This window comes from Corylus avellana, chromosome 7 (genome assembly GCF_965113065.1).
Source record: "Corylus avellana chromosome 7, dhCorAvel1.hap1.2, whole genome shotgun sequence".
NCBI lineage: Eukaryota > Viridiplantae > Streptophyta > Magnoliopsida > Fagales > Betulaceae > Corylus > Corylus avellana.
The window spans coordinates 20086884-20158972 of record NC_142496.1 but is presented as its reverse complement, the minus strand read 5'-3'; the positions used below and the strand labels follow the sequence as shown (position 1 = coordinate 20158972).

Below are 72089 nucleotides of genomic sequence, written 5' to 3'. Positions count from 1 at the left end.
AAAAACTCCCAAAACCGCTTCTTGTGAAAATCTTAAAATGAGGGTTTTTTTTTCTGTATTTCTTAATACAATCTCAAACAGGCTTGTGAACTTATTCATATCTGCATCTTGAAGTTAAGTCAAGCATATAAAATTCAAATATTGGTTTTTGTTGTGTAGAATCCAGCCTTTGGAGTTAATATTAATTGAGAACGTCAATCTGAGTGGTGGCACCAATGGGTGGGTTTCCCCTTGGTAATTGTCCTTTGAGTGTTGCTATTGGTTCACCACATGTACTTCCACCAATGCCAAGAGATACCCTGGGACCTTGTGAACCTGTGAGTGGTCGCTATATCCTTGTGACCAACGTGCACAGAATTGGATGGGTCCCTCTCAGATGATCACAGATAAATTGAAGCTTTTCTTGACATACCAAGTTTTTGCTTGGGTTCGGATTGGTTCTGGAGCTACTGATCTGCAAAATGTGAATGTTGCACTAAGTGTAGACAACCAGTGGGTTAATGGGGGACAAGTTGAGGTTAATGGTGATAGATGGCATGAAATTGGTGGATTCTGCAGAATTGAGAAGCACCCATCCAAGGTTGTGGTTTTTGTTCAAGGTCCTGCTCTAGGTGTCGACTTAATGATTGATGGACTCCAGATTTTCCCTGTTGTGGGTTTACTTGCAACAAACCCAGATGATGCAGAAATTGGAGTATGAAGGAAGAGGTTTTGGTTTGAATGGTGTAGCTTTTGATGAGATTCATTGATTTATGCAGATTAGTAGAAAAATTATTGAGAAGGTTCTGGATGCTTAGGTCTATTTTGGATTATAATTTGGCCGACTGGTTGCTATGGCTTGTGGGGATATAACTTTGATGATGTGTTTCAATGGTTTCTGCAGCTGTTATTTGATATGTACATATGTTGCTGTATGTTTGTTAGAGTATTCCCAATTGAGGAGTCATATTTTTATGTAAAATGGCTTCTTAAAACTCACTTTTATCTAGTTTAACTAAGCTATTTTTAAATGTCTTTACATTCGATTAGTTATATTTCTATCTATTATATTAAAATATTATTAAAAGTAGTAAAAGTTTTGGGAAAAAAGAGAACATGTAAGAGGCAAAATGAGAAAAGTTTTGGAAAAAGAGAACATGCAGAGAAAAAAAAGGAAAAGATTTGGGAAAAAAAGAAAATAGGTGAGAAACAATTAAAAAAAAATAGCTCCCATAAAAAATGCTGTTATATTTAGCTTTTTTTTTTAGCTCTTCTAATCAAATATCTATTTTACATTTTTTTTTGCTAATCTAATATAGGGGTTTTTTTAAACATTTAAAGAGTTATTTTAGATAAAAGTGGCATTTAACTCTTCTATTGGGAATGCTCTTACCGGTGATTTTTGTACAAGTGAATGGTTGCATGGGGATGGGGGCTTATTGGGATAGAAGTTTAGTTTGCCTTTGCTACCATATGTAGTCTCTTTGTGTAAAACTCTACTTTCCAAATTACTACTCTCCAAATTAGGAAAGGCTTTGCCTAAACCTGAATGTCACCATATCCAACATTCCAAACACCTTTCTGTTCAAGAATTTTTGTGTTTAAACCATGAATGGCCTAATTACAAGGAGAAGTGCAAGAGAGTCAAACGAATGAACCCAAAATTTTTTTCAAAATGATGTGGCGAGGGTTTTTAAATTAAAAAAATACAATTCTCTCTTCCTTGTCTGTTACTCACGGTTTGTCACGTCAGTTTAAAAATTTTTTTGGGTTCATTTGTTTGGTTCCCTAGTACTTTCCATCACAAGTGTTGAAACTTTGTTAGGGCCATTTGTGAAACTGACCAAAATGCCATTGCATGCAAGTTTGTACTATTTTGATATTTTCAACAACCTATTTCGTCAAACGACATACCCAACATTAGGCAAACTTAAAAATTACACATATTTGGTTTTGCACATTATAATCACATTCTTGGTCATTTCCTTATATTAATTATTTTAAGCGTTTGCAAAACTCTTATCCATGATCACGATCTTATTTATTTATTTTATTTGGAAAAATTGCTAATATAGTTGCATTCTCAAAATCATAATCAACAAGTATTTAAAGCACTCAGCTCTGAAGCACAGATCTCACGTAACACGTCAGGGAAATCAGAGCTCCACGTTCTATCCAAAGGTTGAGCCGTTGCCATCTTAGCCACCTTTTGGGTAGCCTGATTTGCTGCTCGTTTCACGTAGGCCATCGTCCAGCTGTTGAAATGTTGGAGAGCAAAACGAACATCTTCCACTAGGTGACCAATGCGGCTCCAGCCTGGATCATCAGCCATTACTGCTTCAAGTACCATCTTCATATCCCCTTCAAGATTGATTCGCAAGAAACCCCTGTCCCTAGCTAATTGAAGAGCCATGCTTGCTGCTAATGCTTCAACTGCTGCTGGGTCAAGTAGACCTATACGCGTAACGCTCATTGCTGCCAACAGCTCACCTTGATGATTCCGGATAACTGCACCCAACCCTGTCCTCCCCATTTCCTTCCTAACCACTGCATTCCAAGTCACTGTATAGTAGCCTGGTTAGGGAGGCTTCCACTTACCCACAACCAGATGATCAGCCTACGCGTTAACCCGTGGCGCTCCCTACTAAGCTTGGTGAAACTCCTGAATAGTCGCCCTTGCTTTCATGAGAATATCGTCTAGAGGAGTGAAAGAGCCCTCATTTATGAAGTCATTACGCCTTAGCCAAAGCCTTCTTACTATAACCACAAAAACTTGGAATTCCTCCTCGTCACATTTTTCCAACATTCCTTCTACAACCCACAAGAAGTCTGGGTCATCATGGGAGCTTTTTTGGAATTTACTACATCCCCCACTCCAAACATCCTGTGCGGAAGGACAGTGCCACTGAATATGGCATATGGTTTCCGCTTCAAGGCCACAAAATGGGCAACTCTGATCTGTAATCACCTTTCAACTATACAGTTTAGCTCTAGTAGGTAATAGGTCTTGACAAGCCCTCTAGAAACAAATCTTCTCCACAAGTGGTAGCTGAAGTTTCCATTGAGTTTTCCAAGACCCTGTGATAAGAGAATTCTAATAAGAGCATTCTGGCCCCTGTGCGAGTTCCCATTCCTTCTGAATATGGTATGCGCTTTTAACTGAAAACACCCCCATAGCAATACCCCTCCATATTAGCCTATCCTCCTAGTCTATGGTGCTGATGGGAATAGCTTGTATCAAAACCCTCTCCTCAGCCGAGAATAGCTGGTCCAATAAACTTTGCTTCCAAGAATATCCCGTTTCATCAAATAAGAGGCTTACCGTTGCTGACGAATCAAGCACTGTGGGGTAGATTGAACCCGATAGGTTGAGGGGTTGGGCGACCATCTATCTTCCCATATTCGGGCCGTCTTTCCATTCCCAATTCTCCATACCGACCCCTCCTTAATGAGTGCACATGAACTATGAATGCTCATCCAAGCGAATGAGGGTTTTTTTTTTGACAAAGACGCCTCTAGGATCGAGCAGTCCGGAAAATATTTAGCTTTCATAATGCGTGCAACTAGGCTATCTGACATAGTCCACATCCTCCAAACTTGTTTGGTGAGGAGGGCTTTGTTAAAACTAGCAAGATCCTAGAGGCCCATCCCTCCACATGCCTTGGGAACCCCCATTTTGCTCCAACTCAACCATGCAATTTTTCTATCTTTCTCCTTATGGCCCCACCAAAACCTTGTCATAAGGGAATTGAGCTCGGAACACAAAGATTTTGGAAGGAGGAATATACTCATACAATACGAAGGGATAGCTTGGATTACTGCTTTCAAGAGAATTTCCTTCCTAGCCTGGGAAAGGAATCGTAACTTCCAATCTTGAAGTCGTTTGCACACCCTTTCTGTTATACTCTTAAAAGCTTTCACTCTAGAACAACCCACCAGAGCTGGCAATCCCAAATACTTTTCATATCTAGAAGTAGCTAGAATCCCTGCAAATTCAAGAATAGTCTCCTTTTCACCCACATGAGTATTTCTGCTGAAAAAAATTGAAGTCTTGTTGTTGTTCATTTTTTGCCCCGATGCCTCCTCATAAATTTGTAGAATGGCCGACAAATTACTTCGTTGGGCAAGAGTAGTCCTGCAAAACAACAAATTGTCATCTGCAAAAAATAGATGGCTAATCTTGGGTCCTTTTTTAGAAGTGGGCATCCTAGATAAGAGCTCATCCCTATTCCCCTTGGTCACCATGGAACTCAATGCCTCAGCACATATGAGAAAAAGATAGGGAGAAATAAGATCTCCTTGCCTAAGACCCCTCGTTGGAGTGATATGTCCACAAGGTTCCCCATTGATCAAAATCGCATAATGGACTAAAGAGACACACATCATCACCAAACAGATCCATCTCTCATCAAACCCCATTTTCCTCATCACTGCCTCCAAAAACCGCCATTCCACTCGGTTATATGCCTTACTCATGTCTAACTTAACCGCCATAAAACCCTTTTTTCCCCACAAGCCAGTATTCATACTATGGAGGGTTTCGTAGGCTGCTAAGATATTATTTGTAATTAATCTCCTCGGAATAAAGGCACTTTGTGTCGGGGAAATGATGTGTGGGAGGACCTTTTTAAGCCTATTAGCAAGAACTTTGGAGACTAATTTATACACTACATTACAGAGGCTTATAGGTCAGAATTCAGTCACGCATTCCGGATTATTGGACTTTGGTATAAGTGCAATAAACGTCGAATTCATATTAGAGGGCATAACTCCAGAATTAAGAATGTCAAGTATACCTCTACATACCTCCTCTCCCAAGATTGTCTAGTTCTGTTGAAAGAAACAAGCATTTAATCCATCCGGTTCGGGGGCTTTTAGCAGTGCCATTTGATGTAAAGCAGTACTAATTTCTTCCACAATAAATTCCGCCATCAGGTCCCCATTCATTCTGTATGATACACGGGTCTCTACATGTTGTAGGCATGGGCCTAAGTCCCCTTCACAATGAAAGCCTTTTGCACATCTTTTGTGGAAGTCCCCAACCATCCATTTACATCCTTTATTTTCTCAATACTGTTTTTTCGTCTTCTGGAATTGACACAAGCATGGAAATAATGTGTATTCCTATCCTCATGCTTGAGCCAGTCCACTTTAGCCCTTTGGCGCCACCATAAATCCTCTTTATTCAATTGGACCTGTATTTTGTGTTTCAGTTTTTGGATTTCAGCTTGGCTCCCGTGTCTTCCTACCCCTGTAGCCTGGCTAATTGCTCACGCATACATGGGATAGGCTCACACGTTGGCCCTTGCAACTGTTTTCGCCATTGGACGAGACTCTGGATGCATGCAGAGAGTTTAGTTTCCAAGTGGGTCCATCCTCTATGTTGTGCTATTTCTTGCTCCTAAACCGTGTTGATGACCTCCGTATATCCCTCGTCCAAAGCCCATCCAGCTTCATACCGTGGACTCTTGCGTATTTTGTTCTGCCAAATGATATTTTTTAGGCTTAATATTAACGGAGCATGGTCCGATGATACAATTGCTTCCACCGACACCATTAGCTGCAGGAAAACAAGATCTCCATTCCAAGTTTGCAACACTTCCGTCAAGCCTCTCCTTTATAATTGCCCTTCCTTCCCTACAATTGCTCCAAGTATATTTAGAGCCTCGGTAACCCATATCTAACAGGTGGCACTCCTCCAATATTTGTTGAAAATTTTACATTTGACCCCTTTGTCTCACACTCCTTCCCCATTTTCTGTCCCATTAACAATTTCGTTGAAATCGCCAATACATAACCATGGGAGAGAAGCAATCCGGGCCAAATACTTGAGGAGATCCCACCCCTCGTGTCTTCTAGGAGTCTCGGGATGACCATAAAACCCCGTAAATTTCTAATACAAATCTGCTTTGGGTTCGTTAATAATAGCATTGATATGCCTCTGGCTAAAATTTTGAACTTCCACCTTAGCCCATTCCCTCCATAGAAGACCCAAGCCTCCACTTCTCTCTACACAATCCACAACAAACATATTGGAGAAGCCCAATTTGATTCGAATTTGTTCCATTTTTTAGCTACGTAGTTTGGTTTCCATTAAGAAAACAAAGTCAAGTTTCTTATCCTTCACCATCCGGCAAATATCTTGAACTGTCTAGAGGCTCCCAAGCCCCCGGCAGTTCCAACTAATGATGATCATTGCGGTCGATGGGGTTGACAAACAGCCTCCGCAAATCCCGATCCATTTGACCCTTCATTCCCTGTAGCTACCTTTCGGCCCTTCTTTGGTTTACCTATGTTTTTCCCATTTCCATCAGCCCCATTATTTTTATTTTCTACTGATTCCTCCAGCCATTCTCTCTCCTTCCGCTTCCATGTCACCATCGCCTTCACTGCTCTTTCAGTACTTTTTTGATCACTGATATTTGCTTGGGCTTCCTTTACATTTTTTTCTATCTCAGCCAAAGTAATCCCGTATACACTCCTCCGGTATAGGTCCATTTGTCCCCACTCCCCTGCTGGCCCATCATGTGCACTGGGCTCCCACGAAAATCTTGTTGTTCCTTAGGCCCCACTCCCCGCTCATATACTTGGCACTTTTCGTGACTTTCATATTACATGCCCATTGAAAGCCCATAGGTTGACTAACTGTTGGAGAATAACTTTCCTTATCTACATGGTTCTCATCATGGAAATTCCCCTATCCATCTACAGGATTCTCGCTAGCATATCTGCTTTCCTCCTGTTTTGATGGTGATTGAAATCTTTCCTAAAATAACTCCTCAACCCCATCGCCGGTAAATGCTCTTCCCTTGCTCCGATCATCTTCCCACCTGCTCCCACCAGCTCCTTGCCTTGATCGTCTGTCTGGGGCTGGAGGTTCAGAATAAGTTCGGCCATGCTTCGAGGTGAATCCTCCCTGATTTCGATCAGCTCTCCTAGTTGTGGACGGCGCTTTTAGCCAAGGGCCATATTGTATTGTATCTTTCTAGTTTTTCATCTCACTTCTCTTCGAGCACCCCTCTAGACCATGACATATAACTCCACATTGAAAACAGAAAATAGGCAGTCTTTCATATTGAAAAGGTATCCAACTAGATTTCCCTTCCAAATTCATCTTTCGACCATGTGCAATGGGTTTGGCCAGATCAAGAGAGATCTTTACCCGTAGGTACTCCCCCCATCCGACACTACTTGCATTTGTATCAATCGCCTCCACAACTCCAACTGTTGCTCCAATCTTGCGTCCTATCTCTTGCCCCATACATCCCAGTGGTAACTGAAACATACGGACCGAGAAAGAGGCCCTATCAAACTTGATTTTTGCCGGTAGCGTGCGATCGTCATAGTCCTCAACAAGAAAGAGGGTGCCCTCAAAGACCCACGGGCAGCCCTCTATACTCGCTTTTTATCCCTGCCATGTTCAAACTCAATAATAAACAAGTTCATGTTTCCTATTGGTCTCCACCATTGTTGCAAAGTATTCTTAATTGTCTCCTTACTCACATGCCGATTTGCCACTAGCTTCCCAACAACACAATCCCGCCCTCAAGTAGTTACCTCTCGAAAGTTTGTCACCTGAACATCAACCTCCACCTCCTCGTCTTCTACCAGGGAAAAGTTTTCCCACATCCTCGCTAGATCCTCCACCATGCGAATCTACGCTAATGAATTCCTCCACAATCTTCACAAGATGTGGATACTATTCCTTCTCCTCTAGGTTGTCGCTAGAGACAAAACGAAACACCGGTCCCGTTTAGTAAAGTTAAAGACGGGCTTTACTCTATGGCCATTTCTGAAAGAGCCAAGGGTTTTATAGGATAGAAGTCTTCATCTCACTCTCTGTTGCTTAATTTGCTTACCTAATTATGGAGATCACGATCTTATTATAACATGCATAATAACTCCAAAATATCGACTCTTTGCAAATTGAAATTTTAAAAGAACAATTAAATGAAAATTGCATATCATTTTGACCATTATAACCTCTTCATGATTTTGAATTTTTCATCGTTTGGCTATTAAAATGTGGATATTATAACATCATTAAAATCATAATTACACATTAACGATGCATGTAAGTCACACAATCATCCGTTCTACAGATAATTTCGTCTTTGTTCACAACATTAATGGTCAAGCATTTTATGATCGTATAAAATATGTACGTTTCATATTAAAAATGGACATGCTTGAAAACATCGATAAATAGTTTCACATGAGTTTACTCACCTTGGTTGTCAATGTCTTCCTCAAACATACTAGCTCATTGGTCTATGAGATATCCTATCATTAATAGGGTTTACTAAGTTGTGGCTTTAACCCTAGTCCTTAAAACATCATTTTTGAGACTCTGTCTAAATCCCAATCAATAGCCACCCTAGGTTCGATCAATTAGTCGGGAAAGATAGATTTGTACCTAAGTATTGACCAATCAGTGAGTACAACCAGCACAACACACCACAAATGTTTGATCAACGACAAACAATGATAAATCAATACATTGTTCCTCATCTCCTACCTCCAAAAAATCTCATTTTTACCATTAGTATGACCTCGAGTGACTCCAGGGGCAGAACTATGATTTGTGGTGTGGAGGGAACGAATTTTTATTTATTTTTGGATGAGAAGATGGACGAACTTATATAAATACAAAAGCACATAGGTACATATAATCTATTTGTATGTGTGATTGTGTGTATTTATATAAAATAAAAGCATTGAAGTCTTACATTTAATCTCATGGCATCATAAACACACAATAGTATAAATAACTAGCAAAATAAACTAAACATGATCTACAGGGTTCAAGAAAAAGGTACATTTGAGCGTGTATTCTTTTTCCTAACAATCTCCTGAAGCCCCAAATAACAACAATACTAAGAGTCGAGCCAAATAATGGTAACTGATTCTTGATTAAAAGCCAATCCAAAAACCCAAACCATTTAACTTTTCATTTTATATATTCAATCAGAGTCCCAAACGAAATTGAGCTTCTGGTTAGAAACGAATTAGAATATGGAGGGAAACTAAATGAATAGGCTATTTTAGGTTTTTTTTTAAAGTTGAAAGAGGGGTAAAAAAAAAAAAAAAAATTCAAAGGGGACACAAATATTATTTTGGGGGCAAAAAAAAAAAAAAAGAATTAAAATGGGCACAAATATTATTTTTACGGGACACATTTATAAAATGGGTATATTTTAAGCAAATTTGTAAACATTTTGGGGGGACGATGTAGGTCCACTCCTGAGTACCTCTAAGACTCAAAAAGACACTCCCCTTTTCACTCATAACACTGCTTAACACCTAAGGTCCGAACCTTTTTATACCTTAAGCATAAAGTTTCCAACTTTACACACTTACTATTATCCTCTCACCAAAAGCTTTGTTTAGCAGTCCATAGTCACAAATTATAAAGACCAAGGCTCGACTTTAGTCTCATTTAGTCCATTTAAAACACTGTTCACCTTATTTAAACAAAGTTTAAACATTTTCTGGATTTTACACCCATAACTACCCATATCAACACATACATACACACCAACACATACAACAACCCCTGCGAACATAGTAGTGACTTCAAGAATGGAAACATAAGATAAAGTTGAAGAGATTTACCTCTCTCTCTCTCTCTCTCCTGGACATCTCTGAAGCCTCTAGTTGACCAAATGGTTGCTCGGGTTCCCTAAATGCATCTTAAATAGCCAACCTTCTGATGTAAGTTTTTGGACTTATTACAATTGCTTAATGTTTGTCGCCAATCAATTAATGGGGTTTCAATTTAATTTGACATGTTCTAGCACCACACCGATCGATAAGTTACTTTGTATCGATTGATCACTAGGTCTTTTGACGTGTCTTTACCACACCGATCGATTAGTTACTTTTGGGTGATCGATCAATTACTTTTCTTTGAACCTTACAGTGTACAATCACTTAACTGATCGATCACTTTGGTCAATGATCAATCACTAGGGTTTGTCGAGTCAGACTCATCAATCAATCATAACTATTAGTGGATTGGTTCGAGCTAAAATTTTCCCTAAATGTTGTTGTCCGAGCGTATTTTCTTCAATTTCCATGTCATTCTTTATTCTTTATTAATCCTTAAGATCTGATTAAGGTTTTCTTAACCTTATTTTAGAACGGGTATTATAGGATATCTATTACGTGTAGTCATTGTTAGGAAGGGGTCTGTTAGTAAGTATTATTTGTAAAGGTTGTTTAGTGTTTTATTGTTTTATTATTGTTGTGTGGGTAAGACACTTGAGTCAACACTGAGTGTTAATAGGAATAGATTTAAGTATGTGAGTCCTTGAGTTATAGTCCACATTGAAGTTTGTTTCTCGTGGGACTCTTTCATTGTTTTTTGTTATTTAAGTACTGCATTGCTATGGAATAAACATAATCAAGTAAATTATTCAAACTCTGTGTTTGTAAAAGTTGAGAGCACCTCTAATTGTTCATAGGAGGTTTATGATTCCTCGAACATCCTACGTTAGGAGGTCTAAGATTCCTCGAAAATCCTACCATATCAATCTTTCTACTTAGTTCTCATTCCGTTACGTAAGCACGTAACAAAGTGTATGAGGTCTAGGATTCCTCAAAAATCCTATCATATCAATATTTCTACTTAGTTCTCATCCCGTTACATAAGCACGTAATAATATCCTTAAAAGCAGTAAACAAACTATAGTTACCATGTCTACCAAGGAGGTAGAATTTATTGCATGTTATAAAGCCACTACACAAGGATTATGGTTCATAGATTTTATTAGTGGTCTCAAGATTGTCGATTCTATAGTGAGATCAATTAAGATCTTTTACGACAAAACTATTACAATTTTATTTTCTAAGAATAATAAGAGTGGAAGTAGAAGTAAAGATATCGAAATCAAATATCTTAGTGTGAGAAAAAACATTAAGAGATATAAAGTATCTATTGAGCATATAAGTACTAAATTAATGATTACAGATCCCATAACTAAAAATTTACCTATATGGCAGTATAAAATTCATGTGGAGCATATAAGACTCATTAATTTATTTTGTACTTAGTTTCTCTCTAATAGTCTATGGACATGAAGTTTTGTGAACATGTATTGATTTTATCTATTGGGATTAAAATAAAGTTGGACACTAATGGCTTATAGGAAGTCAATTCATAAATTTTAGTGTCCCATAAAGTATTCATTTAAGAAGAATTATACATTGTAATGCATAAAAGAGACAACTCATTATATAATAGCTTTCCCCCCCCCCCCCCCCCCCATGATTCACATGTAGTATTCTTAATGCGAGTGGGAACATTTCATAAATTGTTGGAATAAATAAAGTTATTGTCATATTCAAGTTCCAAACACCACAAAGCAATTCTTGTGTGATAATGAACAAGTGGAAAAATGTTAGAAATCTCCTAATAATTAATGTGTGGCCCGCATGTCGAATACAATTTAATTAGACACAAATTAAGGTGTTTGCTAATTTATTTCTAATAAGAAATTATTTGTTCAATTATAAATTGATTTTATTCCTTGATGGGAGGAATAATTAAAGAAAGTTTTATTGAAGGATCCTTGACTTAGCCTTTAAATACAAAGCATGTATATTCCATTTATAAGAGCACTAGTAGCATTCCCTTTTCCTTAAGTTTAGAAAACAAAACTACTTTTTTCTTTCCTATCCAAATATATTTCACAATAGCTTCTCTTACCTTTCTATATACCATTAAAATATTATTTATTTACAAAATACAAGTTCTATACCTACCATTCAATTTTTTACAAAATCCCAACGCAATCTCCAATAAAAGGCAAAAAGATGAAAAAGGAGAGAAAAAAGATAAATATGTATATTAAAAATAATGTATATGGAATCTATTTTGGTTTCCTACACATTGGGTAGCACTGTAGCATTTCCAATATTTAGGGAAGCTTCTGCATGTGACTTTTTGTGGTGTTTTTTTTTTTTTTTGAAATTTTCCTTATATATAGGGAATGAAATGAGTTATAGGGTGTCTGTTGCTAGTGCTCTAAGGCATTTTATTAGATATGGGTGAGAAGGCACCTCTCTATTAAAATATTTCTTCAAGTTTCTGTTGCTGGAATTTTTTGTTTTGTTTGAGCAAATATGTTGGAAGTAATTCTAAAACTTTTTCCACGCGCTGTTATGTACTTACACCTAAATTATGTGAGTTCTTTTTGATGAAGCTCAAAATTGGATTGCCATAGAGTACTAGCAATTGACTCTCTAAATCCCATTCTCTTCCCTAAATATAGGGAATAAAACACCCTTGCAATAGACTCTTTTAATGTTTCCTAAAAATAAGGAAAACTCAAGGAAATCAAGGGTAGCACTTTTGCTTCCCTATCCATTATTTTATTAAAAATAAAAAAGATTTTTGTTTCATTTCTTTCCAATATCATTTATTTGAAAGAAATTTTAAATGGTAAAGAGAAAATATAAGGGAAACTATTGTGGAGTTTATTTGAATAGGGAAGCGAAAATTAGCTTGATTTCCTAAATTTTAAAAAATATATATATATAAGAAAGCTGCTACTAGTGCTTTTAGCGAAAATAATTATTTTATAGCTAACGTTCATTACAAAAAGAGTCAACCCTTGGTTCTCTCTCTCTCTCTCTCTCATGTCTTCCTTCTCTCTTAGAGCATCTCCAGCAGTCCTTGTAAATTAGTTTTTTAGCTAAATTTTGCTACTATGACTTATTTTCTTTCTTTAGCAATCATTGTAAAATAGAACTTTTACTAACAATTGGTACAGTAAACTTTTATATTTGAAAGCTTACTGTAACAACTTGTAAGTAATATTTTATTATATTTTCTCTTTCTTTCTATTATTTTAATATTTTCTCTCTCTCTCTCTCTTTATGGGGAAGACAAGGAAGTGATAAAAAAAAATAATATTTATTTAGAGTAGATAGTTAAAATAGATGTTCTGTTGGAGTGTGTAGTAAAAAATTAGTAGCTAAAATGAAAAATAAATTGTAATTTTAGTAGTTAAAATGAAAATCATTGCTGGAGATGCTCTAAAGAGTAAGGCTTTGCCACCTTCTTGTAAGGCTTTTCCTTCACTGATGTTCCTCCCTTTTTTGTTCTCCTTTCCGTTGCCTTCTTTAGTTTTCTCCTTTGTTTTTATTTTTGTTTCCTCCAAATAACACCGTTGCAGCTCAACCTAAACCTTTAGCCCAACGCCTCTTGCATCCGTGATGCTCTCCGCCATAGGCCCACCTCTCCTTGCTAACTATTTCATGGTTTTGTAGAGGTTCACAAATCTGACTTTTTCAAGGCCAAATTTGAAAACCTCCATCAGCCCCGCCATTAGACACGCCCCACCATTGTGCTCCTAGGCCTCCTTGCTTCCTGTTACCCTCTTCCTCCTCACCATCCGGCCACCGTGTATCTCACTTGCTAGCGAATGTCCTCCACTCATCGGCACGTGGGCTCCCCTCTCTATTCTGTGGCATCTCTGGTTCTTTGCTCCACTGCCTCCTCTGCCTTTGTAGCTATTTGAAGGCGTTTTGTTGTATTTCTGTTGTTAAATTTCTGGTGTATTTTTGTATCTCTTAGTTCTTATTTGGTTTGATCCAATGGTGGATATTTTTACAGTCTGCTTTCGTTCCTCGTCGACGATCTTGTTTAGTTTTCGGCAGTACCTCCTCCTCAGAAACCATTTTAGGGTGGTTGTTGCCATTACCTCTTAGAGCTATTCTCACTAAGCCCATTTGCCATTTGTTATCATCTTGTGTAGCATTTAGAAATGTTCGACTTGTTTATGGTCCTTTTGAGATAATTAATAGATCTATTGCCTACTGTTTGTTTCAATTTTAGTCCTGTCTTCAATGTTTGGATTTTGTTGATGAGGTTCCTATTGTCGAGTAATACTAAGTACCATATTTTTATCCTCCTAAAGCTGATGTGACTTTCAAAATCACCATTGGATTAAAATTCAAGTATGATTCATCTAAAATTTAATGGTAATTTTAAAAGTTACATCAGCTTCAAGAGAATTTTAAGAAGATAAAAAGATGATAACTAGCATTACTCTTCCCATTATGATTCTTTGATTTCTTGTAACCCTTTTTCCATTTTTTATTAAAAAAAAAAAAATTATGATCCTTTGATTTCTTGTAACCCTCCCAAAAAAAAAAAAAAAAAAAAAAAAACCACTTCATCCTCTGGACGGAATACAAAAAGGGTAGTCTAGTAGGGAATAAAAGAGTGGTTTGCCAGCAACCTTTATAAGTACTCTTCACCTAATCTGCACGAATCAGAAAAGACACATCTGTCTTGTAATCAAAGTCAGAGAAAGATATTCAACATAAATAATTAACAATCTACGTTATCAAACCTCAGGCACCACAAATTGGAAAAGCTTCTGCTTAGAGAAGAAAAAAAAAAACAAGAAAAAGAAAAAGCTTCTGTTCCAATTCAAGCATAACAAAACTGCAAGACAAAGCAAGAGTATGAGAAGGCTTAGAGCCTTCACCTGAACCATTTATTCAGTTAGAAAAACAAAGAAATCATGGGATCAGAGGTGTCGTTAATTAGTTATTATAGTTATTTGATCTTGTTCTTTGGATTATATCCCGACAAAGGACAACTGGGGGCGGAGATCCAACGGCTTTTTGGGAACAGGGTTTCTCTGATTTGTTGGTTTAATGGACCCGCGCTTGTCGTAGACTTTACTCGCAAATTTTGAACGCGTATATAATGAGAAGGGCCTCTGCTTGCTGCTTCACAAGCCTATTCTCCGGGATCCGTTGGAAGATAAAGCACAAGCACAAGCACACCCAGGTAGTCTTTCTGTGCTTTGTTCTTCTAATTGCAGTAAAAAGGAAACGGTCATATAATGCTTTTCGTATTTGTCTAATTAATAGCGTCTGGTTTGGTTGATTTTTGTGCTGGGCTAGAGAAGCAGAGAAACTATGGAGAAGCCCAAGTACAATGCCGGCGACAATGTGGAGGTATGCGCTTGTTAGTTTGTCCAGAATTTCTGAAAGTGATAGTTTTGTTGTATTTGGGTTTTCCTCCGTAGGTTATTATTATTATTTTTGTTTAATTTATTTTCTTCTGTATGATTTTTGTTGTTCATGTAATGGGCCATTGTTAAAACTTAACCTAACTTATTAGCTGTGAAATGGCACCGCCTATTTTTATTATTCTGGACAATTGATTGTATTATTTTATCCCGAGGTCTCAAATTCAATGTCTTTGGTAAAAAAAAAAAACTAAAAACGAAGTAGTGGTGAAAATTATAGCAGTTTTAGCAGTGGAATCACATTCCCAGGTCTTAGAAAGCATTTTATGTGACTTGACATTCCTCCCCCTTGTTATAGGATTATTGCAAATGATATTAGATTTGGTCATATCAGATTTTGGTGGGGGGTTTTTCTTGGTAGATTTCAATTGATGATGGCATGTTCTAAGTTTATTTTTTATTTTATTTTTTAAATTCAATGAAGCAGCTTCATGGCTCCAAGAGTTATCCAATTAAGTTCCTGACTTCTGCTTTTCCTGACAGATCGTAGCCCCAAACACAAAGGACTCAAATAGGAGTTGCACTACTAATATCATACTAAATCATGACTTCTCTGAAGGGCTACATTTGTGGCATCCCAACTGCTGTGATGGACATGTAGTTTCAGCTGAGTCAGCTTACCCTGATGGAATATCAGAAAAGTCAGGTGGTAGTTATGCAGTTGTTACGAATCGCAAGGAGTGCTGGCAGGGCTTGGAACAAGATATCACAGCTAGGGTTTGCCAAGGTTCCACTTATACAGTTTCTGCCTGTGTTGGAGTATCAGGGCCTCTTCAGGGATCCACTGAGGTCCTGGCAACTTTGAAACTAGAATACCAAGCTACCGGGACTAGCTATTTACGCATTGGAAGGTAATGGATACTGTATAATTCACAGTATTTCCTTTCCTCGATATGGAAAAAGAAACAAAGTGTTAACCACATTTATGACATACAGGGCTTCCGTGTCTAAGGAGAGGTGGGGAAAGTTGGAAGGCACCTTCTCATTGCCAACTATGCCTGACCGGGTTGTGTTTTATTTGGAAGGGCCTTCTCCTGGAATTGATCTCCTTATCAAATCAGCACTGATCACCTGTTCCAACCCAAGTGAGAGTGAGGTAATTATACTTTTTAACCCTTTTTTGCTCCTTTTGTTACTTTGGTAAAAAGCCGGAACACAGGGAATATTATTGATTGATATATAGAGAGAGAGAGAGAGAGTAGTTATTAAGTTCATTATTTAAAAGAGGTTTGCAAGTTATTCATATTTAGTTTCATTTTGGAAGCAATCTGTCTAAAGCATTTTCCACCCAAAATCCATTTTGGAAGAAGCTATTACTAATTGCTTTTTTCATTGGTCTTCCTCTTTAATTTTCCAAGGGTGTGAGCCATGGATGTTTCCCTGCTGAAGATGAGAATATCATCCTAAACCCCAGATTTGAGGATGGCGTGAATAATTGGTCTGGAAGAGGCTGCAAGATTGTTTTACATGATTCTATAGGAGATGGGAAAATAGTTCCACTGTATGGAAAGTATTTTGTAGCTGCAACAGAGCGCACACAGAACTGGAATGGAGTTCAACAGGAGATCAGCGGAAGGGTGCAGCGAAAACTTGCTTATGATGTTACTGCTGTTGTTCGGATATTTGGTAACAATGTCACTAGTTCTGATGTGCGAGTGACTTTGTGGGTCCAAACACCAAATCTTCGTGAGCAGTATATAGGCGTTGCCAAGTTAGTTACTTTTTCTCCAATGTTCATTTCCATTCTTTGAAAATTACCATGATCTGCACGTAATCTTTGAAAACAGCATTTTTCCCTGAAGTTTCACCTTTGTGTGTGGATATCAGTGTACATATATTCTTGGGGTATTCCATATGGACACATCTGTTGTTTCCTTTGCCTCAGTTCTTGCCTTTTAACTTTTTCTTAATTTTTTTTTTTTTAAAAAAAAAAAACATTTTTTTACCTGGAATTTGCATCATACATAGCATGGGAGATTCTTTCACTTTTGAAAAATTTCTCAATGGAAGCTGCTTTTTTGGTAGTGCCCAGGCAACAGACAAGGATTGGGTACAGTTGCAGGGGAAGTTCCTTCTAAATGGTTCCCCATCTAAAGTTGTCATATATATTGAAGGTCCACCTTCGGGTACTGATATCCTTCTCAACAGTTTAATTGTAAAGCACGCGGAGAAAACCCCTCCTTCACCTCCACCAGTTATTGAGGTTGGTTGACTAAGGATTTAGACTTTGAAGTTATTTATATCTGCATCTTGAAGTTAAGTCGAGCGTATCATTCAAATATTGGTTTTTGTTTTGTAGAATCCAGCCTTTGGAGTTAATATAATTGAGAACAGCAATTTAAATGGTGGCACGAATGGGTGGTTTCCCCTTGGTAATTGCACTTTGAGCGTTGGTACTGGCTCACCACATGTACTTCCACCAATGGCAAGAGATACCCTGGGACCTCATGAACCTTTAAGTGGTCGATATATCCTTGTGACGAATCGTACACAGAATTGGATGGGTCCTGCTCAGATGATCACTGATAAACTGAAGCTTTTCTTGACATACCAAGTGTCTGCTTGGGTACGGGTTGGTCCTGGAGCTACTGGTCTACAAAATGTGAATGTCGCACTAGGTGTAGACAATCAGTGGGTAAATGGGGGACAAGCTGAGGTTAATGGTGAGAGATGGCATGAAATTGGTGGATCCTTCAGAATTGAGAAGCAACCATCCAAGGTTATGGTTTATGTTCAAGGTCCTGCTCCAGGTGTTGACTTAATGATTGCTGGACTCCAGATTTTCCCTGTTGACCGACAGGCAAGGTTTAGATATCTACGGTTGCAGACTGATAAGGTAATTTCTAGCTTTGATTTATATAATATTTGGTTAATTACGGCTTAGAAGAACTTTAAATTGAAAATCATAGGAAGCATTTTTATTGGGGTTGTTACCATATGTAAAAACTTCTGCCTCCATTTTCTTAGGCTGCATTTTCTACTAGAACGTAGACTTATATTTTGTTTTTGTTTTCTGGTCATTAATGTAGATTTGATTTCTACACACACATATATATACACACACACATGCATAAATATATATAAAGTATTCATTACTCTTGTGTTTGGACTATTGGTAATATGATAAGTTCCTTTTACCAATCTGATACTTCTCTCACATTTCATTTTTTTTTTTTTTTTTTTTTTTCGCTTGAATAATTTATTATCTGATTTGTTTTTGTAAGCATTGTCTACTTTCCTCAATTAATGATAATTATCAATATACAAGTGCTCATGTATTTTTAGTTTGAATCACCTAGCCCCCAAAATGATTTCATTCCCCCCCACCATGATGTAATTAAATGGTGAACTGATTGCTTCCCAACATCGAGGGATCTCTTAATCACAATTTTGATCTGGAACTCTTTTCATATGCTGGGATACAGATTCGTAAGCAAGATGTCACCCTGAAATTCTCAGGAGCGGATTCAGGCAGTCCTTTTGGCACCTTGGTGAAAGTCAGACAAACAAACAACGCTTTTCCTTTTGGGTCATGTGTAAATAGAACCAACATTGATAATGAAGATTTTGTTGATTTCTTTTCTAAAAATTTCAACTGGGCTGTGTTTGGCAATGAATTGAAGTGGTACTGGACAGAAGCGCAACAAGGAAAATTCAACTACCAGGATGCTGATGAAATCTTGGACTTGTGTAAGAGCCACAACATAGAGACTCGAGGTCATTGTATCTTCTGGGAAGTCGAAGGCACGGTCCAGTCGTGGATCCGTAATCTGAACAAAACTGACTTGTCGACAGCTGTTCAAAATCGCCTATCAGGTCTTCTCACACGTTACAAGGGGAAGTTCAGGCACTATGACGTTAACAACGAGATGCTGCATGGTTCATTCTATCAAGATAGGCTGGGTAAGGATATCCGAGCAAACATGTTCAAGACTGCACACCAACTAGATCCATCTCCCATCCTATTTGTGAACGACTATCACATTGAGGATGGATGCGACACCAGATCATCTCCTGAAAAGTACATTGAACATGTTCTTGATTTGCAAGAGCAAGGTGCACCCGTTGGAGGTATTGGAATACAAGGACATATAGACAGTCCAGTGGGGTCAGTTGTTTGTTCAGCTCTGGATAAATTGGGTATTCTTGGTCTTCCAATCTGGTTTACAGAGCTTGATGTGTCTTCCATTAATGAACATGTTAGAGCAGATGATTTGGAAGTGATGCTTCGGGAATGTTTTGCTCATCCTGCAGTAGATGGTATAATGCTATGGGGATTCTGGGAATTGTTTATGAGCCGGGACAACTCGCATCTGGTCAATGCAGAAGGCGACATTAACGAAGCTGGTGCAAGATACCTTGCTCTTAAAAAGGAGTGGCTGTCTCATGCCAATGGAGATATTAATGACCAAGGAGAGTTCCAGTTTAGAGGTTTCCCTGGAACATACAATGTGCAAATTTTTACTGCCTCCAAGAAAGTTTCAAAGACATTTGTTGTTGAAAAGGGTGACTTGCCACTGGTGGTATCCATAGATTTATAAGTTTGCTGCTTCAATCAATCACAAGGTACATAATTCATCATCAGAACTCATGTGAAAAGAGAAAAAAAGGTAAATATGTTGGTGACTTTGTGGAGCTGCATTCGTTTGTGTTTGTGTTTTTTCTTTTTTCTTTTTTCTTTAATCAAGAATTGGTTTAATAAATAAGAAAAGGGTGCTTTGTCGCTCAAGCTGTATAAGTCAGTGTGTAAAGAAATAAGATATCAATTCTTGTGGGTTGTGATATTGTACCAATGGCTCTTTTTGTCGCATAGGTACGCCACTTTAGCTTCCTACGTTTTATCTTCTGGGTTGTGATATTGTACCAAAAAATAAAAGTATTATATTTCACTGTATATTATTTGTCTAACGCACAAAGTGTTCTTTCCTCCTGACATTAAAATAATAATTATAATAATAATAATAATAAATGGAAATTGGAGTGCACCAAGTTCAGGGAAAGCACCGAATTGCAGTGCAACTAATCTTTTTATTTATATACAGTTTGCACATATAGTGCTGGGCTTCGAGCCCAGATTGCATAAATGGGCCTTAACCATTAGGGTGCTGTAAGTCAGCCCAATTCATTCATACATAGCATGGGCCTTATTATTCTAAAAGAGTAATATTATATACCAAACACCTCTGCTTCACTATGTAATCCACCAGAAAAAAAAAATCAATAATAAATTAGCAATGTCATCTTAATATAATAAAATAAAATAGTGTTAAGGTGGGCGAAGCCCTCGTAACTCTTTATATATATATATATATATATATATATATATATATATATAAACAGAAGTGCAAATCAGTGATGAGCTTGGGGATGTTGTTTATGGCACATGCAAGTGCTTATTACGGGGTGGGAATGTGGGATTTAGCCAGGTCGACCAGGCCAGGCCTGAAGAAAGTTTTGGGCCCAAAGAAGATTTGTCAAATGGCTAAGCTCAACTGAAATGGTCCTTGGGCTGCCACCAAAATTTGCCTGCTTGTTAAATGATAAATGTCAAATTAGTAACACAAAATAGTGTTTGTATAAAACGAAATAGAATTGAAAAAGGGTTGGGGTGGGGGGTGGTTTGGGAAAGGAGAAAGCAAATTCTAAACTAGAGTTAAGAAATACCTTAAAAAGAATTAAGAAATAATAAAAGACAACGGTGAAAGTGGAGATTATGAATAGTATTTATTTGACCATTAGAAAGACTATATTAAATGGAGTTTAGTCTTAAAAATGCCGACCCTCCAAGAATCTTGTCTGACTCGAACCTTACTAAAACACTCAAGCTTGTCATTCAAAGCTATAGACAAAAATGTTAACAATTTTTTGTTTTGGCTACTCCTAGAAGGGCTGCAAAGGTAGTCAAAACCACCCCATGACAGTTTGTTAGTTTAGCTGATGTAATGGTGATTGATGTATTAAATTGGTATTTACCCAGAAGTCATATACTATCTATGATGCGAATTGAAACCTAAATAAAAAATAAATAAAAAAAAAAAAAAAGGTAATTAACTTTTTTTTTTTTTTTTTTAAATGTGAAAACAAACAAAATCTAAGTTACATGTCTTATTTTAAAGAGGGCTCATTCTATCATGATATAGTGTAAAACTTCATTTTATAGCCTTCAATAGAAATTTGACATATCAGGTAAAAATATCAAATACAATGAAGATGAAAATTCTGCACATTTAATTCAAATCAATTTCACGTCCACCCCCCCCCCCCCCCCCCCACCCCCCCCAATCCACCTTCGAACCCTCAACACAAGAGTTTCCAAAACCAACTAAGACTGAGACTCCTATGGTTTTATCAATGAGTATTTTGTCTATGAAGTATTTTGTTAAGAAAATCAAAATTATTTGGTGCGAATGATTATATTATTTTTTTGGTGTTTCACGCTGAGATATTTGCTTCCTACTGAAGAGTGCAAAACATCTAGATTACACTATGATCTTATTGAAGTTATTCTCTATTTCAAATATTGAGTTCCAAAGCCCAATAAGACCAAGGTTTCATTCACACGCATATGGGCCTTTTAACTTGTTATGGATACGGAGCCCATTCCAGTCATTGAAAGAAAGGCCTCCCTTTAAGCTGGATAAGAACCCATCAAGCCTAAAGGAGCTTTCCCAACTCTTATATCCCATTTTGGAATTGTATCAAAGAGAATTTATTCTTGTGGATCCTTGATCCAGGAGAGAGAGAGTTTAGGAGTCTAAACAGTAATGCTAGAAATACCTATTGTATTACTCTAAAAATGAAGTCGTTTTTAAAATTTTTATTTAATTAAAATTCAATAGTAATCAATTACAAGTTTAATAGTGATTTCAAAAGTGATCACATTATTTTTTGAGCGACTCAAGAGAAACTTATATCATTACTCAGGTCTAAAACACTGTGACAAATGTATTTACAAGAGAGGAATGAGCTGAACCATAATTCTTAATAGTAATATTGTTATTATTTAGACTCATTTTATACACCTTGACGTGTGAAATAAGTATGATAAATAAGTGTTGAAAGGTTCTCATTGCTTGACCAAAGAACTCTTAACACCTGTTTTATGAATTCTACTCTTTACCCAATCAACCGAAATGAGGGGTTTGTCGTCTTCAAATGACCAAGAAAAGGAAACCCCCGTGTAGGTCTCTGTAATGCATTTCGTCAAGTTGCAAATAGTAGCTCTAAAAGCTATAAAGTAAATTTATGATAGATAGAGATGAATGTAAATATCAATAGCAATCAGGACTCATTCAATCACAATTATTATACTAGTTTGGAATATAATAATAACACTAGTGCTACCTGAATTACAAAAATAAAAAAATAAAAAATAAAAAATAAAAAAAAGAGTTCCCCACAAATGATTTGAAAGTGTAATATATGTGATATATATTAGTATCCGGCGCGTCCCACAGCAATCAAATCATAATGAAAGACACCCACCATCTACTTCTCTCTCTGGTTTCATTAGTATGATGATAGGACCCAAAACAGTCCCATCCCTGTCTCTAAATACCTGGGTTCCTTCCACCCGCTCGACCCCACCACCCACATGGGTGCATAGTAAATCTTGCCGGAACTCTGGCGCACGTTAGCACAGCCCATTTCCATCCCATCAATCTACACCGGACATCAAAGGAGTAGGATTTGATATGATGGGGTTGGATGGGGCCCAGACGTATCAGAAAACTATATTTAGATAAGAAAAGAGAGAAAGAGAGAAAGAGAGAGAGAGAGAGGGTGATGGGAAGTGGGGAGTAGGGTACCGGGCAGAGTTATTGATGTCTACTGCATGCATTGCATCGGGAAACAGCTCCCGCGCTGTTTTCGCGCGCCCTCTCCAGAACTACACCTCCTGTCAGCCCCCACCACAAGGCCAAAATCGCAATGCCAGAGAAAGAGCCACCTGGGTGTCTGACACTGAACCCCACTCTCTCACTCTCACTCTCACTATCAGTCCCACTAACTCTCACACTAGTACTTAGCTACCTGCTAGACTGCTAGCTACTGCGTTTCCTAACTTCCTGTTCCTCCAGTAATCAGTTTTTGTTCTGTGTTTATATACTACTTTTTCTTTTCTTTTCCTTTATTTATTTTTATCATTATTATTATTTTTTACCTGAGCCTGTGTCTATACTACGTCAACTTCTATTCTAAGCTTTCAGCCTTCAACTAGGACTTTGCAAGGGACATTCCCTCTTGCTGTGGTCTGCTTGACTTGAGTGCTCCTTGTTTCTCTCTCTCTCTCTCTCAATAGTAGGTTATATTTCATGACTTGAAGCTTACAAAACAAATCATCCTTGTATTAGAGTACTACCAGCAGACGTTTTTTTTTTTTTTAGGAAAAGTTTTAAAAAAAATCACAAAAATCTATTCACATTATATTTCTTTCATTTAACCAATCATCAAAGGTTATTACATTGTTTTTCAATGTGTAGGGAACTAAAAGTAGTTTCTTATACATCATTTTAATATAAACACTTATCTTTCCTCTTTTCTCTTTTCTTTCATCTTTTTGTATTTAATTGGAGATTGTGTTAGAATTTTGTGAAAAAAGTAAGGGTAAGTAAGAAATTTGTATTTTGTAAAGAAATAATATTTTAATGGTATAAGGAAATGTAAGGAAAGTTATTGTGAAACATATTTTCATAACTAAGGAAGCAAAAAGTAGAATTGTACCATAAACTTAAGAAAAATTAAAGGATATATATATATATATATATATATATATATATATATAAGGATAAGTTATTAGCGGTTATTAATTGCCTTTGTCTATCTTACCACCACGGTTAATAGCACCATCTTAGGTAGTTTAGTTGCAAAAAGCCAGCACTACCCTAGGTATTTAGCAATTAGCATTTATCAATTTTTAACGGTTAATAACCACCCGTTTGTACATTCCTAGTTCACCCGAAGGAGAAAAAGATTTTACAATTGAGTAATGAACTTCACACCCATTTTATTACACTCATTTCATGCTATTAACGTGGCATGAGATGAATGGAGGCAGAAGTTCATTTTTAAATGGTCATTTCACCCGAGAAATTCTATTCACGACCCCATTATCGTCACATCCCTAAAAGCCTATGTAGCATGGTCCACTCAAGAAAAAAATGAATCTTCATGCACAAAATGCTATGAGGGACTATGCCACATAGGATTTGGGAAAATAAAGGTGATATATAGCATTACTCACTTTCACATATTAAGTGGCTGTGATAAAATGGATTTGCAGAATAGATTTATTATTTAACATAACATATTAAAAAAAAAAATTCCTAAAATATCCTGATGTATAAAAAATCCAATTTTTAAATTTCTTAAATTCATCGTCCTAGATTTTGAAATGATTATTTTGGCATCTAAAAACCCATTTTTAAAGCAATTATATGCGTTTCACATACTTTAGGCCTCCAACCTTGTACTTTCCTCAACCTGAAACTAGGGTTAACAATTTTTGAAACAATCTGCAAATTTGATATGAACCTAATAAAAAATTAACGGATTATGGTTGAAGAGTCTGACTTATTTAATTAAATAGACTGAGTTAAGGTTGACCTATATAATCTTATAACCATAACTTGACATGACCCGAACCCGACACACAACATTTAGAGCTGTAAATTTTTTATACGAACCCAAGATGAAATTAGACGTTTATAGTTGAGAGGTCTAACTCGTTAATTAAATTGGTTAGATTATAGTTAAATTTTATAATAGTTTACTCATGCTACAACATAATCTCAACTCGACATGCGGTATGAATTTCCACGCCTAGCGGGAACCTCATGGAGACTCTCATTTTCTTGTTGACTTCACTAACTTGTTATCAGAATTCCATCACCCACACCTTGAAAATTAAACATTTCTAAAAATCGAGCTCCTAATCCGCCATGTCTATAACCTCTATAAAACTCTTTAATCCATGCGTCTGATGTATTGCAGGTCCTCCATAACTTTTCAATTTACTATACTTGATCATAACCTATCTTAGTAACTTCACAGCCACCGACACTGAAAGTTTGGCTTTCTATATCTTTAAGGTATATTGGACACGCATTAGAACTCTAAGAAATTACTCTTTACCCTATAGTTGCCTCTACAAAACGATTTGGAAGGTTAGGAAAATTCCCCCTTTCATAAGCACGCAAAATATTAGTGGAGTTCTAAGTCCAACCTTAATTTACATAAGTCGAGTACATCTAAAGTTTGCAAAGGCAATCACACATTCCAACCTACAAAGTTAAGTCCATGGTCATTACTCAACAAAAGTGGTGTGTTTATGGTTGCAATTGCCTTTAGCACAAAATCCATACAGCCTAAATGATCCAAACAGTAACACTCATCCTTCGTTCCTCCTGGGGGTGAATGTGTGACTACCGCTTTCGTGATTGGCCTCACTCGAGGTAAGAGAACGCAATCTTAATCATGCGATTGGCCCTTGATGTAGTACCCTGAGTGATCACTAGATTATATTTGGGTTAAGTAAAAGGGTTAAGGGGCTTACCCAGTTCATCAGGAGTAAAATTCTTGAACTTTTGGTTCTGACTGAATGTTCAACAGGGGAACCACCAAACATTCAATTTGCAACCCTCGAACCATTAGGTAATAGTATATCGAACGTTCAAGGGGGACCACCAAACGTTCGTTTGAGCTCCAACTCTAGAACCAATGTGCAATAGTACACCAAATGTTCGACCATGGATCATCGAATGTTCGATGACTTGTAGGACTTTCACAGCAACACCCTAGCTTTTCCAACCCTATAAATACCCCCCTCCCTCATCCCTTTAAGTTTCATTTTGCATCTGTTGCTCAAAGAAAACCTTGTTTGAGTGTGTTTGTGAGTTTTGGAAGAAGAATGACGTTTTCTTGAAGGAGTTGCTGTAATGCCCCCAAATTTGGTCTTTACCAGTCTCGTAGGGTTACTGGCAATTCCCTAATTCAGCTAACTGGTAGCTAATTGGGGAACCGTTGTAAATGCATGGGAATGTAAAATAAATATGAGAAATCTAAAAAATCACAGAGAAAGCATACATTATCCTTGATTATAAACATGAAGCTACTAATAGAAATACAGTTAATTTGATTAAACTTGATAAAAACAAGGTGGGTCTCCGTTTCATCTTAATAAACCCAAAGAGGCAATCTCACCACTATCATCTTCTTAAAAAGAGGTTCCCTACAAGATGTAATAACCGCGTAAGTCTAAAAACTTAGTAAATAACCCTCACAGTTGGGTATTAAATAAGCTAGTTATTAATAAGTAGAAATAAACGTGTAGTTTGATAAAAATTGGAAAGAAGTGTTATTTGAAATTCTAGCAGCAATCACATAATTGTTTTAATGCTGAAAACTAATGTTCTAATAGGTCATAACTATTATGTATGGTCTACTCGAAATATTACCCATTCTCAGTAGGGTTGGTGTTGTCCCGAGAGACCTATAATACAATGCCGGTGCCCCAACCATTGTACGCTACTATTGATATACTAGCAGGCCGACCAAGTCCGACCTTGGGTGGCTTACACTACTAATAATGTACGTCCTGTATTGACCCGCTAATCATGGCTGCACCTATCACGAAACAACCATTGGATACAAGGCCTATATAACACGTCTACACACATTTGACCATAGAATCAAGTATATATAATAAGCACATGGCCATTATACCGTACCTACCGATGTATCATGTCATACAATGCATCTTATCAACTAATTATTAAGACATAAGTTATACAAAAGTAGGCATGCTCATATCATACGCATACTCAGTCAGCTAACATATCACAAGTTTTTAAGAAAAACAGTCGTAAGTGTTTACTTACCTCGTAGCCCGGTTGAGTCGTCTGACATTTTGAATCCTACTATAATGAAACATGGCTATTGTTAGACGTAGCACTAGAGAGTTTACTTGCTAAATTCTATCAAACTCGTTCCTTTCCTAAATGATCATAGCTTATACTCTAGTATAAATGTTAATCCTTTGTCCTTTTTCCTTGTAAGAGCATTTCCTAAGGAGCCTCATAGCCGATTTGCTTTGATACCACTATGTAACGCCCTAGGTAATTTTATGCCATATAGTAATTTACAAATGGCTTTACTACTATTCATGCATTGACATTAAATGTACAAGAAAAAAGTAGATATAAAATTTTCTTTCTGCATTTATAACATTACATGGACAATGATTACCAAAGTACTAGCCCTAACATACTACATTCATTCATAGTCACATAATTGTATCTATCTTTCAACTTAAAATTTATTTGTATATCATATTGTATCAATTTCTACATCAGTTAATGAGAGTGCAAACCATCCAAATTCAAATTCCCGATCCCTCATCCTCTATCTCAATATGCTTAATTTATGTAAAACGATGTTTTTCAAGTGGGAACTTGGACATGTTGTTCCTTTTGAATTCATGTTACACCATTGCAATGCTATCATTTGAAATCCTTGCCTTCTATTTTCTCGTGCATTCTTCCAATTAGCACGTGGCGCACTGCCTCATTCAAACAAGACCATCACTTAATTGAACTGGGTGCTCTAGCACCAAATTATTCTAATTTATAAACTTAGTTTTATATCCTTATTTGATTCAATGCCTAATTGGGGCAATATTGCAAATATCATAGTAAATCAAGCATAACTTTTGCCACGAGTATCAAAATTGTGAAAAACTAATGTCCTTGCACCTTCAACCTTAAGTTTCTACTTGCTATCACACGTTGTACGAACATTTCTAGTTCTGCATGTAACGCTCTCAAAACTGGCCTTGACCATTTTGGTAGAGTTACTGGCTATTCGTCCAGTTCAGTTAACTAGTAACTAACAGAAGGGATCGCCTGCCTAACATACTCAAAGTAAATGTAAGCGGAATGTGAAAATGACGGACTTGAGATATCTAAAAATCATAAAGTATGCATGTATTATCATCAATAGTAGACTTGGAGCTACTAATCAAAATATAGCCAGTCTAATCAAACATGGTATTGCAAACCAGACTTCTGGCCTCCTTCCTTTAAAAGGTTCTCTTAAAACAAATAATCTGACAAGACGCAAATACTGTGTGAGTATAAAATGAGCTTCCGTTATATGCAAAGTAAACATGTATTTTCTCAAGCAATTTAGGTGTTGCCTCTGTTTTTACACTCCAAAAGTATAGTTTTAATCTTTGAGAAATGTATGTGTAATCTCATTGACAATCACCTTTAAGTTTTAATGCAAAAAACTAATATTGTAATTAAGACATAATTATCATACATGGTCTACCCAAGATATTATACATTCTCAATAGGGTTTGCGTTGTCTTGAGAGACTTGTAATATAATACTAATGACCCAGATATTGCACACTATCGTTCATAGTACTAGTAGCCCGAACGAGTCCAACCTCGGGTGGCCTACGCTACTAATGACATATGTCATGTTGTCAATCAAACATGGTTGCACCGGTCACAAACGACCATTTGATTCACAACCCATATAACACACACATTTGACAATAAAATCAAGTTTATATAGTAAGCCCATAGCCATTATACCGAACGTATCGGTGTACCATGTCATACAATACTTCTTGTTAATCAACTATTAAAGTATTTACATAGTTGCATGAAAAGTAATTATGATCATAATATATGCGTGTTCAGTCAGCTGACATATTGCACGTTTTTATAGAAAGTAATCGTAAGTATTTACTTACCTCGTACGCTCATTCGAATCCTCAGATATTTTGAGTTCCTGCTATAAATAAACATAGTTTATCGTTATATGCAATACTAGAAAACTTATTATAAACACATAGGATCATACTCAAGAAGCAAACTATCTAAAATGTTACAAAACCCTAATTTCACCATTCTGGACGTGATCTGAAAGTTTTGGCTTACGTTTGGGCTTGAGGTCAAACGTTCAATCAGAATGCAGGGAACGTTCAGTCAAATGCAAGAATGCATGCAAAGCTCCTATCCTTAAATTACTATATAACAAATCTCATCATAGGCTCTTAATGAGTGCATGAAAACATAATAAACCATAATATCATGCAAACCTAAGAGAACAAGCACTGTTTTAAAAACGTTTGAAAAACCTTTTGCTTTTTAAAAGAGAATACTAGCACAAACTCATTATCATATCTTAAGACTTTGTAAAGAGCATGAAAATCACAAGAATAATATGAAATCCAACTGAGCACAGAGGAGTTTACCTTGAAGATGGCGAACCACTTCAAAATCTCATCCTCTCTCTAAAATCTCTTCTTACTTTAGGGTTAGGGTTGTTGTAATATATGTGCGTTATAAACATTTTTTTCTTAAACCCATTTATTCTTTCTTTTAATATCCAACTAGTGGTGTTTTTGGAAATGATTTTCTGACCGTTGGCCATTAATGACGATTGTGCTTTCCATACATTTTTGACCATGAGTTGTTAACATTGATTTTATTTACCGTTTGGACTTTGGAGTTAACAAGTTTTTATTGTACTTTGATAACAAATTTTACACTTGTGAGTTTTTCAGTTATGACCGTTGGTCATTAACATCATTTACAAACCATTGATTTTTGTTTAGCTGTTTGGTGATGTTAGCACTTAATTTTGTTTTGACCATTTGGTCATAATATTAATATTTTCTTTTATGAATTTTAGAATTACTCATTTACATGTATATATATAAGTGGTTTACCAAATAGTTGGGTGGATGCATTTTTTCAGCACTTCTTTTCTATGTGTTGAAAAACACTTGCGCCAAGGCATAAAGCCATATACCATATTATTAGCTTTTCCATAAGAAAATAGTTGATGTCCCTCGACAATTGAGTTGTTCTATTACTCTTCTTTATTGGAAGTACGTCCTTAACAAAGGTAGATGTTATAGTCTAATCCGGCGAGGGTGCGTGTCAAATGATCCGATCACACTGAGTTATACACCTGGGGTGCACGAATCAACCTTTATGGACAACGCGTTTGCGTGATTCTATAACATTGTGAGATCTTTTCATACTTTACTTTCTATCTCTTATAATGTATCTAAAAATTGTTAATTTTCAGATTGATATTATTTTATTTTAATAAGAAATTTGTGCACCATCCAAAATTATTTCCTACAAGGGTTTCTAGTGCAGGGGTGAAGTTTGGGGGTGAGGAAAATGTGGTATTTGTAGGGGGAGGGGCGTGCTATGGTCTGAAAAAGTAGATAATAGGTTAAAATTGTTTTTTAGATTGACATCGAATGCTTTGTACTATGCTTGAACTTTCAGTGTACTATTACACAATGGTTCTAAGTTTGTAGGTCGAACATTCGGGATGATCCCTGGTCGAACGTTCACACTAAAGGTTGAGCTCGAACGTTCGATGGTCACCCATCAAACGCTCGGCCAAAGACTGAAGTTAGATTTTTGCACTGTTTTTCAAATAAAAAGGTTTTCATAAAAAGAGTAACACTTTCATGGTTGTAAAATACTTCACAATTAATGGAATGTTATTAAATTGTTTGAATAAAATGGTTGTTTTTAATTAATAAACTTTTTAGGGTTTGGAACTTCGGGGCATCACATTGCATGACATCAAAATATATACTTAATGTATTATTTTATTTCATTATTTTCTATTTTCTAATTTCTAATTTCCTATGTTTTTTTTTTTTTTTTTTTTGTCCTAGGTGTTACAAGTCAAATCGGTTGCAGACATATATGCTTCATCTCGAGAATGATATTGAGGTAAATTCCTTATCATGTGGTTAATTTGAATAATACACAAATTTGTGATACTTATCAAATGTTCAATGAAATTCCTCAAAGAACAATTTTATTGAATTATCTTTATTGATGCAACAACATTCTAAGTGTACAAGGTTTGAATTTAGTTGTTACTTAGAAGAAGATGCATCAATTGATCATTTGGAGGAAAATTATATGATATGCGATATGTATTTTTTGCGCTCTAAATTTAAGAAGGGATCTCAAGATTAGTTGGTAAAGTACAAACTCTTGCAAGGTTGCATAGTTGTATCTTGAATTTGGCACAACATCAAAAAAGAAGGAAAATGAAAGCATAGACCGAGGAAAGTTCAATCAAAACTCGAGGATGAGTCTTCATGAAGTAGAGGAACTGATGTAGAAAACATCATTCATGAGTGATTTATGATTTATGATTTATGATTTAAGGAATTCTTTTTTATTAGGAATTAGAAGTATTTATTTGTAATAGTTAGGAAAGATTATCATTTAAGGATTAAGAAACCTTATTTAACATGTTTTAAGATTTTCAGTAATCATTGCTTGTGGATTGATTTTCCAAAGGAATTTTAATCATCTTTCTGATGCATCCCAAACTCTTTGGAATTATTATTGTTACTACCTTGTGTTTTCCATTGCGTCACTCTCGTCCTGTAATAGTTTTTCTTTTCCGATTGTCTCAAAATATATATAAGAGCGAAAAAGTAAAACTTGATTTCATTTAGAGTTACTATTAAAGTTGATTTTTTTGTTTTTTTTTTTAAATGTAACAATTGTACGGATCCCTTTACAATTACAACCATTTTAGAAACAGTATTTGTTGTACTAAAATACATCTTATTTATGAAAGGACCAACCCACCTCAAAATTTGAAATAATATTTATTTATTAAAGTACACACTCTTTATGGTTACTATGTACGTTTTATTATGCAGTAAGGCTGACGAATACACCATCCAACTTTTTTTTATTTTTTAATTGAATAGGAGAAGAGAGGGTACAAGGATTTATTAATACACCATCCCACTTAACTGTGTAATAATGTGTCTATTAGATTTGTTAATAGAAAATGTAAAAGAAAGCAAAAAGTTGGAAAAGCTTTTGGTGGTGTTTATGACATTTTTAGGGGTTTTTTCTAGTTGAAAATGTTTTTTGAGTTAACATAAAATTAAAAGTAGTTTTGAGTTTTTTTTTTTTTTTTTTTTTTTTTTTTTTTTTTTTGTAAAAAAATGTAGTTTCTTAGTGTTTTAACATTTTTTCCTTTGGGTAAAAAAAAAAAAAAAGAAAAAGAAAAAAAGAAAAGTAAATGCTTTTTGGAAAGCTCTTCTTCCGGTTTAAGTAATCATTTCTTTCTGTTAAAGAAATTATAAGTAGTTTAATGCATCCCTTTTTTTTTTTTTTTTTTTCTCTAAAAATAATAATCGTTTTTTACAATAACAAACAAACTTTTTTTTTTTTAAAAAAAAAAAAAAAATTAAATTTGTTTAACCTTTATATCACATCAATCTATTTTTATAAATATTTTATTAAAAACAAAATGAAAAATCTCAAACAGACCTTTGTTAAGCTTGCTTGATTCTTTTGGTGATGTCTGTTGACATCAGCATAGTTGCCTGCATTATGACGATGGGCATTCAACCTTCAAAGTGCACAAAGGAAGATTCTCTTATATATATCTTTCTGCGTTTAAACTCTCGAAGTCCATTCTAGCTTCTTATTGTGCATGGGAGAACTTAATTATAATTATTTTGAAAGGCCCATGCAAGATAAATATTTAAAGTGACCATTACTTTTTTTTAAAAAGTTTTTAACTAATTAAGAAAGACCCATCAAAATTATTAATAGACCAGAAGTTTCAAGACGACCTAAAAAGGCAACCAGCTGGTGTCTTCCACAGTGCAATTGCCACCACCAACACTCAAATCTGTGAGAAAAAAAAAAAAAAAAAAGAAGAGTTTATTGTAAAAAACAAAATATATAAAAATTGATTCCTAATGTCTAGCCATGGTTGGCGTGGAATCAAAATGGGGCCTTCAAGCATAAATAAACTGAAGTTTTTTTTGTTTTTTTTTTGGGATGAATAACAAAGGGTTAGAATGGGGCTAGATCTTTTCTGTAATTTACTGATACACTGAATTTTTTTTTTTTTTTTTTTTTTTTTTTTTTTTAAAAAAAAGCAAAGTGTTGAGTTGAGCATATCAAGGGATTGGGGTGAGGGTGGATCTTTTCTGCAATTTATAGTACAGTGGGGCCAAGAAAGAAAGATAAGATATACAAATCAGTGTATTTTCTCAAAATCCAGAGGCTAAAATGAGATAAAATGTTTTGAATTTGTATTAAAATAGGTCGAATTATTCAGTTTGTTGGTTGGATCAGATTTTGGATAGCTTGAATGACAATGAAGAAGTCTCCATCAAGGATGATGTGTTATGCAATCCCCAGGATGCTTGCTTTTGTAATGGTTATTGTTGTATCTTTAACTTCATCGATGGCAGAGTCCATTGGGGAGCTTTTCATTGGTTTAGATGTTTGCGTGTCACCAAGATGATCTTGATAGGCTGCTAAGAGGATATTGAACTCTTCCTCAATACTTACATCAAAGTGATGAAATTAGGGGTGTATGAGACCATTTTGCATTATTGAATCATGTCGTGGTTATGGGGAAAGCCAGTTTGGAAAATGTTCTTTGTAGACTTTATTGACTTGGCTTTAGGGTGGTTATCGAGCTTAATCGAGCCGAGTTTTTATTTCAAAAATGAGTTGAGGTTGAACCAATCACCAAGTTAGATAATTTGTTTATAATCGTTTCATTTATTTTTCAAAAACGTTTAAAGCTTGTCCATGAGTTACTTAATTAAGTTATTAATATCTTATATAAGGTAAATATTGTTCTTTATTTATTTATTTATTTCTGTAAATCTACCACAATAATTATTTAAGATTTTGTCATTCGAGTTAAAATTAAACAAATTGATTTTTATTTATAAACATATGAAAATTAACTTCACCCAACCTTATATTTGAAATAATTTATATATAATTTTTTTTTTTGATGAATAATTTATATATAATTATAATCATGAAATAGACTATTTATATTGGTGAAGCATATATATGGATGGTTCGATTGGAGAGGGCGTTCTTGCAAAACAAAGGAAATGCTACCGGAGTGACGTCGACTAGAGGGAGGGTACCAAGCGAACTTTGAGTGCCTTAATCGGTTTTCAAGCTAGCCAAGGGCTTTGGGGCCCCATCAGTAGCTAGATCAACCGAGGTGCCATGTTGGAAGGGTACCACGTAGGGTATTTGTTACCTTAGAGAGAGGGGGTACCAAGAGAGGTCTTTGGTGCCCTGTCAACTTGTAACCGAGCGAGATCTTTGGTGCCCTATCAGCTCGTGACCGAGCAAGGCTTTGGTGCCCTATCGGCACGTGACCAAGCAAGGTGCCCAACATGTGACATTGGTCTTAATCCTCTCTAGCATCTGACCAAGCGAGGTCTTGAGTTCACTATTGGCTGGTGACTGAGCAAGGTGCCCATTAAATGGCTAAGCAGCTTAGGTTCTAATCTATGTAGGTCGTTGATGAGCGTCGAATGCTGCACATTTAATCCCCTTAAACTCGTATATGTTAATTCCTTACCATTGTTATTTGTTTGATTTTCTTTTATTTTTGTGTTTCAGGGTCTTATATGAAAGATGCAAGAATTCCATTGAAAATTGAGATAAAAGCACATTTTGGGAGCATCTTGAAGGCCTGGGATCGAGCACACGGCATTTGGGCTCGAGCGCAGATGCACTCATGTGCACATCCCTTGGGCTCGAGCACACACGATTTCCAGAATGCGGCATGAGTCCTTTTATAACTTGGATTAGGATTTCGGCCTCCCACTTGGACTGGGAGATTGACCTACAGTTTCTTAGGGTTTCTAGGGCTTCTAGGCTTCTCCTAATCCATATAAATAAGCATCTAAACATAAAAGAAGAACAACTACTGCTTAGAGCAAAAATTTAGCAAATATTTTTTGGAGGCTTAGCGGAGACATGAGCAGCTCATAGTGTAGGGTATTGACTTCACCTCTATCCGCACAACAATGGTTAATCATATTTAATCAAGAAATTCATTCTATGCATGTTATAAATAAACAAGAAAATACTTTATTAAAGAATAAGTATAACTCATCTTCGGTTGGCACAGATCTTCCACGTAACTTCTAAGATGCGGTACGACCCGTCTTTCCTAGGTATAGATTATTTAGTTCTTTAATAGAGTACAATCAAGATAATAAGTATAATCCATCTTCGGTTGGCACAGATCATCCACCTAACCATTAAGACGCGGTACGACCTGTCTTCCCTAGATATGGCCTATCTAACCCTCTTGATTCTATGTCAATTAAAACCGTTGTATAATCATCATCCCCATAATCACAGAAAATAAGAATGATTTGAGTTTAATAAATGTAAAAGACTTTCTAAGACAAGATAAGAATTTCACAAATATTGATTTTGTAAAATTCAACATTCGACGCTCATCAGTCATGATGGAGCAAGGTCTTCGGTGTCCTGTCAGCTCATGACCGAGCGATGTTGTGATGCCTAAGGCATCCAAACCTTAAAAAGAAAATGCCACTACTTAAAAGCAATCATTTTTGTTTAACAATTTCATAATGATTCATTAATGGCAAAAGTGTTTAACTCTTTATTTGAAAAACATCCCAAAAACCCAACCTCAGTTTCTAGTTAAACATTTGATGGGAGACTACTGAATGTTCGAGCTTAACCCCTAGCATGAACGTTCGACCAGGGACCACACGGAACTTTCAATTTGTAACCTTAGAATCGTTGGGTAATAGTACACCGAACATTTAAGCATAGTACCAAACGTTCGATGACAGTCTGAATTTTTTTTTTTAACTCATTATCCACATTTATAGCTTTATGCACTCCCTTCCCCCTATAAATACCACCACTTTCACCCGTAGACTTCATCATTTACACTAGAAACCCTAATCCTAAAGTGAGAAAAGATTTTAGAGAAAGAATGAAGAGATTATGAAGAAGGTTGCCATCTCCAAGGTAAACCCATCTGTGCTAAGTTAATTTTCATACTGATCTTATGATTTTCATAATTCTCACAAATTTTTAAGAGTGCAATGATAAGTTTGTGTATTTATTCTTTTTAAAAACCAAAAGGGTTTTCAAATGCTTTAAAAACACCTCTTGTTTGCTTATGCTTGTATGATATTAATGTTTGCTATGTTTGTATGAACTTATTAAGAGCCTAGGATGAGATTTCTTACGTAATGATTTTAATATAGGAGTTCTACATGTATTCTAGTATTTTGACCGAACGTTCCCTAGATTCTGATAAATGTTCGACCGTAAGCCAGAACGCTCAAATAGTGTCCAGAATTAGTGAAATTAGGGTTTTGTGACTGTCTAACTAGTTGCTTCCCGGTTATGACCTTTTGTGTTATAATAGGACATAGGTTCAGTAGTACTGTGCGTAATGATAAACTATGTTTCATTATTGATTAAAAACCATACATTTCAACCTCATACGTTTGAGCTTAACCTCATGCATTTCGACTAGGAGCTCGAAATGTATGAGGATTTGAGCAAGCGTATAAGGTAAGTAAATACTTATGATTGCTTTTTATAAAAACGTGTGATATGTTAGCTGACCGAGCACACGTATCTTATGAGCATAATTGCTTTTCATGTAATTGGGTAAATGCTTTAATAATTGATTAAAAATACACATTGTATGACATGGTACATCGGTACGTGCGGTATAATGGTCATGAGTGTTTTGCCAAATATCCACCTAAATTAATAGGCAAATACTTGGTACGTTTTACTTGCAAGTGCATAAGATCAAAAAGATAGTATATGATGCAAGTACGAGATCATTCCCATTAGGATTGCTGATTTTATTTAGAATTGATTTTTTAAATTAAAATAACAGAATTGTCATTATTTTGATAAGTTGAAAAGATATAATAAAGAAAGGGTTAGAGTTTCGACATCCACCACTAATCATGCTAATTAAAATAAAAAATTGCCAATGTTACAATCATATGGTATAATTAATGCTTGTCAACCTGAGAGCATTGTATCTACTCCTTAAGCTATTGATTTCCTTAAGTACAGAATTATGCATGGTATTTACTCTAATTCTTTTCTTTCCTAAAGGATTTAGCATGGTATCTACTAAGTTTTTTTTTTTAGGGAAACATAATTCTATGGAAATTGACAAACACATGAAGCGTAGGGCTGGTATCTACTTTTAGTTCCCCATGTTGATTAAGCCAAGAACCTGTGATGAGGTTTTTTGTCACTTTATTAAGCTCAAGATTCAGTCATCTAAATTGAATTAATTAACAAATCCATACCATATGCATATGAGGAATTCAATAAACCAAAATTTAATCAATTAAAATATACCACATATATTTGAAACAAAGGCAATTGAAATTCTAAAAAGACATGATTAGGGTTTCAATTTAGCCCATAACTAAGAGTTTAGTTACACATAATTAAACTAAAACTAAAAAGAAAAGGGAAAGAAAAAACCGGAAATCGCTTCTTGAAGTAGCCTTCAATTTCTCTCTCTGGAATTGTGTATTTTTCTATGAAGCTAAGAGGTCTATTTATAGGCCTAGGAAAACCCTAGAGCCTCTAGAAAACCTAATAAAATTGGAATATAGACCCCTATTCCGATTAGGGTTGGGAAAACCTAATTTCAAGTGTCTTTCCGCATTTGGGTTGCCCGAGTGTGCTCGATCACAGTGCCTTGCACTCGATCGCAGCTTGCAATCGATCATTCCTCTACTGCACTCGAGCGCTGATGCGCTCGAGCATAGGTGTGGTGCGCTCGATCCGAACTCCAGTTTTTCCCAAATTTAGTCCTTTATGCTCAAAATTTTCAGAAACGCTTCATTTTCCTTCAAACGCCTAAAAACAGACAAAAACACAAAAATGAAGCAAAATAACACAAAATAGCACAAGTAAAAGATTAACACATGTAAATTAAGGAGCTAAAATATCAATGCGCTTACTATATAAACTTGATTCTATGATCAATGTGTGTTTGAGTTTATATTGGCCTTGGATCCAAAGGTTGTTCGTGACCTGCGTAGCCATGATCGATTGGCGTGTCATTATAGAATGCATATCATTAGTAGTGTGGGCCACCCGATGTCAGACTAGGTCGGGTCGCTAGTGTTATAGACGGTAGCTTGCAATATCTAGGGCACCGATTTTGTATTATAGGTCCTGAGGATAGCGCCAACCCTGCTGAAAATGTGTAATATCTCAAGTAGACTATGTATGATAATTATGAACTAATTGTGACTTAGGTTTTTGCATTAAAACTAATAGGTGATTATTGCTGGAATTAAACCTAAACTTTTTAAAAATCAAAACTACACTTTTATGCTGTAACAGAGGCAACACCAAATACATTTGTGAAAACATGCGTTTACTTTTGCACTCATAACGGGAGCTCATTTCATACTCAACTGTGAAATTTACTTCCAAAGTCTTAGACTTACGTAGTATTTGCGGCTTATCAGGTTATCGTTTTAAAATGACATTTTAAAGGGAAGAAGGTAAGAGTCTGGATTTCAGTATGATGTTTGATTAGAATGATTATTTTGGTTAGAAGCTCTAAGTCTATAACCGATGATAATACTTGCATACTTTACGATTTTTTGATATCTCAAATCTATCACTTTCACCTTCCGCTTACATATACTCTAAGTATGTTAGATGTGTGATTCTTTCAATTAGTTACCAGTTAGCTGAACTGATCGAAGGAATTGCCAGTAACCCAACTAGAATGGTTCAATCTAGTTTTGGGGATGTTACATATGTCTTTGGTGCCCTCTCAGTTGGTGGCCAAGCAAGTTTTATACTACAAGTCTCTTGGGGCATTGCCAACTCGGCTGAAAATGGGTTAAATTTTAAGATAGACCATATGAAGAAAGTTATAACTAAACTATACAATTCTGTATTAAATATCCAATTAATATGGTTTATGCATTAAAATGTGAATTGTCTCTAAAATTACAATGGGTTAAATTTTAAGATAGACCATATGAAGAAAATTATAACTAAACTATACAATTCTGTATTAAATATCCAATTAATATGGTTTATGCATTAAAATGTGAATTGTCTCTAAAATTACGCTTATTCTCTTTAACAATTAAATCAATTTTTGTATTAGCATAATAGTAGGGACAACACCTTTGAGTTTTGATGAAATCCATACCATTCTCTACATTTATTTTTTCGATGGTTTATGAAACATGTTTTTCGATACTTAAGACTCAATGGATAATAAATTCCAAAATAATTTACTTTCTAAGTCGTTGACTTATGCAGTTAGTTTCAACTGTAAAACACCTCGGTATTTTATAGGTTAGCAAGATGGTGGATCTCTAGAGCCGGTTTTTCACAAGAATAGAGAGGCCTGAGCGAACATCTCAATTTGACAGGTTTAATAGAATTGCTAGTGGTTGTTTTACTCCGGAGATTATAAATCCTTGGAAACTCTATGTTGGTATTGATCATGGAAATTGTTGCTAGTGGAAACTCTAGAGTATTCTCATTGTTCTTCTTTGGTAACATGAAAAGTCATACTTATCTTGTTAGTTAAACATGAGAATACTCTAGAACCCCTCCCTAACCCTTATATATACCCTAGGTAAGCTTCCAAGCCTCTCATTCCATCATATCTCACAAAAACCTTCTTCTATCTTGTGCAAATGTGGTCCAACTCAAGTTTTTCTATTGATGTAATATTTCATAAACAAAAAGTATATTTTTCCATTTAGTCTTAATCTTTCTTCTACTTTTGATTATGAGTCATTGGGTTAGTGTAACTTTATTGCACTACTTGAAAATTGGTTGTTCTTAATTTTTAGACACCGTATCTTTCTACAATTTTTTTGTCACCTTCAAGTGATTTGGCAAAAACTTGTGATTGGCATGCTCGTCAATTAAGGTTTCGATTTGCTAACAAGTAAATCCTTATTAAATCCTGGGTTTCCATGATCATTCAGCTGTTGTAAGCCCAAAACAAGACACGGGTCTCTACGGCATTTTTCTAAAGGTTGCTTTTGTACAAGGAAATCGAGATTACCATATTAATCATATAATATCAAGATATTTAAATTGGTAAGTGGATCCTTATATACCTTGACAACGACAAACTAGGAAACATGGAATTTTTCCATTTTCAACCTTTCATATATATTACAGTAAATTAATTACTCTCCCTCTCTCCATATGATCAAAGCTTAAGGATCCAGGATGTGAACTTTATCCTGGCCTTCGGGTCGAGGAGGATGAGTATCGGCTTGGGGGTTTTGCTCTCAAGGCCGAGGAATAAGCGCTACCTATGCATTAGATGGTGTTTGTTTGATGCAAATTTGATTTTTAAACCTGATGATTAATCATAGGTTAGTGGATGCTGTGTTATGGTTGATTTGGTCTGTTGTTGATGACTGTATATTTAGCTTCGGCTATGATTTACTTCAGAGCTTTTTGCTCTGTTTGTAAGAGCCTTAGGCTCGCGATTTTTATCAATGAATGAGTATGGTATGTTTAAAAAAAAAAAAAAAGCTTAAATTACATGGAGCTACGATCTCATCTTATGCTTTAGTCAATACTTAGTGCTTAATACTGTTTTCCCCTATTAAAGTGATTAAATCATCCATCTTTTCCTTTATAAAAAGGAGCCTTTATTGACTAAGTTGCTTATGACCATTAAATCTTTTTCCATGTTCATTAGTAGACACAAAGAGGAATATTTTACCTAATAAAGCAAATGACAGTTGTTTTAACTTTGCTTTTTTGTTAGATTAAGAATGCTAAGCAGCTGGAGGGAGGATCAGGGCCAATAATCACAACTGGTCTAAATACGTGGGTGATATGATTCCACGTATGTTACTTGCAAATTTGTGAATCACAAGTGAAACATTATCTCCTCGGATGCTTCTAATTAAATTTGATTGGTGTCTAATTAGACAACTAAATTGGATGATTCCTATTCATGATTTAACTGACAACCCCATGCAACAAAGCTTAATGTAGAGGGATAATGATAGTTTGGTGGGAAGATTGTTATGAAATTGGCAAAATAATCAAAAAAAAAAAAAAAAAAAGATGCCTCTGTAGAGGTGTAGGATATATAAGAGCTAATATATATATATATATATATTACTGTCACAGTAATTGCCCATTACATTAACATGGATATATAGTGAAATATATATAAGTTGCAGGTAGTTGGATAACAAGGTTAACCGGCTAAATGGATCATTATAAATATGAGGGTTTTTTTTTTTTTTTGTACATACTTACAAGGAAAAGAAAAAAAGTAAATAAATAATTGGTCATTTGTTATATATATATATATATATATATATATATATATATACATTTTAGAGTAAATTTAAAGATAATCACATAAAGTTTTAATCATCTTATTTACTTCATTTGTCTACCCATGTTTTTAAAATTTGTTTTTTGTTCTCAAGTAAAAAATTAACAAATAATTCAAAACGCCAAGTAGTACTCTTCAAAACATAAAAATTATTTTTATCTTTATATCACATCATAACACTTTTTCTTTTTTCTTTTTATTTTTTTATTTAAAAAAAAATACTAAAAAGGAAGACAAGAAGAGAGATTCCTCTCGTACTCATCACACTTCACATTTTCCCCATTCCTAATATATTAGTTGAAAAGTCCAAACCTTTTATAACTTAAAAGTATCTCTAAACCCATGTTTAAACTTCCTCACAAATTCAAAAGATAAACCATACATACCACAAAGCCATATGTCTATGCAATTTTTTTTTTCATGAGCCCATTTCTATATGTAATTGACCTATAAACTCATACAAAAATATATTGCAGTTCTTTTAATTTATTTATTTTTATATCAATATTAAAACGTATAACATAAATTAACACTCATGTAAGTACTCCCACCTCAAAAATAAGTGTAAAACTTAGATCTAAGGTTAAAGAAAGAGACCTAGCTAGTGCCAAAGGTATATAGTAGCTTTCTGTTTCATTTAAAGTCTCTAAAAAGCTTAAATGCCTTTTGTTTATTGGGTTTTTTTTTTTTTTTTGTTCTGGCTCCTAAATAACATATAATTTGTCACCTAATTTCAAATAAAACAGACGAAAATCTCAAAAAAATAATAAATAAATAAATAAAATCGTACGTGCTCTTTAAATGTTTGAAGTATACATCTGACCCTCCACACCCTTCCAAAAATTAAGGCTCACTAAGTCTTACTTGTGTTAATGTAATTCAACAAACGCACAAATTAAGCAGGACAATTGTTTTAATTATTGTGTATGAACAATTTTCTAGTTTTCTTGGTGACATGACAGGAACAGCTCATTCATATGATGATGATGAGAAATGATGATGTGATTGGGAAAAGGCAAACCCCAATAATAGACACATGAACTGTAGAGAAGCTCAACTCAAGTGCATCGTATTAGGATGAGAACTTGCCACGGTAGCAGATTAGGTGGTGATGATCTAAGTAACATATATATCACTTTTATATATATATTACTGAATGACATGATTTTTATTTTTATTTTTTCTGAGCAGAAATTTTAAATAGCAGGGAATGTAGCAAAAGTACCATGGTCAAGTGGTCATGCTCCATTAAATGCTGGCAGGCAGAGGTTATTATTATTATTGTTATAAAGGGTGTGTGTGGTAACATTTTTTAAGAGAAGAAATAGAAAAGAAGTGATTGATGTGATCGATATAAATGTAGTTGAATATAATATAAAGTTGAAATGATTTTAAAATATTTTTTGTAAGGAAAAAATAAAGAAAATTATTCGTTAGTATGTATAAAGAAGTTTGACTTTTAATTTTTTTTTCAATATACAAAGCTTTTCCCATTATATAGTGCTCATAATTAATTAAGCAGGTAATGCTAATCCACTTTGATAAATAGCTGCTCCGCGCCCAATGATTCAGACATAATGAATGACTAATGATGTTGAAATATGTCTCCGTTTCTATTCCTGCTTTTCTTTTTCTTTTTTCTTTAAAAAAGTGAAAATATTAACAACAAAAAAAAAACTCAAAACTCTTTTTTATTTTATGTCAAAAGGTTTATCAAACACCAATTATTCCTTAACAATAAATAGGAAAAATGAATGGAGATCGTTTGCTAACACTTTCTATCCTTTTTTTTTTTTTTACTCAAAAAAATAAAAAAAAATCAATAAATAACCTTTTTCAAAAACAAAAACTCACAAATATTTTTACCTTTATACCACATCAAAATACTTTTTCAGCAAAAACACAAAAAATACCTCTAAAAAACATGTTATTAAAACACCACCATATCTTAGTTATATTTCTTTGGATGTTCTTGTATATGAGAATAATTTGGAGTGTTTGCTAACCCACTCTCTTTTATGTTATCTTTTTACCAATAAAGTCAAAACATTAGCTAATAACTTTCAACACAAAACACTCAAAAAAAAAAAAAAAAAAAAAAACTCAAAATATATTTTATTTTTATATCATATCTAAACACTTTTTTCAATCAAAGTACAAAAAATACCTCCTTAAAAAAAGTTATCAAATATTAAAACACATCCAATATTTTTATATGAAAAATATTACACACCCTTCTACTCCCATATTTTTAAATATATATTTCTTAATATAAGCACTAAAAGTTACTATTAAATTCAATAATAGTAATGATAAGTTTTACTCTCAGGCTAAAGAGTATCAATTTGAGAGGAAATGAGGAAAATATGAGTTATTTTTGTATTGTTTGGATTTGAATGCAAGAAATATATATAGAAGAGAAGACAAAGAGTGCATGGGGAATAGGCGAAGAGCAGTGCAGATGACTGACCGGTGACTGCAGTGAATGACAATTGAAATGGTGGTACCTTGACCTGTACACACCCTGGGCTTTGTGTAATGGAAACGTCCAATCCCTTCAGAAAAAAGAAAAGAGCAAAAACAAAAAAAAGCAAACATGACCACTGCAAGTAGCGCGGGAGTCTCGGGGGTTACGGGCAGTGGGTCTCAGCGCCTGTCCACTTACTCTCGTCGTCGTCGCCGCCAGCTATAACTCGTAGCAGATCCACGAGGCCACACAACCACTGTGCCTTACCTGTCTTGTGCACACACGTGTTCGTCTACTGTGCATTCCTTCCTGCTACTGCTCATCCCCACCAACAGTAAACAATGTGCTCACTCTGCCATCACCACACTTTTCACTGTTTACCGTTGAAATTTCGTACTCCATTCATACATACGGACTTTTCTCTCCTAACTTCCTAACTCACCCCATGTTACACACTGATGTCATACCCTCCAGTCTCCACAGACTCTCACGCTATTTTTTTTTTTTTGTTCTTTTTACTTCATGTCATGTTGAAAAAGTTTTTTATTAAAATTTATTAGTAAACTTAACGAGTAATATTTAGTGCTGTTAATTTTTTATAAGATTTACGACACAAACTCAATAAAAAATCTATCATGTTTAATTAAATAAATATGGTTAAAATTAGCATATATAGCCTTACATTAATATATCAACACAATTCGAAACTAACATACGATCACAAATATAGCCACCCTTAGTATCGAATTAAATGAGACAAATACTATTATTTAGTAGACTGCTATAGATTATAATACAACTATAATGACGTAGTAATAAAAATTAACTCTTAATTATTTATTTATTTTTTTACAAATATTAATCTAAGAGCTGATTTTTACTATTAGTTTATAAAGTTTCATTATACTCTTTAATAACCTACTAAATAAATAGCAATACTTATTTTTAATGGGCCGATGGGTATGCCACAGAAAGGTTTGAATAGAGATATCCAATTTATTTAGAACTTTTACCTGGAAAAAGAAAAAGAAAAATATTAAACATATTTTACAAATTATTCTTAAAGAACATCAAAATAAATATGCTTTTGTAAAACAAGTAAATCCATAAAAGAATATTTTAATAAGTTTTTTTCTTTGTATTTTACTATTTTTGGAAATTACATGCGAAGGAACACAGCACAACCCAAATGAAAGGCAGGGGAGTGACCAATCACAGTGCAAAGCAGAAGGAGCCAAAGTACAACCCGAAAGTCGTTCAATATACTGTGTAAAAAAAGACTCAAACACTGTTGACAAGTAGAACATCTTATGGATTTGGATACGGTGCACGGGGCAATATATCTTTTGTAGGTGACTTTAGTAAAATAGTCGGTTTGTTTTTTTCTTTGAGAGAAGGCAATGGTGCTTGTTTGAATGGTATTTGCTTTTTTCTTTGAGAGATGGCAATGGTGCTTCTTGGAAAGGTATTTGCTATTTCCAAAGCCTAGGCACATCAATAAACCCCCGCAAAAAGAACCCTGTTGGTAAATTTGCTTCTGTAATGAAGAACAGAGATATCAAGGAAAACATTTTGATGGTTTAAGAATAATATTATTTAGTAAATGGTCTTGTAATAAAAATCAGTCATCGGATAGTCAAGATTTGTTAAAAGAAAAAAGTATTAAATCAATAACTAATTTTTACTGCGATGTCATCGAGATATATGTAGTTATACATGAGTTTATTAAATAGTATTACTATATTCAAATAAAGTTTAGAGTGTTGTGCACGTAATGTTTAAAAAAGATTTGCATGCATCTTTGAAGACAGCATCACAAGTTGTAGACATCTCAATTATACACGACAATAAGTGAATTAGAACCTAAGAAAGTGACTTTATAAAAAATCCCTGACTTTTGTAAACTATTTATGTGGGTTCAAACAGTACTTTTTTGTGTTTGAATGGTGAACTTGAGTTGTCACATAGATTGCTTCATTCAAGACACGTTTGTATACGTTTTTCAAACAATAAGACAAATTGGATCAATCTCATAATATTTTTCTAGTTCATTCCATAAATAATTTGAATGATAAGTTCAAATAGAGACAAAATACGTTCGTTATGTAACAGGGATGTAGCCAAAAAAAAAAAAAGCCATTCGATTAATATATATATATTTTTTTTCTTATGAGTAATTATTAAATGACTGATTTTTATTACCACGTCGTTAAATTGAATGACCGTCGTATAATAATTTATTAAATAACATTACTTTTTAAGGCATTTGGAGACAATTATTATTCATTCTTTTCTCACGGCGGAGATAGCCTTCTTTAAATATTAATTTCTACATAACATAAGAGTGAAATAAAGAAAGAATTTCAGGTGTTATTGAAAAAAGAGGAGAGAGACACAAGTTCTTGCGAGAAAATCACTGAGTAAACTAGTGAGTTTTTTTCTTTCTTTTTTTTAGTGTTTTATTATACATACTAAATGAAAATATGAAAAGATTACAAAAAAATAAAAAAAATAAAAAAACTTATATTTCCAAGTTCGAGTGTTTTCTAGAAAAATATTTTAGAAGCTACCACAACGAGCCACTTGTCTTCATTGAGATTCTTCTAAATTATGCATGTGAAGTGTGGATCGTAGAGTCAAAAGACGCTCAAAGGGTTAACATGTGTCGTGGAGTGTGCGTTAAGGATCGCGGGAGATCAACAAATGGAAAGTGGGATCAATTGTAAGAATTACTTAACAATGTCGATTCCATTAATAGGATTAATATATAGGACGTATTCACTTTCCTCTAGGTTTGATAGATATAGATTACTTTTTAAAATACATTTTTTATTTTTTATTTTTATTTATATTTTTCAATATTTAGTATGACTAAAAAAATATGGTCAAATCGAAAATATTTTCGATTGATCAAAATAACTTTATTTAATTTTCATAAAATCGTGAACATTTTTTTGAGTTTGAGCTAGCTTCTTCATCTTGCATGAACTCTCTTTCGAAGTCCATTCTCTGTTGCAATCAAAGGTTGTCAAATCTGCCATTGGGCGCCGCTAGGATTAGCCACTAGAGTTTGGTGGAGGTTGCCGAAAGCCACCAGCCATTTTTAGTCACAGTCAAAGGTCTTCGGATGTCATCCGTCGAAAAATATTTTCAGCTAAAATCATTTTTGGTTGAAAATATTTTCAACAACAAATATTCTAGGTTGAACAAATGGAGTGTAATTCAACATTGTCAGTTCGAATTCCAATTGAGCTCGACTGTAAATGTTGAGCATATGTGTGCATATTGTATCACTTGACATGATTATACCAACTTCCTCTTTCTCAATCTATATGTTCTAGTCTGAAATAATACTAGTAATTAACAATAAAAATATCAAAGTATGGTGATCTCAGTAATTAGTCATTTACTTATATTAGAAGTGGTGACACCATTAATTTTAAGAATTGATATTCTTATTTTCTTCTTCAAAAAAGGTAAATTTAATTTATGAAATTACAGAAGTAAGAAATTCCGGTGAAAATTATATGTACTTCGAGGCACAAAAGAACAATTTAAGTTTAAACCAAAGAATGTTTGTTTAATTTGAAATCTATGTTCTTAGAATTAATAAGAAAAAAAGATGAAGAAATCGTGTATTAGTACAATGGTTCATGCATGAATACAAAAGTTGTCATGATGTTAATGAAGCATGTAATTTGAAAATGATGATCACCTCTTTCTTTTAAGATATTTAGTGATCGTTCAAATGGTTTAAGATGCTCTATCATAATACACCCATCAATCAAAACAAAAGCATATTCTAACTCTATCATAATATATCCATTCCACAATTTCAACAATATTAGGACTCGTTTGTTTAGGAATGTGTTTAGAAAGTTATTTTTAATAGAGTGCGATTAAATGTATTATAACTTTTACTATAAGTGTTCTTACTTGTCAATTTAATTATTATATTTTGTTATAATTAAGAAGTATTATAACCTCACAATAGAAGTATCAATTATGAATTATTATATTTGCTTAGAAGAAAATTATAATAAAAGTATAGTACCTTAAATATTTTCCTTTTCAAAAACCCATTTTTAATAATGAAACTTTTTTTCATTTTTTTTTTTTTTTTGGATGAAACGCATATTTGGAAAGTTGTAATTGAAAAAAAAAAGCACCAAATTCTTTGGAATGTGCAAGAAGATTGGTTTACTGGTAAAACAATTTTAAAATGTGCTTTTCAACTTTGGTTGCGACATGATTATCCATTTTTATAAGTATTTTATATTTTAAATTGTTTATTAATATTTTTACTTTTTAAATAAGAAAAAAGAAAAAGAAAAGTGCCCTAAAAAATGTTGCCATACAAGCCCCCGACAGTTTTTCATTCTTCATGCGCAAACACAACAACCACCACCAAATCACATAGGCCCTAATCATAGCAAAGACGCTACCCACGACCGTCGAGTCACAAACCACAAAATTGTACACATCCAACACTATTACCATACATCACCACCGCTGTTGATACCAAAAAAACAATGAAGGAAAAAAAGAAGAAGGAAAAGATAAAAATCCTAAGCCTCGGGGTCCGTGGGTGGTGCCTTGTAATTGACCCTAATTTTGGACTCAAGCAACTACTTGGGGTGATTGCCTTCGTCTTGTGTATAATAAAGCCTTGGATAGAGGGGGAGGGGATAGGGCACGTGTCATGGAGTTTAAGGATGCTGTTGATCATGGCCATGTTTCCATGATGAATCTCGTCCTTTGTACTTGATTGAGGAGATGATACGCTAATTATATAGGCATGGAATTTGGAGATTTCGCTCCTAAGCTTTCTCCATCGGGACCATATAGGTATATATATTTTCCATCTACTGCAACGTGTCCTTTTTAGCAAAAAAAAGAAAATCCAAGCTATTTGTAACAACTCGAGTTCCACTCAAATAAATAATTTGAATTCCACTACAATAAACTTGTCTTTGTTTGATTTGATTAGTGCAAGGACATTAGTGACCTCCTGCCATTTATGGAGGAGCTTTACAAGAAAAGAAAAGAAAAGAAACAAAAGGTTAGAAGGGCTCACTACTTATATCCGCAAGGCTACTCCGAGTCCTAAGTAAATGGGTGAATGAAGTACGTAAGTCTTGCATACCTATGAAGATCATGTGGGCTCTTTATATTAGTTGATTCCCTCCTAGGGTTTGATGGACTCCCGTCAAGAATTTGTTATCTGACATGAAATTTATTTTCCTTCAATTTATTAGGATGGACAACATGGTGCAGGTGTTCGATTAGTTGAGTTGCAGATGAGAAATTGCTTACTCGACGGCATCCATTTAGTGAAGGTGCAGTTAGATGCTAGTAATTGGATGGGCTTATGAGCCGTTTGGCCATGACCTATATAATCTTTTGTACTAGTGGAGGTCAGCTTAGCTATTTGATAAATAGGCTCTCTTAGGACCCGTCAATATCCGGGCGTTACAATTATCAATTAAACTAAGTTTGAATAAATTAGTCTATCTCATCTAAAATCATGTAATTTTGTTATTATTATTTGTATATAATATTTTTAGTTTTGTAATGAAGATATTTATTAATATTGTGAGAACCCTTAAATTTTTATTATATAATTATCTTATAATGGTAATGTAATAGTTTCAATCAACTTTTAATTTTATTTTTTTTTGTCTAAATGATCCAAAGATTGGTGTTTTAGACAAGTACACCAACATTGTGGGATAAAATAATAAAAGTCCTAAGAAATGATTTAAAACAAAAACTATTATCAAAATACTTCATACTATTTTTACTACCTTTACGTCAAATCAAAACGTTTTCCCAAAAAACATGAAAACACAACATTTAAAAAGTTTTACCAATACCCCCCATATTTTTCTGTTGAATTCACAAATTAAACTATGGTCGCCACTTGCCAGTACCCACAAAAGAAGTAAAAAAGTAGTATGAAAAATGATATTTAAAAAACTCTTTTTGGTCAGTATTAATTAAAAACGATATAAAGCGAATGAAAAAAAAAGAAAAAAAAAGAAAAAGAAAAACAAATGATGGAAATGAAAAACGTACGTCCCGTGAAAGAAAAGGGCAGTATATAATAATAACAAAAGAAAAAAAGGGAGAAGGTAGCTAGGAAGGAAGAAAAATCTACAATCCCATAGTTGCCTTATCTGCTGGCCTAGCTTATTTGCTTTTTCTATTTTTCAAATATTTCTTTTTTCTTTCAGCAAAGAAAGTCTTGTCAGTCATCCAAGTAACGGAGCCGTCGCCGGTTCCGGCGAAGCAACGCCACTTTCCTTCTTTTCCTCGCATCCCGCCCTTCTGATTTGCGCTTTCTGCTTCACTATCATGCCCAAATCGTGGTGCAACTTCACCTCACGGCCTCCCTGAGCCAACGCTTGCTGCTAATTTTCCATCCTAGTTTTGTTTTTCCTAGGAATCACCAAACAACAGAAGAACAGAAACCCAGTGATGGTTGTATAGTTTGGCTGTCGGCTGCTAGCTGTCTCCATCATCTAGGGCTTTTGGCTCTCCCTCTACCAAACTATTTCAATTCCTGCTCTTTTTAGGGTTTTAGAATTCTTTTCTTTCGTGGTTTAATTTTTGTCATCTGGGATTGTGGAGGAATGGAGGAATACAATAATCAACTGAACGAGAATTCAGCTCCGAGGGGGAATTTCCTGTACGCGTCACCGGTGCTTGCAGTGAATTCTTCCGGTTATGGGAGAACGAGCAGCGGCACAAACGTGGGAAATCAGCAGACCCAGATGCCCATCAACTCCTTTCCTCTTCAATCCGGCGGCGAGTGCTTTCAATCAGAAGCTCACCCAATCGTGAAGACCGAAGCCAGCACTTCCCAACATGTTCAGAAATTTCATTACCCTTTGATGAGAGTTCAGCAGCAACAACAACAACAACATCAACATCATCAGCATCAACATCAACAAGGGAATGAGAACTCCGGTGAAGTTGAAGATATCAAAGCCAAGATCATGGCTCATCCTCAGTATTCCAACCTCTTGGAAGCTTACATGGATTGCCAAAAGGTATATACATGTATATATATTCACCCTCCACAAACTCTACATTAGAACATTCAACTTGGATGAATACTCGGTGGCTCACGAAGCATCAGGTCTAAAGCTCGATCCTTATACCCTATCTGCGAGGAGACGCTTTGCACGGTGTTCCGAGATCTAGTTCTAGTTATTTTTGATGATCACCCTCTTTATCTTTCTTTTGGTGTAACAAAAACAGGTGGGTGCTCCGCCGGAAGTGGTGGCTCGGCTAGCAGCCGCTCGCCAGGAGTTTGAGGGGCGGCAACGATCTTCGGTGGCATCAAGAGAGAGCTCAAAGGACCCAGAACTCGATCAGTTCATGGTGATCATTTACTCCATGATTTACTTATTTTGGAGAAAACAAAGCAAGCCTCTTTCTGTTTATATTATATTGTAGTCCCATTTAATTACTCCAATGTCTCTGACATAATTTGGGATGGCAAATCAGGAAGCCTATTATGACATGCTAGTGAAATATCGGGATGAACTAGCAAGGCCTATGCAAGAAGCAATGGATTTCATGCGTAGAATCGAAACTCAGCTCAATATGCTAAGCAATGGTCCCGTCCGAATCTTCTCCTCTGGTATTAATTCCTCTTTCCTTTTTTGTATCTACCTGTCCTATATTCACATATGTCCTATTATACACCTATTCTTTTTTTCCTTTTTTTTTTATTAATTTTTTTTTTAGTGAACATACGCGTATTCTATTTACTTCAAAAATTGATGGCTACGGAGCTGTCATCGATGGGTTTATTAGGGGTCACTTTTTTTAGGTTTACAACAAGTGAAACTCTGAACCAGAAAACGCCTTCCATTAGTTAAGGAAGAGAGAGATATCGCTGGCAGGAAGGCACCTACCCTATGTCACGAGTGGCTTAGGGAAACCCTAATCACGAGCCCAATTTATTTTTTATTTTTTATTTTTGCATTATTTTATTTTTATATGCATTCAAAAAAACCCATAAAGTGGCGAAGACTAAGCGCACTTATATGGTCGTAGAAACAACAATGATGAAACACACACGTTCGGTTCTGTAATGGGGGTGGGTAGCTTTACAGTGTATTCTGACAAATCATTCTCATTTAGGGTTTGTTACCCAAAATCTAGGTTGTTATGTTTTTTTTTTCCACCGTCTTAAGTAAATCTGACCCGAATTCTCTAGGTTTCCGTGATAAACATACACCTGGAGATGGATGGCATCATTATTGTTGTCATTGCCCTAATTGTCTAACACCAAAATTGGACCTTTCTCTCTCTCTCTCTCTAACAGCCAGAAAAAAAAATTAAAGAATTGGAAAAACGAGGCATAGGATGCTGTTCAGCTCATTTGGTACCCCCTTCTCTATAGCTTGCACGGTCTTGTCAGAAAAATATAATAAATCTTTATTAATATTCCAGTTAAATACATATTTTGTTTTCTTTTTGTCCCCATTCGCACTTTTATTTTTCGTCACCCATATTAACCATGAACAAGGGGAAAAAAAAAATTATTTTTACTATTTTTTTATTGCAATTTTAATCCTGGTTTTCTTTTTTTTTTTTTTTGCAAGATAATCATTTAAAGAAAAAAAAAAACTACAATAAGATCAGAGGGTTAATGTAGACCCAACAAACACCCAATAAAAACTAAAACTAAAATGGAAAATGGATATAAAAAGATAAGTCCCGTAATTGCTTTGATTAAAAGGCTTCATGGTGGTGTGGTATGCTGCTTCTAATTTCATTGTTGTTATAGTGTTGTAGTGTGCTTCGATGAGCATAGTTTGAGGGAAAAGATCCTATATTAATGTATTTGATTGTTTTTTATTTTTTTATTTTTTATATATATATATATACTTAAGCTATAAATAATTAAATTGTGAATGAATAATTGGATCTTTTGGGTTCAATTTATTTATTAAATAAATTAGACTCGTTTATTAAATGAATCATATACTCATAAAAACTCAGTTTTGCTTATATAAGATTGTGTAAAGTCATACAATTTAATTTTTCTAAATTTTACAATATTTTTTTTTCTTATTTTATTAAAAGAAACATGATTTCTTTCGTTGATTCGTACGAAATTGAAAATGTGTTCTCTCTCTCTCTCTCTCTCATTTTTAATTTGTCATTGGAGTTTGAAAATGCAATGAGGGAGTTGTTTATTGGCAAGATTTCCAGGTTGGTTGTGAACTTTTGTCTTGAATTTAATGGATTTGATACATGGATCCTCAAGCAGCAGCTAATTAGAAATTGAGGATATGATAATGAAAACGATAAATGCGGATTCTGAGGTTCCATGTCGATGCTATGACCCTCAATATCAATGAGGTTTGAGCTCATTGCTCACATACATATTTTAGCGGTATAAAGATGCTACTACATTTACATAGAAAATGATTCATTATTCTTATAATTACTTCTTGAAGACTCGTAAAAGAGAATTCATCTATACTATTTTCACAAGAATAATGCTACACACACTCCCATTCTTTGATTCTCATGACTTAATAATCATTCATATCAAAAGAAAGGTGCTTCCTCTACCTATGGCTGCTTCTTCCATTTTGCTGTCTCCAATTTAGTCGAGTTCTTGAAATAGGAAAAATGATAATATTTTGAAATGCTTCATCATATCAACTCATGCTAATGGAACTTCTTACTTGAACATGCAATATATCAATGTTGAGACTTCGTGCCACAATGTCTGGCAAAAATGTAAGACTTGTCAATCATACACTAATAGTCGAATACACACCTTTTTAATAGTTTCTAACTTGTTATTAGAACTTGTCAATCATACACTAATTGTCTATAGTCGAGTAATGCTATTTAGTAAGCTTCTATATGAGTGTCATATAACTGGAGTGACATGGCATTTAAAATCAACCATTGATTTTTCTTTTTACAAAGCCTTTACTGATTCAAAGGTTGATTTTTACTGACACATCATCACAGTTGTATGACAGTCGTATAACAGTCTATTAAATAGCATATATTTAGTCTATAATAATAAGAGTAATGCTATTTTGTAAATTGTTATACGACTGTCATACAACTTGAGGTTATAACTAATAGATAATTTTCATTGTCACGTCATCCCTATAGTATAGCAATCATATAGCAATGTACTAAATATCATCAAGTTGTATGATAGTAAAATTATGCATTGGTTATAGCATCAAGTTATTCAATAATTGTACAACAGTCTACTAAATAACATTACTCTTATTACTCTTATTATTATAGACTAAAAAAAAAATACTATTTAGTAGATTTCTATACGATTGACATACAACTGGGGTGAAGTGGCCGTGAAAATTAGCCATTGGATCAACAAAGTCTTTGTAAGAAGAAAAATTAATGTTTGATTTTCACTGTAACATAATCCCAGTTGTATAACAGTCTACTAAATAACTTTACTCTGATAATAATTGTAAGGGTTGATTCTTTTTCTTAGATCTCCTCTAGCTCTTATGGTTGTTGCTAAAATTTCATGTATAACAGTTTTTGACATGATTACTTCTGTTATTTTTAAGATGTAGAACATGCTTTATAATATATACATTAACTTGTTCAATTCAACTAAGCTTTAGTTCCAATAAATTGGGGTTGGTGTTAATCCGAGACAGCTTCAAGTATTTTGTTTCTACCACTCTGTCATATTTAAGGCAAATACTCTATCGCCTGGTTATTTAACATATCGTTGGTTTGGAATTCGTTAGTTTTATGTGCGGAAATACCCTGAGAAATATGATTTCATTTTTTCTCATGTTGAGGTTGAGGCTATCACGTCTTCTAAACGGATTTTGTTTTTCTTATGTAGAGCATCATTATTGTAAATAAATCATATAATATAGTTCTCTTAACCCAAATTAATTAAAATTTTAAGCATTATATGTTAATTCATTTTCCTAATTAAGTTCATGTGGTTTTTGCACATTGAATTAAAAAGATCGGAGGAGACATTTTTGTGAAATGACATAGTGGCTGGACATCCTTTCTTGTCATAGTTGGCCAGCCACGTGAGGCAATATTTCTACAATACAATTGTTGTCAAAAGAATGTTTGGGATTGTGTTAGAAATAGAGTATTTAAAGTCAATAAGAGCTTTTTAGAAAAAACTTTATTTTTCAGTTTTTCTAGAAGTACGTTTTGACAATTTTTAGAGTAAAAAAGTCAAAAGAAGTATTTTTGAATTATTTTACTAAACATATCAGCTTTTTAGGTATTAAAAGCATTTTTTAAGCTTCCTAATGCAATTCTAAAGAGACTTTAAGTAGGGATGTTGGGAGGCATTACCGAGAAGGAAGAAAGGGAATTTAATAGTATTCCAAAGTGGAAAAATGACGTTTGAAAAGGAATGGTCTAATAGGATTCATGATCGAGACTAAATTGTTTTGGATATATAAGCCAATATCCAGTCAATAATATGTTGTAATATTATGCTTAACAGATGAGAGACTCCAAATTACTCTACGTATTTGTGGACCCCCAAAGATCTAGTTTGCATCTAGTGAGTGTTTAAAGGGTTTGCTTTAGTTCAATGGAACTTCCACAACCCTTAAACAAAGGGTTGGTGGGTGAGAGATCATGTTTTCTTATCCCAGTGGGTGCATGAATTACTTTATTGAGCCAAAATGAGAAAAGATAGAGCATAAAAAGCTATGAGGTACAGCCCATAAAACTGAAGCCCATAAAACTGAAAAGGGGTTTATCACGAAACAAAATTCACTAGAACTTTTTATCCTAACCTTTTTACTTACAAATATTTTAAATGAGTCAGATAGTGGTAAGGATTGTTTTGCATGGCAATATCATTAAGATTTTTCATTATGATTTATCATAAACATTACATTATGTTTAATTTGATTGAAAGATTCGGTAAAAGTTGATATACATATGCCATCTAAGAAAACATAAGATGTGACACATGAATTGATGATTGTGCCAAAATTTGAATTGGGCTTTTTGTGTCACATATTTATAGTTTTTAGTAATTGAGATACATGGTGTGTGATCTTGTTTCTTTTGTGAAGTATTTGTTGGTGTAATTATATGGCCTGCTTGCGTATATAGAGAGACAAACTTCCCGGCCTCTGAATTTTAGTGATGGTCATTCCATGAGCCATTTGAGGAACATACGACATTGCATTGAGTCAAGGAGTTATCTGTGATATGCATAGAAATCGTCTGCATGGATGTTAAAATAAGTGAAAGATTGAGAGTTAAATTCAACTAGCAGATGATTTACCTGTTTGTGTGTTTTTCCCCCTCATTTTAGAAACATGGATTAGAGTTCATTTGGACTTGCATTATTTTAGGCCAAACACACATTTTTTACAATTTAAGGTCATTCGAAATGACCATGGTTGTCGTTTTGGTTCGGGGAAGGGGGTCTTTAAAATGAATTTTTTTTTTGTTCGTCTTTGAAAGATTTGTTAATATAGTTGACTCGACCACTGTAATCCAGCCAAAAACACCTGCAAAGACAAACAAAATTCAGGCACGGGTGACTTGCTGGAGGATACCAGCGGAAAACGCTCCAATACCTAAGTCAGAAAGATGATTTTTGAGAGAATAGAAGGCAGAAGAATGAGTGGGTTGAATAATATGCATAATACCTTAGACTTAGATGTTTGATATCCTTTATAAGATTCTCCCAAAGAAGGCTGGTAGGCTAGATGATTTGGAAGATATTGACGGTCAATGATCTTATATGGAAGGTGGCGGATCAGTGCGGAAATCTTTCCCTCTAGGTTTCCCTCGTTGATCTCCTTCCTCATAAGGCTGATATTTTCTCTTAGAATGCTAACTCCAGAATAGGCCAGATCATTGAAGGGAAGAATGCTCATCCTTATGACCAGATTTCCATGTGTGTAGTCCGTCGGTCGGGGTGTCTATATGTTACGACATTATTGGTCAGGACACCCTTGGTTAGGGCTCCTTTGGATAGGGCACAATCAGGTAGGGCACCTTCAGTTAGTGACGCTACTTGAAGGGTGGCTCCTTAGTTGGAGGCCCCTCCTCCTCGAAGCTCATGTCGGTGGGTCACGGGGTGGCCTCTATGGGGCTTAGGGTTGAGAGCTAGGGGGCCTTAGAGTACTAGCAGCAGCTTCTCTTTCTCTTTGATTTTTTCTTAAGTTTGATAAACAAAACTATTTTTTGTTTCTCTATCCAAATGTATTTTACAATAGTTTCCATTATCTTTTCTTATACCATTAAAAATATTAGTTATTTACAAAAATACAAGTTTCATGCCTACCCTTAATTTTTTTTACAAAATTCTAATACAATCTCCAATAAAAGGTAAAAAGATGAAAGATGAGAGATGAAGTGAAATATTTATATTAGAATAATGTATATGGAACCATTTTTTGTTTTCTACACATTGGGTAGTACTGTAGTATTCCCAATGTTCAGGGAAGCAATAAAAAAGCTGCTGCAGGTGACTTTTTGTGATTTTTTTAAAATTTTCCCTATATATAGAGTAGATAATGGGTTATAGGTGTTTGTTGTTAGTGCTCTAAGTGGACACCCGGTGGACTCGTATTTTATATCACCAATTTTAAAATAAAAGGAAACCGGTTAAGTGAGCTGAATGGTCCCTCTTGATCATGACCTAGAAAATTTAAATGTTGATTTATTTTATTTTTAAATGTCATTTATTTTATTTATATCATGTGGGATTTGTAAGGTAAAACCTCATCAAGTTAAGAAAGATATGGACAAAGAATGCATGATAACCGTCCAGGAGTAACTGGTAATATGCTGTAATTAACATCATTTTATCAAATTGGTGATAACCATCAAGTTTTTTTGCGTTCCCATTTGAGCAAATGAGCAGATCATGAGAAGTGTGAAGGTGTTGGTTCATCTGAAGAGGATCAAGACAACAGCGCTGGGGAAACAGAGCTGCCTGAGATTGATCCACGTGCTGAAGACCGTGAACTCAAGAACCACCTATTGAGGAAGTATAGTGGCTACTTAAGCAGCCTCAAGCAAGAGCTTTCCAAGAAAAAGAAGAAAGGCAAGCTGCCCAAAGATGCCAGACAAAAGCTCCTTAGTTGGTGGGAATTGCACTACAAATGGCCTTATCCTTCGGTATGTGTAACCCCTTCACACTTAACAAAAACGTCTTATTTGAAATGAAAGTAAATGACAGAGTCAAGGTTCGAACTCACGACCTATAATATAACAAATTTTACGTACGTGTTTAACACACAGGAGACGGAAAAGGTGGCATTAGCTGAATCAACAGGATTAGACCAGAAACAAATAAACAATTGGTTCATCAACCAAAGAAAACGGCACTGGAAACCATCTGAAGACATGCAGTTTATGGTGATGGATGGACTGCATCCACAGAATGCGACCATCTACATGGATGGTCACTACATGGGTGATGGTCATTACCGGTTGGGACCGTGAGCTCACTTTGCATGCATGGATGTTGTTATTTAAGTTGTAATGGTTTTATACATAATCGGAGAAATATTGCGTAGTAAAGCCTCGTCAGAGTTGGGTAATTAATCTCCAGCAACCCGATTTGATATATTTTAGTATAAATTAGGTGAAAGCTAAGTATGTTTGCTGGCGGTGATCATTCAAGATGTAATTGTGCCATTTACATCAATTTGGGATGCTTTTATTTGTTTCCTGTGTGGTAGAGGATCCAGAGCCCTAGTGTGTTACTTTGCAGTGTGCTTTTTAAGTATGTAAGGAGGTAATACTAGGACACAGACATTTTTATTAATTTCGAGCATCTGTAATGTAAACTATTAGCTGGTAAGTGTATATAGTGAGAAGAAACTGAATATTAAGTTAATGAGGTTGCAATATTATTATTCCATCTGTTTTGGGTCTCTCTCTTTTTTTTCTTTTTTCTTTTTTTATCTTCTTCTTTAGGTTGTGTTCAAATCTGCAGGCAGATTGTTGGTTCACTAGCAGAATGTTAGAAATGTAAGGTGTTGAGGTGCAACAATGCTACTTTGTTTACTTGGACAGATCTTAGAACAGGTCTTGCAGGGTGTGATTTCAAATGCTATAAAAAGATTTGGCTTTCTTCACTTGACACCAATTGGTTTTCAGATAAGATGGTCCAAGGACCGATCCAACAAATGATGACATTCCAATACCAAAAGTGATGACTTTTGATGCTCATTTGCGGTTGGCTTGTTAGCCTGAGAATGTTCTTGCCAAGAACAATTCCCTTGCTCCCTGCCTAGGAGGAGGGCTAGACCATCATGTAAGAATTTATAGAATATTTTCCATACTAGTTTTAATGTTTTATTTTTTATTTTTTATTATGCATTTATCATAGGAGTAATGTTATACACATTCTCACTCTCATACATTCTTAATTAGGTGGCTCTCACTCTCACAATTAGATCAAAATTCAATAATATTCTATTTAAGGGTGTATAAATCACCAAGGGAACATAGACTTCCAAAACTCGAGCTCCAAGGAGAAAATCGAATTTTGATTTAATGGAGATTTTAAGTTGGCATCTGAGCTTGAACGAGTTTAGGGTTATAGTGAGAAAAAAAAAAAGATTATTGTAGTAGCACATTCAAATTGACTTAGGTTGAGAGAGGTGCTATTGTTGGAGCTGCTATGTAGAAACTTCATTGTTTAGATGCCTTGCAAGGAGAGGCCCTTGGAGCCTTTGATAGGGATAAGGTTATGATTAGATAGGTTGAATTGGAGATTATTCCAATTCATTAGGATTAGATAATTTAAACAGTATTAGTTTATTTAATACTAAGATTAGATTATTAGGATTAAAGTCTATTTGAATTTGAATATTAGAGTTTTATCTACTTGTATTTCTATTAAAGACCATTTGGTTATTAATGAGTTCAGAGAATGGTTTAGTCAAATTGTGATTCTCCTATTCTGAGCAGAGTATTGTGGTGTTTTTCTACCCCAAGTGAAGAGTTGTGGTCTCTCCTACCCGAAAGGAGCTCTCAAATCCTATCTCACGTCACTATCCAACCTCAGGTACCTATTAATTGGTATCAGAGCCATCCAATCCCCCATTCAAAATAGCCAAAAACCACCACCAACCTTCCACCGCAGAGTCAACAATGTTGAGTGCATATCAAATAGAAGCAATTCGGGAAGCACTTGATCGGATGATCGAGTTGGTGAGTGAGTGTATCAAGTAGTCTCGGCTTGACAGCATTTCAGCACATGCCGCCCGGCTCGCCCATCCCAAGACCTGCAAACAGCCCCAACCACCAAAACTCAGTAGCACAAGCCGCACAACCCATGTCACACCAACAATTATTAGAGCAAGCGTCCCACGACACCGTCCCCACAAGCGCTGTTGTTCCTTTCAACCACTGCCGACAGCCGCACACCTCATCACCATTCATCCCTGCCGCAGATCCAACAAGCACGGGACCCATGGTACCCGCCCACCAAAGAAGTCCATAGAGAAGAAAAGCAAACAGCAAAATTTTTGTACTTTTTTCTTGTACGTCCAGTAGCGTCAACGACAAAGAAGAAAGAAGAAGGGGGACCAATAAGCCTTTGCAAGGCTTTGTTAAAAAAAAAAAAAAAAAGTTGACAGTGTTTAGTAGGCTCTCATTGTAACCCTTAGTCATGTGTGTAATTTGTTATAGTTTTGTTGTTTTATTTTACCAGACCTTGAGGACGAGGTCCTTTTAAGGGGGTAGGAATGATATGGATTAGGTTATGATTAGATAGGTTGAATTGGAATTGTATTCCAAGGGATAAGGTTATGATTATTTAAACTAGTATTAGTTTATTTAATATTAAGATTAGATTATTAGGATTAGAGTTTATTTGGATTTGAATATTAGAGTTTTATCTACTTGTATTTCTATTTAAAGACCATTTGGTTATTAATGAGATCAGAGAATGATTTAGTCAAATTGTAGTTTTCTTCTACCCGAAAGGAGTTCTCAAATCCCATCTAACGTTACTACCCAATCTCGGGTACGTACCTATTAGCCTTAGAAATTTGGAAATTTGCTAATTGTATTGCTAATGTTAATTAGTTTAGTTTTATATTCCTTTTAAAGTTTGAATGCTTTGAAAGTGTCTCGTAGTGTCAATTTTCGTTCACATACTTTAGTCAAATTGGCCGTTTCCCATCTTGTTTTTGAAAGCATTTCCACAATATCCTCTATTCTCTCTTCCATCTGGATCAGAAATGGAAAAGATCCTCCCCGTAGTCCTTTTCCCTTATTCAATTTTTTTTTTTAAAAAAAAAACAAAAACAAAAACAAAAAACTGAAGGATGAGTTTTGTAATGAGCTATTATGTAAGAGTCTAGTTCGTCATTGATTGGAACGCCATTTAGAATGAGCCGTACTGCCAGTCTTAGAATACTTCAACATGTCTCCTTCGAACTAACTTGGAATGAGATTTAGGATGTGTAATCCTGCTAAACTGCAAATTTCTTCAAAAACACCATTGTTCGAACCATCTTAAGACGAAACTAGGAATGGCTCACACTATCTGATCTTCTATATCATTTTAAAACAAATCGTTTGAAGTTTTTTGAAATGAGTAGCAATGTGTAGAGTTTAATTTCCTTTTAACATAGCTAGTTCAAACTGACTTGGAACGAGAAGCAATGCCTTACTTGAAGACACTCTCCGACTAATTACTCATTCAAACTTGAACTTGGAACGAATAGTTCTGACTTTACTTAGGAGACTTGTAATATCCATTCAAATGAAAAGGCTAAAGCCCCCCAAACCAGCATTTATTTGTGATCAAGCTACACAATGTTCAAAAGGTATTAAAGTAGCTCATCAAACTACTAAAGTATGTCAAAATGCCATATATATATATATATATATATATGTATAATACCCATATTCATTTAAAAACTAAAATAAAAAATAAACTAATTTTTTTTAAAATTAAAAAAAAAAAAAAAAAAAAAAAAAAAAAAAAAAACCCAAGGGGCAAATAAATACAAAAAAAAAAAAGAAAAAAAAAAGTTTTTATGTAATAAATAAAAATTTAATCATTCTAGTTGACCTGAATTACAAACCCTTGTGCAGTATAAAAAATATGTATAAATGCAAAATCAAACCATGTGGTTAGCCTAAATTAAAAATCACTACAAGTCGTATGAAAGTGAAATCAAATGTTCCTGAAATATTTCAAAAAACCAATTTAGTCTTTGAAATCAAATTCCATTAAAAAATATGACAAATTATTTTAAATGTCACGTCAACCCCAATAAAAATGGCAACATGTGTCATTCTTAATAAAAAAAAATATAAATATATTAAACAAATTTTTTTTTTTTAAAAAAAAGGGTGGCCTCTGAGCCACTCAAGAGGTGGCAGGGGCGACTCTCTCTCCCCTAACCCCACCTCCCCCTCTGGGGGCACCTTGAGGGGTGGTTGGTGTTGTGAGTTTTAAAAGTATTTGTAAGTGCACGAATCGTTTGCAATAAAGGGTTTTGCATGTGCAAGGTCGATCCAACAGAGAGTTGTGTTTTTGAAAATAATTTTAATCTAAACTAAATAAATCATAACCTAGTCCCGAAAATTGATTTGATTTTTGAAATTGAAAGCAAAACAAAATAAACTTAATCAAAAGATAAATACTAAGGTTTCAGAATTCACACTCACCAAATCAAATCACACATTACTATGTTTGTTCATACATCCGAATTTCAATAAAATCCTATGCATGTTATTATTATTATTATTATTATTATTTATTTATTATTATTATTTTTTTTTATAAAAATAACCTAATGAAAGATTTCATAAATCCATCCATTATACAAATCAAAATGCATATCCAACTTAAATCAAAATCATCCAATGTATCTGTTTGATTAACGAAAGACAATAGATATCCAATTTAAATTGAAAGATGCAATGTATCCGTCGGATGAAACACATTGAATATCCAACTTTGGCACAAATATTAATCTAAACAATCAATTGCAAGAACTTAATCAAATAATTGAATTGAAATGAATAGACATTACACTAAACGTCTGAATTGTACCAACAAACCTAAAAATATGCAAATAAATCAATGGTGATGCTTCATCTTCAACCTTAGTTGAAAGTTTAGCCTTTCATGACAAAATGAATCATAAAGAAACTAATTAACTTCATTAAAATCAAAAAACTTACAAAAGAATTGGTGTTCAAAGCTACAAAAACCCATAAAACACGAAAATGACAAAGAACAGCGCCCCCTAGCGTGCCTACGTGCATTTTCCTAAAAAAATAAGGTATTTATAACATTAAGCCTAGCGTGCCTCCGTGCGTTTTCTCAAAAGAATAAGGTATAAATTTATAACATTAAGCTAGGGTTTCAGCGCTTCCAGGTCAGACGAGTGCGCTCGATCGCACTCGTGCATCAGGTCTCCTGCAGCGCAGTGCTCGGGCGTTGCTCACTTGATGTTGGGCGCAAGTGCGGTCGATCCCAGGATGGGTGTGCTTGAGGGCACTCATGCATGATTTCTTCTTTAGTGGTGCAGCTATGCTAGTGCGATGCTGCGGCCATGCTCAAGCGCAGATGCGCTCGAGAGTAATACTGTTGGGCTTGAGTGCACATGTAAAGGATTAACGGATGTAAATTAAGGGGCTCAAATATACAATATTTGACATTCATCAAATACTCCCAAACTTACATTTTGCTAGTCCCTTAGGAAAAAAAAAAAACTAAAAACAACATGAAAGCATGAAATACAAATCCTCTTTCTTGGGAGAGACGATTGCATTTAGCATATGCAACAAGCCTTTTAAACCCCTAGGCATCCCTAGTGGATGAGTGAAGTCTCATGAGGGTTTAACATAAATGATACCCATAAACATTGTCAGTGCTATGTCATTGAAAAGAATAAAGTTTCACACAATCCATGGATCTCATTCATAAGCAAACTTAATTAACAAGACAAAAACTATCATCACAATCATTAGGGAATCCAAAATCAAAGAACTCATAAGTTGACAATTGAGACATCATATGTTCTGATAGCTGCAAAGTGAAATTAGCATACAATGATGAGGCTTCAATTTACTCACTAGATAAATATCTCAAAACATACAATCAACCAATCTTGAGTTTCACAACTGTTTTATGCGAACACTCAATGCTTAATGAGACAAAAGATCCGGTTACTCAATAAGAAATTCAAAATAATTTATTATTATTATTATTTTCAAGCCAAGGTTACTCATCAACAAATCCTCCAACAAATCTCAAAATACACATGATTTAGTTCAAATTTCATATATTACAGATTCTATGCTAATGCGCTTGTGGTGATCAACTCAAAACATGTGAAGTCTCTCTAACCCAAAAATGAGTAAAATGACTCAAATAGATTTCTAATGACATGATGGTGTAACGCCCCCAAAATTAGCCTTGGCTAACTTGGCAGGGTTACTGGCAATTGCTTTAGTTAAACCAACTTATGTAATTATACTTTGTTAACGATCATAATTTGTTTGCAATGCAGGAACGTGTATCAAATATTGCATACAACATTGTAAATGGCTTGTGCACTCTCATTAGTGACATATTGCTTTTGTTTTGTATAATTCATTAGCACTTTATGGAGTAATGATATAAGGAGGACTAAAGTCCTCCCAAATGTGATATTGCTTTTAAAATCACCATTAAAGTTGAGATGATCATTATTGAATTTTGATTTATTGGTGATTTTGAAAACCATGTCACATTTTGGAGGACTCTAGGAGGATTGTAGTGTTTCTTATATCATCACTCTTAATATTATTTATTGGTGATTCTAATGTGAATATATTGATTATATTTCAGCGGGATTTTCAAAAAACTGAATTCTAGTATAATCAATTTTTTTAAATAAGAAATTTTGTTTTCTGGCGTTTGTACTACATGTTTCTTCCTTGCACATTAAGAAATTCAAGTTTCTTGGCACGTAGCCTATGTGCTAAGAAATTCAAGTTTTCTTGGCACATAGTTTTTCTTGGCACATAAACTATGTGCCGGCAAATTCTATATTTTGGTACCTGAAAACTTTCCTCGCACATAATTTTTTTTCCTGGCACATAAATTATGTGCCTTTAAATTTTTCTAGCATGTAGTTTATGTGTCAGGAAATAATTTTCCTAACACTGGGATAGCCGATGTATACTCTGTGTCAGCAATTAAACGCCAAGATGGGTTTTCTTGGCATTTAAAACTGGTTTGCTGGCAGTTAAAAAATGCCATATAGTAATTTTATTTATTTATTTATTTTTTTGTAGTGTATGTTTAAAGTTTAATGATGTTTCAATGTATTTTAAAACATATTTTATGAGTTTTCATTCATTTACACACTTTAACTCCTAGGTTAGTAAGTGAGAACGGGTTTGAGTGGTTGTCATACTTGGGGTGAACTTTGGTTTGAAATTATGCATGGTGATTTATTCGTTATGTATTTGTGTGTTCAATGAGCATGCGTGATGTCTTCTTTTGAGAAATTTAAATTGGCTTTCTATATAAGGATCATATTGTTCAACCTTGGGGAGGCACATAGGTAGTTTCTTGAGCTTTTGTGGAGAGGTTTCTTAGGATTGTTGAGCCTAAACATCCCAAGCCTTCTCCTTGAATGTGGTTAGCCTCTCAAACCATTTGTGAAACATAGAACTCATTTTGAGCCTTAGAACCTATTGAGAGGTTTTTTGCTTCACCCTTGTGTTCCAAGTGAGCCATTGTTAAGAGCTTCCTTTCCTTCTCTTGTGCTTTGTGAAGCCTTCTTTATTTCACCATTGTTAAGCCAAGAAATTAAAGGATTAGTAAAATGCTTGTAACTTTCTCTCTTTGAGTTTGTTCTTTCAAACCACATTATGTACATCCTTCTACCGCGAAGAAGTCCATTGGCGGGTCGATAAGGAGAGACACTCGTAGAAGATTGGCCAGCGGGAAGATGGAGCAATGGCAAGCGGGGAGCTTATTGATCAAACAGAGTCTTAGGTTTACAAAGAGTTGTAAGTGCTTATGTCTATATTTTAATTTTCTTCAACATAGTGATGTCCTAAGTATGACTGCCCTGAAATTATTTTACCTTTGAGGTGTTTAAAGGATTTCCACTTTGTAACCAAAATATTTTTGTTGATATTGTGGTTGTGATGTTTATGTGTTTTATGTTTTAATAATTTTATCTTGTGATAATTATTCGTATTGTGCGGTTGATTTGGGATTGGAACCCGATTAGTAGTTTTTTTCAACTCTAATACATTTTGTAATGACTCAGCAAAAGACATTAACTATATTTATTCTATCACCCCATAAAAATTAGTTAATTTAGAGCTTTTCCAAAATTAATTATAAAACTTAGTTTCACCTATTAAGAAAGCGATGTGAGACTTAATACCTACATGTCTTTATAAATCACTCGCTACATGTGGGCTATTCACCTTCTCAATATTAGACTAGGGTGTTTCATGCGTAACTTAGTACATAAATGAGGTTCACTTAGACCCTCATACTAAAACATGGGAGAAAAGACTAGCAATCCTAGGATTAAGTGGGGGGTGAAAGCTTAACAAAATTTGACGATTAAGTGAGTTTATACACTTATCGTCATAATACTTAAAAAATAGTGAGAAAATACTAGCAAACCCAATGATTAGGTTGGGATGGTACGCCTAATAAATTTAATAAAGTACATGTTTAAGTTTTTTCTTTTTTCTTTTTGAAACTACAAACATTTACTTTCATTAATTTGTTAGGCGTATCATCCCACCTAATCATGGGATTAAGTATATAATCTCACTTAACCATGTAGGGACAAACGGTGAATACAATAATCATCATTTTATCATAAAAAAAAAAAAATTAAAAAGAAAATAAAAGAAAAAAGAAAATCATGGCTTAAACCCATACTTATTTCCTATCATTGAAGGCCTTTAAATCTTGGCAAATAAAATAATTTTGTTTCTAAAGAGAAAAAATATTCATGTCAGGCCCAAAATAGAGTTATTGTAGACTGTAGTCGTCCAATTGTGGACCAAGTTTTCAAGCCTGTAGGTAGGCTTTAAAATTACCTCGCTTTGAGCTTGACTTTTGTAGATATACGTAGTGGCCCACATGGAGACTGGGCCCGGGTGGTGGGGAGAGAGTTTGAAGTGATGGGATGGCCTAGTGGCATGGCTAGAACCACTCCTAGGCTCCTAGCCTTTGTATCCCCGGTCACCCCAAAATTTTTAAAATAGGTTATAAAAGTTTGAATTTATTTTTTCTAAATTTTAAGTATTTTATGAAATGAACATCTTAAAATTAATTTATTTTTTATGTCTCCCTTCTCCTAAAAGTTTAATTTTGCCCATGCTTATATGGTATATTAATAGGGACGGATCCAACTTTGACTTTAGGAGGGGACCAAAGACTAAAATATTTTTTGGGATGACTAATTAACAAAAAAAAAAAAAAAAAAAAAAAAAAATAAACTTAAATTATTTTTTTTTTGCTTTCGAAATATTTTTTTCTTGTAATTTGGGGGGGACCAGGCCACTGCCGGTCCCCTCTAAACCCGTCTTTGTATATTAATCTTGACACCTTTTTATGAAGTTTTATAAATATAAAAATATTTCTGATACACATATTATCTTATAAAATGCTTCATTTTTATTTTCAATTGCGCTCAACATATCTTTTGTGTATAGTGGAAATATAATACATATATATGTTAGGTAGTTTTTGTTTGGAGCTGGGAAAAGACAGGTAATTACTTTCAGTCATTTTCCAGTTAAAGGACAGGTTTATCTACTTACCTCTTTATGAAGTCACGAATGACGTTACCAAAAGAGTCATGAATAATCTTCTAATGCCCCTGTCCCGGTACAAGAAAAACACAAAGGTGGACTGAGCTGGTGGAGCATATATATATATATATATATATATATATGATCTATCTCTAGGAACAGGTAAGACCATTAATTTTCTCCCTTTATTTGTTTATTACCTTTTCACATTACTACCTAGATTTCACCCACAACAAAAACTGCCTACACTACACACCTACTGTACAGCAATGGTATGTAAGAGCATTCTCAATAGATTTTTTATGAGGGAGTTTATTTTCTAAGTTTAGAGAATATATTCAAAAAATCGTAAAAAATATTTTATAGTAGATTCCTTAAATGAATTCTAAACATGTATTAGGATTCACTGTTGCAATCCTTATGATTATTAAAAAAAAAAAAAAAAATGGTTCTCTCCCTTCTCTGCTCTCTCTTCTCATGTCTCACAATTCTCTCATTTTTTTCTCTCATATATATAATATAATTAAAAAAAATAAATATTTTAGTGATATAAAGAATGATTAAGAGAAGTTATAATTATGGCGTATTTTGACATAAAAAAAAAAAAAAAAAAAAAGTAGTTTAACTCCTTAAATTAGAGAGAATGACAAAAAAAAAAAAAAAAAAAAAAAAAATTGCTGAGAATGTTCTAAAAAAGACAAAGCACTCATGAAAACTACATCGCATCCGGCGAAGAGAAGCATCACTAAGAAAGTCTACCAATTAATTACAATAATATACGAGCAGCTGAAGTCAAATTCTAGGAATCGAAAAGTAAGAACAGAGCCGAAGTGTCTCTCCCTAATTTCATGATACAATATTAATTAGGATATGACCATTTGGATTCATTTTTTTCTTCTTATTTTTGTTGTCACTATGCTTTTTATGATACAATATTAGAATATGTATATTTTGATAGTTTTTTCAGAATCTTGTTTTTTGAATTAGAAAAAATACTATTATATTTGTGATGCATGGCCTAGATGATTTTTAAGGATATAAATTTAAGTGATTTCATAGATTTTATTATTGAACAAAAAAAAAAAAAAAAACCTTGGTACTTTTGAGATGGTCCGTTGTTAGTGTTGGCTAACCGACACAGTCGTAGCGTGTCGATCTGAAGCGTGCTTGTGATAATATTCTACACTATTTACGTGTATCCTTTTCTTCTATTATCATGCATTATCAGTTGCTTTTGTCCAACTTTTTAGGGTAAATTAATGTGTTTGCTAACGTGGAAAAGTTTCTAAATCCCCCAACCTCTCTTTTGCACCAACTGGTAAAATAATTCATAATTAATTAAACTTTCATGCATTGGGGCGTGCTAAATTATTCAGCCTACACACCTACAACTATAAACAAATGATCATCTGGACAATGATCAAATCTAACGATGATTTTGTTAATATGATATGATGATCACGACAGCAGTGACGATCGTTCGATGATCCATCACCACATTTGGTGCCATCGATTAAGGACTTCCCCAGATAGTCCCCATTTTAGAGTGAATTTCACGTCACTCTTCAGCATTACAAAGTGGGCATTGGAAATTATTATTATTTTATTTTATTTCTTTTGATTTTTCTGAAATAATATATTCATATTCCCAGTTGTAAAAGGTGAACAAGATGCTCGCATGCTACTGAAATATTTAATTTGTATTATTATCCATTTTGAAACTTAGCCAGTGAGTTGTGTTTTTCGTTGGATAACTAATGGCATGTGGCTTAAATTAATGTTGTGAACAGACACTACAAAAAACAGAATTTTTATTGACATAGGTTTACTGATGTGTCAGGTCGTCTGACACGTCAATAAACCCTCCTGACGGGGCCATCCTGACGTGTTTCGGTCGTGAAGAATGTGGGTGTCAGGAAATGGGAATTCCTAACGTGTCATTTTTGGCACGTCAGAAATTACTGACGTGCTAAATCCAACACATCAAGAAATTTTGACGTGTTCAATTTAACACGTCAAAAATAATTCCTGACGTGTCAATTGTTGACACGTCAGTAATTACTGACGTGTCATTTGTTGACACGTTAGGAAATTTTTTGACGTGCCAGAATGGCGCGTGAGGAATTTTTTGACGTGTCAAAATTGACACGTCAGAAAATTCCTCACGTGTCAAAAACTGGCATGTCAAGAATTTTTGACGTGTCAATTTTTGACACGTCAGGAAATTCCTCACGTGTCAACTACTGACACGTCAAGAATTTGGTTCAAAACGAACCAAATTTGCCGACGTGTCAAATTGCGACACGTCAGTAATTCGTTTTGAATTTTTTTTCCCTCCCCTCTATATTTTTTGTGATTTATTTCAGGACTATACCTGAATTTTGTGTTACGGTTCACCTGATATTCAATCTATCCATCAAATCCATGCAAATAATATACAATTTTTCCATCAAATAACATACATCATATCCATTAACATCAATCACAAACTATCCACCAAAACTAACTTCAACACACCATAATGACACAAATAACATAATATATATACACCAATCACAAACTATCCACCAAAACTAACTTCAACACACCAAAATGACGCAAATAACATAATATACACCAATCACAAACTATCCACCAAAACTAACTTCAACACACAAAAATGACGCAAATAACATAATATACACTAATCACAAACTATCCACCAAAACTAACTTTAACACACACAAAATGACACATACTAACATAATATACACCAATCACAAACTATCCACCAAAACTAACTTCAACACACCAAAAATGTCACATACTAACATAATATACACCAATCACAAATACAATTACATCAACTTATACACAACAGTGAATAGCCTCAAATTCTCAACCAGACTATCGATCATTGACATCCATAGTATCCTCTCGACGATGTCCATTACCTACAAATGATAAAACAAACAATATTCACCAATAAAACAACCACCAAACAAATAAAATCCACTAACGGCAGATGATAATACAAACAATCATTGAGCCCGAATACAAACAATCACGTCGGTAAAGTGAAAGAAAAATGCCCGAATATTCACCTAACTCAGTTGTTAATTATTCCACAGTAAATGATATAACTAAAATAGGTAAAACGTTGAAGTTAGCAGAAAATTCATATAAAAAAAAATAGAACAAAATTAAGTCAATATATATATGCATGGTCACAGAGCAATCAATAATATATAGACATGAGAAAATGAACTTCGTTTTTCCCATGGCAATTATGTGAGACATATGATCTTCTTCTTTTTTCCATTGCAATTATAGAACTTCCATATAGGTTATTAATGTTGGGGGTTCAATGGAAGAGATGATAAACACAAAGGAAAAGCACCCTCTCTAGCATTGAGTGCATTTATATCTATTTATATTTAGAGTTACAAAATTAAGTTTATGAAGAACTGGTCTTGATGATATTGATATGCATGTATTGCTTCGTGCCATGCAGTTATATCCATTTATACGTGCATGAATAACTCTAAATAATTATCTCAACCAACACTATTTCATAGTAGACCAAATTGAAGCCAACAATTTGAATTATATTTATAATGCATGCAGCATTTTGATAATCTTCCCGTAATATTTTAATTTGTTGATGATATTAACACATAGGAGTTTATATATATTCAAATCAAAATAAATTAACTACATAAAATTATGATATTCATCTACTGTGGACTTGATCGTTTCATACTCTCACGCAATCACATACACTAGATTCTTAATATTCTACAAGGACCATAGTGGTTCATCTCATAATACAAATAAACACTTCAATTGCAAAACCCTAACCCACATCCATCACCAAACCAACCATGATATATAAACCAAATTTAAGCAAGATTTACAACATCATTAATTATTTAGAATGACTACAACATATCCAAATTCTAAATATATATATATAGGGACAGTTATAAAACTAAATTGACTATTAAAAAAAGTCAGTACCTGATCCACTGTCGACCGACGATCGCACCATCGCAAAGGGTGGGGAAGCATTGTCTGGTGGGGTGTGAAACCGGATCATTTCCTCAAGTTGGCGAAAACGGGGGTCAAACCTTGCCTGACGTTCAGCCTCCTGTTCAGCTGCCTGTCGCGCTACCTGCGCATTGTTCTCAGCCATCTGCTCTGCCACTTGCTGGGCTACCCGCGCATTGTTCTCGGCCAACAACGCATCCATCTCTTCCTTGTGCTTCGCCCTCTCCGCATCAAGCGCTCTATCAAGTGTGTCTTGTGATATCGTGGAGTGCCTGGCGTTTCCTGACAGTGCCTGTGACGGTGTATAGTATGAGTGTATGGTCCCCCGCACAGGCAGAATATTTGGTCCAGCCATCCGAACCCTACCGGCATACTCAGGCTTATTTCCCATTGCCTGGGCGAATGCGTCGTTTGGCGCCCACCTGACCGTTCCCTCTGTGATGCTAGACGATGCTGCAGGGTCGGTGGGTATAAGCTCATTCATCTTTTCCTGAATGTCACATTAATTATTGAGTC

The 72089-nt window shown here is 34.7% G+C and overlaps 3 protein-coding genes and 1 pseudogene across 6 annotated transcripts; 3 read left to right on the top strand and 1 right to left on the bottom strand.

The window, feature by feature from the left end:
• Window positions 1–700, top strand: part of LOC132185132 (endo-1,4-beta-xylanase 1-like) — a 6148-nt pseudogene extending 5448 nt beyond the window's left edge.
• Window positions 701–2074: 1374 nt separating this feature from the next.
• Window positions 2075–2512, bottom strand: LOC132185133 (uncharacterized). The gene has a single exon (XM_059598947.2). The coding sequence runs from the start codon at window positions 2510–2512 to the stop codon at window positions 2075–2077; it is 438 nt and encodes a 145-aa protein (XP_059454930.2).
• Window positions 2513–14365: 11853 nt separating this feature from the next.
• Window positions 14366–19926, top strand: LOC132184612 (endo-1,4-beta-xylanase 1). Of its 4 annotated transcripts, none has more exons than XM_059598304.2 (8): window positions 14366–14788; window positions 14905–14958; window positions 15516–15883; window positions 15969–16128; window positions 16391–16743; window positions 17058–17235; window positions 17332–17868; window positions 18458–19926. In XM_059598304.2, exons 1-8 carry the CDS (start codon window positions 14705–14707, stop codon window positions 19571–19573), a joined length of 2850 nt encoding a protein of 949 aa, XP_059454287.2. In that variant the 5' UTR covers window positions 14366–14704; the 3' UTR covers window positions 19574–19926. The 4 variants fall into 4 exon arrangements, with proteins under 4 accessions (XP_059454287.2, XP_059454288.2, XP_059454289.2 ...); XM_059598305.2 differs by having other exon boundaries at window positions 14711–14788; window positions 14872–14958; XM_059598306.2 differs by having other exon boundaries at window positions 14713–14788; window positions 14910–14958.
• Window positions 19927–49894: 29968 nt separating this feature from the next.
• On the top strand, window positions 49895–58673 carry KNAT1 (homeobox knotted-like protein). Its single transcript, XM_059598085.2, has 5 exons — window positions 49895–50800; window positions 51012–51134; window positions 51261–51396; window positions 57646–57902; window positions 58026–58673. The coding sequence occupies exons 1-5, from the start codon at window positions 50381–50383 to the stop codon at window positions 58227–58229; spliced, it is 1140 nt and encodes a 379-aa protein (XP_059454068.1). The 5' UTR covers window positions 49895–50380; the 3' UTR covers window positions 58230–58673.
• Window positions 58674–72089: the final 13416 nt, after the last annotated feature.

Bases quoted from the DNA above. Each gene is read 5' to 3' on its own strand.
- LOC132185133 (XM_059598947.2), bottom strand. From the start codon at position 2,512: ATGGGGAGGACAGGGTTGGGTGCAGTTATCCGGAATCATCAAGGTGAG.
- LOC132184612 (XM_059598304.2), top strand. From the start codon at position 14,705: ATGAGAAGGGCCTCTGCTTGCTGCTTCACAAGCCTATTCTCCGGGATC. The intron at 14,959-15,515 runs GTATGCGCTTGT...TTTTCCTGACAG, and splicing joins ATGCCGGCGACAATGTGGAG to ATCGTAGCCCCAAACACAAA. The intron at 16,129-16,390 runs GTAATTATACTT...TAATTTTCCAAG, and splicing joins CCAACCCAAGTGAGAGTGAG to GGTGTGAGCCATGGATGTTT.
- KNAT1 (XM_059598085.2), top strand. From the start codon at position 50,381: ATGGAGGAATACAATAATCAACTGAACGAGAATTCAGCTCCGAGGGGG. The intron at 51,135-51,260 runs GTGATCATTTAC...ATGGCAAATCAG, and splicing joins CAGAACTCGATCAGTTCATG to GAAGCCTATTATGACATGCT. The intron at 51,397-57,645 runs GTATTAATTCCT...GCAAATGAGCAG, and splicing joins CGTCCGAATCTTCTCCTCTG to ATCATGAGAAGTGTGAAGGT.